This window comes from Oncorhynchus clarkii, chromosome 4 (assembly GCF_045791955.1).
Source record: "Oncorhynchus clarkii lewisi isolate Uvic-CL-2024 chromosome 4, UVic_Ocla_1.0, whole genome shotgun sequence".
NCBI lineage: Eukaryota > Metazoa > Chordata > Actinopteri > Salmoniformes > Salmonidae > Oncorhynchus > Oncorhynchus clarkii.
The window spans coordinates 65,928,420-65,989,566 of record NC_092150.1 but is presented as its reverse complement, the minus strand read 5'-3'; the positions used below and the strand labels follow the sequence as shown (position 1 = coordinate 65,989,566).

The window sequence follows — 61,147 nt, the reverse complement described above, 5'->3', positions numbered from 1 at the left end:
TGCACAAAATCTCTATAAATGGTTGCACTGTTATTTCAAACCCCTCTTACAGAGCTGACTCAATGTGACAGCCATGGATGTTAATGCCAGAGAGAGGTCCTCTGGGAACTATAGAGCATAATGGAGTCCAACGGTTCCTGTGTCCATCTGTGAATTCCCCTGAATTATCGCTTCAGAAATATTGTCCTTGGTCATACCTTAAATAAAATACTTGTTGTTTGTCTGCATTTGACATAAAACTGAGGGTAGAAAATAATTTGAGACAGTTCCAGATGCTAAGGACTTTTCACAATGGGAGTGTATGAAACAGATTAACCTAAACATTTCACAATGCAAAATTAAATATGTTCTTATTCAAACATTGTTTAGAAGCATCTTCCCCTCAGCCGTAATTCAGGGTCTTTGTTCTCCCTAGGCTCACCATATGCTGAGGTGATCAGGTGATTCTCCAGCAATCATTTCTATGTTCGTCCTTCCATGTGGAACCACTTTTAAGGTAATTGCTTCTCAGTTGTCAAACCAGAGATGACATCCTCACCTGTTCTCTTGATGTACTGTATCTAGGGTATGGGCTAGGATTACTTAGCTTTCAACTGAACTGCCTCAACCATTTTCATCTTAATCAGAAAATAATCAAGTCCACATGTATAAACAAATGTATATTTTATTATTTCCATGGTACATGAACAATTAAAACATCTGAAAAATCTAGTACAAAGTATTGTCTAATGGACATATGAAATATTCTTGTCACATATTCACTGTATTTATTTATCTATTTCATACTACTTCAGGTATTGTTGTCTGGGTGTTATGACCAGCACAATCGATAAGCAGATATTTACATTCCTCAGCAGTCCCTTTGTCCAATAAAAGTGGTGATTAGGGCCACAGTATAACCAAGTATAACCATAGTATAACAAATCAACCAATCTCGACTTCACATAGCAATCATACCATCCTGGCATTTGATAGTATGTTCCCGAAGTGGAAACCTGGGTTTGTGGTCCCTATTATACAAAGCAAATGTGTGCAGTCTGCTCCCTTAAACGTATGTGAAAAAGCATTGCATGACAGTGATTCATTTCCAGCACAGTTGAAGATCCATGCAAGAATAACCTCTGTTATGTTCACAGACTAACTGCACCCTGGTTGAATATCTGAGACAGGATTATAATAGAGATGATCACGTACTGTAGGAATATCTATCAGAATAATATCTACCAGAATAAATGTTTTGTATGAAAATATTTTAGGTAGAAAACATTTTTTCTCCTTTCTTTTCTGTTGAAGGACCTTTCCCAAGAGGGAAGCATGATCAGTCTGAGTGAAAATATATAGAGATTGTAAGGTATTCTCCTTGGCTGTTCGCTTAGAAAACGAGTGCATTGCAACACCTCTATAGCACTTGTCTGCACATGAACCTAAGTTGATAAAAGTGAGGACCATTTCTGAGGGGAGCTGCTCTACTGCTCCAGATGAAATACTGAGATAGTCCAGATTCATGAGTCTGAGAGTGGATCAAACCTAGTCCTCAGGACCTCCGCACATTTCATTGTTTATCCCAAATCAATATTTGGCAAGGGATCATCTACAGAAATATTTTTCTTACAGCCATCATATCATGTCAACACGTGATTTACTTGTGAAAGTATCTTACATCAGGGGTTGGTTTTGTTTATTTCACACAATAATACATATTTCCATGTTTCATTTCCTGTGAGAAACCTCAATTCATTGTGCATGTTTTACCATTTCACTTTATTTTCCCCAAACTGTAACTTGCCCTCTTAGGCTGTAATTTGTCTTACTCATCGTTAGAGTCATGGTTTCCATACGTAAACCAAGCGTCAATCTTCCAACCGCCCATGCAATTATCGATGAAGAGGGTGACATTTTTGGGCTCTAACAAAAAAAACTGTTGAAGGGAGAAGCAAAAACGAGAGAGAGAGAGAGACTCTCATTCATGATGATAAAAAACAATGCTTGGCTCTACAGGCAGAAATAGTAAAATTGTCAGACACAAACCAATAAATCGTCCTAGGGCCAAGTCATACATCCATTTAAAATGGCATCTCTTCCCCTTTCTTTTCTTTGTAATCGCTTTATCTATCAAAAATTTGACAAACATTTGTGACTGACCATTTTTTAAGTTGATCCATTTTTGGCACTGAATCTAGTTCAGCTAAGAAGTATCTGCTATTGATAAACCTACTTTACATGAACAATAGCCATCCAAGAGGCCCTAAGGGGTCTGAAATCAAAGCATGTTTGCACATAATTGTCAAATCAGTTGCCCACAGCGGTGGGTGGGTGTAGGACAGCAGGATACAGCTCTTCTGCTCTACCTCACGCTGCCTGTCAACTGCAACTAATCTCAGCAGTTTGTAACTGAACTCGGTGGGGGTTCAAATGGTCGGTGTTAGGTGTTGCATGTCACCCCCGCATCCTCCACGTGCCCACAGTTTGTCTTACCCCAGCCTGAGAACTTGCACTGGTGAATGGTGTCCTCGTTCCCAACGCAGGCCACATCATCCATCCAGATGAGCCCAGTACCTGTATAGAGAGAGAGAGCGACAGACAGACAGACAGACAGACAGACAGACAGACAGACAGACAGACAGAGAAATTAAGAGGGCAGACATACTTTAGTCAAGATGAACCTAACAGTGAACATATGTCCTCTCAGCCTCCCACTGTTATTAATTTTAAAAAATCCAGATCGACTCCAGTATTCAGGACTTACAGAAAAGTATGATTCACAGCTAAGATGATAAAGGAGGGATATACAGGGAGGGAATATAGGGGCGGCCAAGTATCAGGCACCTGCTATTCTATTGTTTCACAGCCTTTATCTGAATGAAAGAGAGTGTGATAGCAGTCTGGTCTGGTCATACTCAGGCTCCTCTTACTCATCACACTACTCTCCTCTGAGAGCCCTTGGAAGCGTCAATGTGAGGCAGATATCTGGCAGAGGGATGAGAGCATGTCATGGCTTCACAAACACAGAGGCTCTGGAGACTGGCGCAAGCCTCTCCTCTCTCCTCTCCCCTGTCCACAGGCACCAGGCAGGGTAGCCAAGAGCCACCAGAGGGGACCTCTGGCATGGAATCTATGTCTGAAATTGGGTTTATTGTGGTATCAATTACATTGAAGACAGAACTGAGAGGCCAACAAACATACGAGACGACACCCTCTAGTGCCTGTGTCCCGGTCCAAATTAAAATCATTTCAAGACCCAGTCAAAATCTCTTGATGGCTTAAGTAATAATTGCTGACTGAAGAATGATGTGCAAAATGAATGTCCAACGTATGAACACAAACTTAGGAACTCCATTGTTCATGATAATGAGTTGTGAGTTACAACGGTAGATGTGGGACACTGAATTCATCATTGGGTTTGAGAACAAAATTCACTTTCAATCGTTATGTATAGGTTCAGAACATTTGTGAAACAGCACAGTTAAAAATATAAGGTAAATAGAAAACTAAACTGGATGGTCTTCAGATACAGATGGGAGGGGTTGAGGGTAATTGTAGGATTGGATTCAAAACAAACAAAAGATAACTAATGTAAAATACACTGTGTCCGATCTAATTTGCCTACTTGCCAAATAAGCAGGTTAGAGAAAGACATAGGACCTCAAATATACAGTGCATTCGGAAAGTATTCAGCCTTATTCTAAAATGGATTAAAATGTGTTTTTCCTCATCAATCTACACACAAAAGGCCATAATGACAAAGCACAAACAGATTTTAGAAAAATGTTGCAAATGTATAAATATAAAAAAAACTGAAATATCATATTTACATAAGTATTCAGATCCTTTACTCTGTACTTTGTTGAAGCACCTTTGGCAGTGATTACAGCAACGAGTCTTCTTGGGTATGATGATACAAGCTTGACACACAGGTTTTTGGGGAGTTTCTCCCATTCTTCCCTGCAGATCCTCTCAAACTCTGTCAGGTTGGATAGGGAGCATCGCTGCACAGCTATTTTCAGGTCTCTCCAGAGATGTTCCATCAGGTTCAAGTCCGGGCCCTGGCTGGGCCACTCAAGGACATTCAGAGACTTGTCCCGAAGCCACTCCTGCATTGTGTTGGCTGTGTGCTTAGGGTCAATGTCCTGTTGGAAGGTGGACCTTCACCCCAGTCTGAGGTCCTGAGCCCTCTGGAGCAGTTTTTCATCAAAGATCTCTCTGTACTTTGCTCCGTTCATCTTTCCCTTGATCGTGACTAGTCTCCCAGTTCCTGCCGCTGAAAAACATCACCACAGCATGATGCTGCCACCACCATGCTTCACCGTAGGGATGGTGCCAGGTTTCCTCCAGACGTGATGCTTGGCATTCAGGCCAAAGAGTTCAATCGTGGTTTCATCAGACCAGAGAATCTTGTTTCTCATGGTCTGATAGTCCTTTAGGTGTCTTTTGGCAAACTCCAAGTGGGCTGTCATGTGCCTTTACTGAGGAGTGGTTTCCGTCTGGCCACCCTACCATGATTGGTGGAGTGCTGCAGAGATGGGAGATCCTTCCAGAATGACTGCCATCTCCACAGAGGAACTCTGGAGTTCTGTCAGAATGACCATTGGGTTCTTGGTCACCTCCCTCATCAAGGCCCTTCTCCCCTGATTGCTCAGTTTGGCCGGGCGGCCATCTCTAGGAAGAATCTTGGTGGTTCCAAACTTCTTCCATTTAAGAATGATGGAGGCCACTGTGTTCTTGGGGACCTTCAATGCTGCAGACATTTTTTGGTACCCTTCCCCAGATGTGTGCCTTGACACAATCCTGTCTCAGAGCTCTACGGACAATTCCGTTGACCTCATGGCTTGGTTTTTGCTCTGACATGCACTGTCAACTGTGGGACCTTATATAGACAGGTATGTTCCTTTCCAAATCATGTCCAATCGATTGAATTTACCCCAGGTGGACTCCAATCAATTTGTAGAAACATCTCAAGAATGATCAATGCAAACAGGATGCACCTGAGCTCAATTTCAAGACTCATAGCAAAGGGTCTGAATAGTTATGAAAATAAGGTATTTCTGTTTTTTATTTTTAATACATTTTCAAAAATGTCTAAAAAAACATGTTTTCGCTTTGTCATTATAGGGTATTGTCTGTAGATTGATTTTAAAAAACATATATTTTAGGATAAGGCTGTAACATAACAAAACGTGGAAAAAGTCAAGGGGTCTGAATACTTTCCGAATGCACTTTATGCCTAACATAACTACAACTTTGTTTGATTTATAACAACAACGGATAATATACATGCAGGAAAACCATAGTGAATCCAGGTGAAAGCTATGATCCCTTCTTGATGTCACTTGTTATATCCACTTCAATCAGTGTCGATGAAGGGGAGAAGACAGGTTAAAGAATGATGTTTAAGCCTTGAGACATGGATTGGGTATGTGTGCCATTCAGTGGGTGAATAGGCAAGACAAAAAATGTAAGTTCCTTTGAACGGCCTATAGTAGTGGGTGGCAGGCACATTGGTTTGTGTCAATAACTGCAACGCTGATGGATTTTTCTCGCTCAACAGTTTCCCGTGTGTATCAAGAATGGTCCACCACCCAAAGGACATCCAGCCAACATGGGCCAGCAACCCTGTGAAAAGCTTTTGTCACCTTGTAGAGTCCATGCCCAGACGAATTGAGGCTGTTATGAGGGCAAAAGGGGGGAGTGCAACTCAATAATAGGAAGGTGTTCTTAATGTTTTTTATACTCACTATATACAGTTTACCAAACCAATCCAGAATAATATATATTTTAAATGCAATATGTCATAAGGATATCACTCTCCCCACAAAAGGTTCCCACAAAGTTAACATTAGCATAAGCATGTCTTTCTTATCCCACATTTGAATGAGATTTCACGTTATAATTCCTGGTCTTCTTTTGCTTCATGGTTATATTCGAATGCTGGCAACATAATGAGCACAAAAAGTACAATATGCTTTTTATATCCTGAATCAGACATTCATTTCTTTCACTCTAAGATGACAGTTTACAGATGTGCATGTGGGCCTCATCCCCATAGGCATATCGGGGCTGTGTACCAGTGAGGGGATTCATAGACGGACTTGATATAAGATAAGAGGCCAAAAATATCCTACACTGGCTGGAGGCCGCAGACTAGACCATCAACCCTTTAAATGCCAGGGCTTGTCTGATATATCGTGTAAATATACGTCTACAATGAGAACTATGTGTGTAGTTAGGAACTAATGTCTCCATTTCAGCTTTTTTATTTGATGTATTTGTGTGTCTTCCCTCAAAAGTAGTAGTATCACTAATGCTCAAAGGAGGCCCTTTGTGTGTACGGAAATATCGTTCCGTATTGTTTTCCATATACTTTATGACCAGCAGTACTGTTGGGAAGGGACCAGGACCTGGTAGACCTACCGTCTGTCTACATTTTGAACTTTGAGTGTGAGCAATATTTTCCCTCGGAATGTTGGCAAACACACTCTGTATGATCAGAGTTTCTGCTTTAAGGTCATTCTACCACATTTAGCACCATGAGAGAAGACTCCAAGTTTGAGCACCACCAACTACAGAACATTGAATAACTGAAACATCTTGAGTGCAGCATGAACTTGAAAAGGAAACTTGGCCAGGACCAGTATAGTATAGTGTACATTCACCACAGATGTTTGGACTGGGCCTAATACATCACTGTTGGGTTTTATTTTAACTAGACATGCCTCCTAAACTGGTTTACCCAGCATCTCAACACTTATTGTGAGAATAATTTATTGTATTGACCATGTACAATGTCACCTCTAACATAATTATAGATACAAATATGGGTCAGGATGAGGTCAAGAATAAAGAAACAACATTTTGCTTCGCAAATGGGGTCTATGAAAGATACATTTACAACTGTTTAATTAATCCTCAAAAGTAAATGTGAATTATTGTTAATTTTTTACATTTTTTTATTAAATTTTCCAGATTAATTTGAACTAAATAGTATTAATAAACCCTAATATTTTGATTGGACCAAACATAGATGTGTGTGTATGCATGATGTAATGATGGTTGTGGAAAATAGGTCATAAGAGAAGAAACAGATGGATATTACCACTGGCACATTTTTGATGGCATCTGGCTCCTATGATGTTCCCTATAAACGTATATGAATTTCAGTAGTTTTCAAATGCTTTGTGCACTAATACCCACCATAAAAAAGTACAATTACAAAACAAAATGGTACAAATCCTAATCCGCCTCCACACGTTTATCACAGTCTGCACTGTAGTTAGTTCAAATCTCCATAGAGATAAAAACAGCCAAAAGGCTTACCTTGTCCAAACCGGCCTGTTTTATGGATCTCGAAGGCTCCTTTGTAGCCAAGCATCCTGCAGACCACGTCGCCGTCCTTCTTGTCCCAGACGTCATCACACACCGTTCCCCAGCGTCTCTCGTGGAACACCTCCACTCTCCCCTCGTGAGGGCCTGATCCATTCACCAGCCTCACCAGTGTCTCGTCCACTGAATCGCACGCATGCACACACACACACACACACACACACACACACACACACGCACACGCACACGCACACACACACACACACACACACACACACACACGCACACACACACGCACACACACACGCACACACACACACACGCACACAGCAGGGGAGAGAGACATGGATGGTGGTTCGAAAGGGGAAGCTGGTCATGTGCCAAACAAAACCCCTAGCCACAGAACACTGATAGGTGGCTTGACTCAGTGTATTAACCTCACAGATGGATCATAGAGTGCATTTTTGTAAAGTCAACTAAATTACAGTAATATTCAGAGGACACTGGCTTGTTAATTTGCTGTTGATTTCCCAACCAGGTTGGTTTACCAGCATGTCTTGGATTAGTGAAGTCATACTTTTTGGATTAGTTTGCTCAAAACACTGTTTGTACATTTCATGTAGACACAATAAATCCATCAGGTATGGAGCAACAAGCCAAACATCTTTCTAACTTTATTTAATGTCAATTATTTTTTCATAAGTGGGAAAATCAAACAAAACACTTGAACACATCTTTAGGAAATGCTTTCTATGAAGCTTGTTTGTTCAAAGGGGTTTGCTATTAGGGGTAATTACTGCCTCCATACTTGGTGACCTCCATAACTGCAGTTATAAAGAGTTTGGAGTGAAATTTGTGGTCTTGTCGGGGCAGGAGAAGGTGTTGAAAACAATTAGTACCTCCCATTGGAAGATTAACTCTGACTGAACTAGCCTTTATTGACCTTTTTAGGAGATGGATAACCTGGGGCTCCAATGGCTGAACATGAATCTGGAGGATAGACTCGAGAAGAGCACAGGAACAAGGTCAGGAATTTGGTCTGAGAATATTGTCACAAGAAATAGAGATGCAGGGACCAGATATCAGCCATATCATCAAGTGAAATTATTACAGTTTGTCAAAATAAACTTTAGTTGACTAAATGTGTTCATCAGCATTTTGGTTAGGCATACGCAATCTGTGTTCTAGATGGCCATCACAGGGACCAGTCTACAGTGGGGCAAAAAAGTATTTAGTCAGCCACCAATTGTGCAAGTTCTCCCACTTAAAAAGATGAGAGAGGCCTGTAATTTTCATCATAGGTACACTTCAACTATGACAGACAAAATGAGAGAAAAAAAATCCAGAAAATCACCTTGTAGGATTTTGAATGAATTTATTTGCAAATTATGGTGGAAAATAAGTATTTGGTCACCTACAAATAAGCAAGATTTCTGGCTCTCATAGACCTGTAACTTCTTCTTTAAGAGGCTCCTCTGTCCTCCGCTCATTACCTGTATTAATGGCACCTGTTTGAACTTGTTATCAGTATAAAAGACACCTGTCCACAACCTCAAACAGTCACACTCCAAACTCCACTATGGCCAAGACCAAAGAGCTGTCAAAGGACACCAGAAACAAAATTGTAGACCTGCACCAGGCTGGGAAGACTGAATCTGCAATAGGTAAGCAGCTTGGTTTGAAGAAATCAACTGTGGGAGCAATTATTAGAAAATGGAAGACATACAAGACCACAGATAATCTCCCTCGATTTGGAAAACCTCCTTCCATCAGCAAGGGCATTGAAGATGAAACGTGGCTGGGTCTTTCAGCATGACAATGATCCCAAACACACCGCCCGAAGGAAGCATTTCAAGGTCCTGGAGTGGCCTAGCCAGTCTCCAGATCTCAAGCCCATAGAAAATCTTTGCAGGGAGTTGAAAGTCTGTGTTGCCCAGCAACAGCCCCAAAACATCACTGCTCTAGAGGAGATCTGCATGGAGGAATGGGCCAAAATACCAGCAACAGTGTGTGAAAACCTTGTGAAGACTTACAGAAAACATTTGACCTCTGTCATTGCCAACAAAGGGTATATAACAAAGTATTGAGACAAACTTTTGTTATTGACCAAATACTTATTTTCCACCACAATTTGAAAATAAATTCATAAAAAAATCCTACAATGTGATTTTCAGGATTTTTTTTCTCATTTTGTCTGTCATAGTTAAAGTGTACCTATGATGAAAATTACAGGCCTCTCTCATCTTTTTAAGTGGAAGAACTTGCAGAATTGGTGGCTGACTAAATACTTTTTTGGCCCCACTGTATGTGCTATCGTAACTGTGCTGAGACCATCTCTTCCATTACAGGTCACCTCCGCTGTGTGTGTTGATGCTAGACTGCCTTGTTTAAAGAGGGTTCTGGGTGGGTATTGTCATTATCCTCGTTCGTGTGTGTGTGTGTATGTGTGTGTACGTGTACGTGTGTGTGTGTGTGTGTGTGTGTGTGTGTGTGTGTGCGTGCGTGTGTGTGTGCATACGCGTGCGTGTGCGTGTGTGTGTGCGTGACCGTGTGCCCCACAAGACAGCAGGCGTCTCTTTCCCCCAGCACACACAGTGGGAGGTTGATCCGAGGGGCCTCCCGTCCACCATCATGTTTGGGAAGATTTAGTAAGAATAGGATAGAGAGAAAATGCTATTTCTTGCCAGGATGTCATATTACAGCTCCCCTGCACATGAAGCCTAGTCCTGTAATGAAGCCTAGTCCTGTAATCCTATAACAAAATACTTAATGAACAACATGTTGCAGCCAGGTATGGACCTACCTTCAAGCCAGCATGAGGCTTGGTTTGTTCAAATCATTTTAGAAGTTCAGACAGAAACTTAAGTTAAGTTAATCACACATCCAACAGAAAACCTCTTAGCAGACTTCTCCTGAGAGAGACTCATGCACAGTACAATACAGGGCCTATTAAAATCCAGCTAATTGATAAGATGAAAACCAGTACTTCCATCTCTACCACCACACTCATGATATCTCTCTGTAGTTTCACAACTGAAGTGTTTGTTCTAGAAAAAGAGTTGTTTAGTCTTATGGGAGAAAACACTAAAAACAGTGCTGTCAATACCTTATGAAAGCAGGCACGTTTCCAAATGTGCCTTTGACGATTAGAGCACTGGCCCACTTTGCTATACTTTACATCATCAAAACTACAATTTGAACTAGGTCTTTTCATTATGAAAATACACTGGGGGAAAAATTATATCTGACTTGAATTTAGCATGTATGAGCAACATAATTAGGACAAAAACAATAACCGATTAAAGAACAAAAATGGCTACACTGACCTATAAAACTGGCAATCAACCAAACATTATATCTTCCTCTCTACTCTTAGGGGAGAGTAAGAGAGTGAATCTGAATCTTAGTGCAACAGCTTACAACATCTGGACCTTTTGCAACAAGATTTCTGGACTAATGGACTAAGACAATGCTGTGCATTTTGGGGCGTGTGTGTGTGCAGGTCTAAGTGCACGCGTGAGTGTGTATATGTTCACAACTTCAGGTTGTTCATGTGTAAATGCACCTCCCATTGGAAGATTAACTCTGACTCAACTAGTCTTTATTGACCTTTTTAGGAGATGAATAGCCTGGGGCTCCAATGGCTGAACATGAATCTGGAGGATAGACTCGAGAAGAGCACAGGAACATCTTGTTAATGTGTTGCAGATGCTGCAGCCTGAGCTCCGCTCTACTCTTAGCCTGAGACATGCAGCCAATCTGGCAGACTGAAACCATGTGTCTGCTGCAGATATGTAGGCATAACTTTACTCTGGTAATGGCTCAGGAAACTTCAATCTGTCCAGTGAGACGCAGACCCAGGTTATCTCTGATAGGGGTGTGATGGGGCTAGGCCAGAGCCATGGTGGTATTAGCAGGGTAGCTAACATGGTACAGTGGATGAGGATCTGTGTGCAGTAGGTAGCTGAACCGACATGGAGAAGCCCACGCTCTTATAAATGGCTAATTCGGCACAATGATGCATAGGTCTACTTGACTGGCACTATGAGGTCAGATTGATTTAGCCCACAGAGCCAAATTAGAGATACACGTACTTACTGTTGTCATGACGTTGGCCTGGGGGTAGGTTTATGACAGTCATAAATACCTCTTTCCCTCTTTTTCCTCTCTCTACCCTACTGATGTTACATTTGCAAAACCCTTGGTTAACATAGAGATTCTGGGAACATCAGAAGGTGGGGGGAAATGAACTATATTCTGGTAATCCGACCAATTGAACATATGCGGTGGTACTTAATGAATATGATGTCAGTTCGGTTGTCATCTGAGACATTCTCATCAATGATAAGATGACATAAACTCTACAGTGGAAAGTCTATACATCAGAGTTATCGGATTCACATGGAATTGTTTTTCAATTTAAATGTTTGAATATGAAATTATTCATGATGGGATGAAATGTGATTTTAGCTTCTAAAATGTGAGATTTGGGTTTTCATAAGATAGGGCTCTGCTCAATCAGTGGCCGGCCCCTGTGAAGGGACATGGGCTATAAAACTTTTCAAACACGCCCTTCCTCTCCCTTCCTATAAAAGCCAATATAACCTTGAAGACAATATAACCTCCTGTTCCGAGGACGTGAGGACGACGGTCCGATGTTAGAATGGTTCAGATAATAACTACAGAACGAAGCCAACATCAGCAAGAGCTTTGGTTGCGAATGGTATGAACTTTGAACTCTTATTCACTACAGAAGTGATACCTCCTAGCCGTTGAGTTAGCAACAGCCGCTGCAAACAAGGGTTAGGAAGGAACAGACAGACTATCCCGTCTACCACACAACGACGTTACTACAACGTATTCAATTTACCAGCAGAGACATTCTTCAAAGGACAAAGGCCTCGGTTGGGCAACACGGCCTTCCATCTACCACCAACCTACCGAAGCGCAGCTCAGAGTAAATATTTATTGCATTTTACTTTTCCAAATGGGCGGTAATTTAGAATGCATAAGATACTGTATTTACGATAGCACAGCTTCGCCCTTTGTTCCTCAGTCTTCCCGCTCTTTCACTCAAACTCAGCCCCTTTTCTTTTGTGTAACCAGCTGTCATATCTGTTCCGCCCGCTAGGGACGTTTACCTTTATGACGTAATTTGTAATCAAGTTATGATTTAAATATGTGTATGTGTAATTCTGTGTGATTAGTTAGGTATTTAGTAAATAAATAATTAAACCCAATTTTGTATTGCTGATTCAACTTGTTAGCCAAGAGTATACTCTGTAATCTAAGAATTTACCATTGTTCGATGATCCGGAAAGGATTTGAACATTTATGGAACTAGGCCACACGTCTGGGTTAAGTCAACATTATTGGAGCCCGCTGATAGGATTCTAAAATAGAATGACGCTTTCATTTTGATTCAGCCTGTATAAAATTGAAAAGCAGATTACATAATATACCAAGTTATTGTACACATTTTTGGAGTGATAAAGACAATAATTATTGTGTGTGTGTGCTGAAGATTCCCCGCCTCCATGTTGTTCGCTGACGTAGTCAGTGGGTAACGTAAACGAACACATTTCTGTATGAGGGCCGAAAAAGCGAATTATAGAAATCTGAGAAATAGAGCGTTTGGCCAAACGCAGGGCTATTTCTGCCTGGAGCGTTTCAGATGCGGGTAGGCTCGGTCATTATTAATTTCTCGAGCGAGGACAAAGAGCCAGCCGATTTAAATTCAGGAGATATACGCTTGACCAGCGATATATATCTCTGTATCTCCCACGAGTTGACCAAGGTGCATTTCCTTGTTTGTCGTGTGTTCCAGTTAAAACATCGTCAAAAAACGCCGAAAAGGGTTTGACGATAATACGTTATAAGCTAAACCTTTCCCTTGCCAAGGTAATCTATGTGCTGCATTTTCATGCACAAAGGAGGGTTTAGCTTGCATGCTAAAGCTAACAAGGGAAAGTAGCCATTTTGTTTTCTTGTGCTACGTTGAAATTCCTCCGCCTTGCGGAACGGAAGTCCCTCTCCGGATAGTTCCATTTGATTTCCTGACACGTGAAGAACATGCTTTAACCACTCCGCAACCACATCTAGTTAAGTGGATGGGTCACTATTGTCTAGAAATGTACACATGTTCATGAAATACAATAGATGGCTGTAATCACCCGCAGACACACTTGGCTAACTTGATGGATTATGTAATCAGCTGGCGAAGTGTCTTTTGTTTAGACATGTAGTTAGCTAGCTACACAATAAACCGGAATAAACTCATACTACTCCCAACACAAACATTTTCATAGCTGTAGTATAAATCTGCAGGTAGCTAAACAGCTAACCAACTAGGTGCAATGTTAGCTAGCTAACATTAGGCTATAACTAGCAATGCAAATGATATTACTACACAGATCATACACGTAAAGTTAGCTAGCGAGCCAGCAAGCTAATGTTCGCTAGCTAGCTAATAGTACGCTTTAACTTGATATGAAAATGACTTTCTGACAAAAATAGAAACATATAGTATCTGGAAATGTATCTGTGTGAAATCACTGACCGCTGACGTGTGCCCAGGATATTTGTTCATGAAGAATTATTCATGTCACACTCAAGTCATTACTTATGATATCCAGACGGATATCAATGTCTTATCCAATTGAACTAATAAGTGTAAATCTGGCAATTTACATTCTGAAATAGACATTTTAAATAATATCCAAATTGATGAGTTTTCTAAATAAGACATTGTAAACTTTTTCCAAACTAACCTAGATGAAGCAACTTCTCAGATTAATTAAAGTTTAATACCCAGATAGCCTACCCAAGTAGGATTAATCATTGGCATTGATTAATTAATTCAGTTTGCTTTTGCATATTCATTCACATCCAACTTCCACATTACTGGTACAGTACTGATAGTTCGTCAACATCTATAAATAGATTAAACTTGTCTTTGCAGCTTCCAATGAATTCCAAACTTTGAAAGAAAATAGGAAAAATGTTCCTTTAAATTGTTCTAATAATGTGCAAGCTATCAAAGGAGGTGGTCACCACTCCTCTGCTAATTAGTGAACCTCCACCCATAAAAGCATTGATCTCTGACCTCAGCAGCGATACCAACCCTAATTATGCCATTAGCGAAAAAACAGCCGAAATTGCGAACACTCTCCAAAATCAACCATCAGGCTTTGTGACGGTTCTCCCCACTTTTGCACTGATGTATCGCCATAAAAATGTGGCATCGGTCCAATACCACAGTGTACAGCTGATGCACGTGCCAGACATGGCTAACATGAGGGGACAGATGGAGAGAACTGAGCAACTATTGACAAAAGCAGGAAATTAAAACATTCTGCTAGTCGAGGAACTGCGTTTGAAATCTGATCAATTAAAAGTAATTGCAAATACTTGTGACGATGAACGAGCACAAACTCTTCAACAAAACCGTTGTCTCCAAGAACAACTCGATTTAGCTCAAACTAAATACGATGTAGTCCACTCCAACTAGATCACCAAGAATTTACAACTTTCAGATGAGACTGAATTAAGATGACGATTAATATTGTAAAATATGACTAGGTCTTTAAGAGTTTATTCGAAAGATAACAGCTCTATAAATATAATTTTTTGGTGCCCAGTTAATTACATTTACATGATTAGCTCAATCAGGTAATATTAATTACAGAGAAATTATTTGATAGAATATCATGTTATATCACTTAATCCGGCATAGCCAGACACGACACTGTAGTATCACTAAAACTTAACAGTCGTACAGCTGTAAGTGAATCATGAAATACTTCCTTTAGGGAAGTGGGAAATGAGAAATAGAATTGAGTGCACTTTAGAGGGCCATGTTACACTGTTACAGAGAGACATTTATAACTATGTGCTGCAGTAGAAGGAAAGCCTCCCATATCCGTTAGTGGAATTAGGTCTGAGAATGCTGTCACAAGAAATAGAGATGCAGGGACAGGATATCAGCCATATCATCAAGTGAAATGATTACCGTTTGTCAAGATAAACTAAATAGCTGTAGCCTACTGCAGAACAAGGACAACATAACAAACAATCTCCCATGTTGAATTTGTCAACTTGTACAAGCATTTACTCTATAATGTTTCTCTGCTTGATTTCTGTGCGTCTGAATACAAACACCACTACATCTCTCTGGCTTTCATTGACTAAATGTGTTTGTCAGTTCTTTGGTTAGGCAAACACAATCTGTGTTCTACCCTGGACTGTAGGTGCCCCTGCTCACGGTCCCTAAGGGAGTTTCATATGCAAGACCTCACCTCCCAGAGATGGCCATCACAGGGACCAGTCTATGTGATATCGTAACTGTGCTGAGGCCATCTCCTCCATCTCAAGTCACCTCTGCTGTATGTGTTGATGCTAGACTGTGTTCTGCCTTGTTTAAAGAGGGTTCTGGGTGGGTATTGTCGTTATCCTTGTGTGTGAGTGTGTGTGTGTGTGTGTGTGTGTGTGTGTGTGTGTGTGTGTGTGTGTGTGTGTGTGTGCGCGTGTGCGTGCAAGCGTCTCTTTCCCCCAGCAAACTCAGTGGGAGGCTGATCTGGGTGCCTCCTGTCCACAACATTCAAAAAATGTGGGGTTCAACAAGGGTTCTTCTATGAACGCTAGGGTTCCTGGCACTGAAAATGCCCCCCAAAAGGTTCTTCCAAGAAGCCCATATGAGGTGGGGTTCATCGAGGAACCTCTTTAGTTGGTGGGGGTCCTTGCAGGAACCTAACTGCCCAACTGAAACATTTGGATTTGAATTTGAAAGGACAGCAGGTGCCGGCACAATTTAAGGTAAGGTTTGGTTCTTGTATTATCTAAATTGATATTGTTTTATGATGATACCATCTACCTTTTCATATTGTGCAAAAAGAAAAAGGACACAATTCAATGGATATCAATCAACAGAGAGGTAATAATATGTAGGCCATTAGAATATGTTGAAGGCTAGCTGTTTTGGGTGAAGATGATTGAACTGCTCACTTTTGTGTCTTTGTCTGCAGGTATAAAGACAAGGAGGCACACAAAGGTACAGTACCAGTCAAAAGTTTGGACACACCTACTCATTCAAGGGGTTTTTCTTTATTTTACTATTTTCTAGAATAATAGTGAAGACATCAAACTATGAATAACACATATGGAATCATGTAGTAACCAAAAAAGTGTTAAACAAATCAAAATATATTTTAGATTCTTCAAAGTAGCCACCTTTTGCCTTGATGACAGCTCTGCACACTCTTGGTATTCTCTCAACCAGCTTCACCTGGAATGCTTTTCCAACAGTCTTGAAGGAGTTCCCACATATGCTGAGCACTTGTTGGCTGCTTTTCCTTCACTCTGCAGTCCAACTCATCCCAAACAATCTCAATTGGGTTGAGGTCGGGTGATTGTGGAGGCCAGATCTTCTGATGCAGCACTCCATCACTCTCCTTCTTGGTCAAATAGCCCTTACACAGCCTGGAGATGTGTTGGGTCATTATCCTGTTGAAAAACAAATGATAGTCCCACTAAGCACAAAGCAGATTTGATGACGTATCACTGCAGAATGCTGTGGTAGCCATGCTGGTTAAGTGTGCCTTGAGTTCTAAATAAATCATACAGTGTCACCAGCAAAGCAACTCCACACCATCACACCTCCTCCTCCATGCTTAAGGTTGGGAATCACACATACAGAGCTCATCCATTCACCTACTCCGCGTCTGGTGTGGAAACCAAAAATCGCAAATTTGGACTCATCAGACCAAAGGACAGATTTCCACCGGTCTAATGTCCATTGCTCGTATTTCTTGGCCCAAACAAGTATCTTCTAACTCTGGCTCTTCCTTTCCTGTGGCGGTCCTCATGAGAGCCAGTTTCATCATAGTGCCTGAAGGTTTTTGCGACTGCACTTAAAGAAACTTTCAAAGTTCTTGAAATGTTACAGATTGACTGACCTTCATGTCTTAAAGTAATGATGGACTGTCATTTCTCTTTGCTTATTTGAGCAGTTCTTGCCATATATGGACTTGGTCTTTTACCAAAAAGGGCTATCTTCTGTATACGTCCCCTACCTTGTCACAACACAACTGATTGGATCAAACACATTAAGAAGGAAAGAAATTCCACAAATTAACTTTTAACAAGGCACACCTGTTAATTGAAATGCATTCCAGGTGACTACCTCATGAAGCTAGTTGAGAGAATGCCAAGAGTGTGCAAAGCCATCACGTTTCAGGAGAAGAACCCGATGCAGACAGTGTCGAAGTAACAACTGTTTATTACTAGAACAGGGGGCAGGAAAAACAACATGTCAAGGGCAGGCAGAGGTCAATAATCCAGGGTGGTGTGACAAGGTACAGGCAGAATGATCAATACCGGGAAAACAAGAAAAAGACAGGAGCAAGGGGAAAACCGCTGATAGGCTTGACAAACAAAACTAACTGTCAACAGACAAACAGAGAAACCAGGTACAAATACACTGGGGATAATGGAGAAGATGGGCGACACATGGAGGGAGGTGGAGACAAGCACAAAGACAGGTGAAACAAATCAGGGTGTAGCTCCTTTGAAGAATCTTAAATATAAAATATATTTGGATTTGTTTAACACTTTTTTGGTTACTACATGATTCCATATGTGTTATTTCATGGTTTTGTAAAGTAAAACCCTTGAATGAGTAGGTGTGTCCAAACCTTTGACTGGTACTGTATGTCCATTAGTATTGGTATGTTATGCAAATCACATCCTCCTCCCTTACCTCTTCAATGAAAATCACATAGGCCTCTACATTATGGACAAGGTATGAAAACCATAATCCAAAGTTTTTTAATTCACATTTACCATAAAAACCAAGGTATGAATACGGTTGTGTTCGTGTTTTGTTAATCATCTGTATAATTACTATTTTTTGGATTGATAGACATCCCCCTCCCTTCTGCTTTTCCACAAAAATCATAATAAACACTGCCAACTAAAATACGCTCATGACATCTCTCTGTAGTTTCACAACGGAAGTATTTGTTCTAGAAAAAGAGCTGTTTAGTCTTATGGGAGAAAACACTAAAAACAGTGCTGTCAATACCTTATGAAAGCAGGCACGTTTCCAACTGTGCATTTGGCGATTGGAGCACTGGCCCACTTTGTTATACTTACAGCTACAATTTTAACTAGGTCTTTTCATTATTAAAATACTGTAACGTCTGCTTCTAACTCATACTCTCAAACATGTAGATCCCCTGAACGCAGCTCACTCTCCAGCTCCCAATCACCTGAATTCTGATCACCTGTTCACACACCTATATGCCATTTACACACACTATTTAGTTCAGTCCATTGCATCCCATCATTGTGAGGTGTTGTTTGTTTTTGTCCACGGTCTAGGCGGAGCGCTGTTTAGGGCCATATTAGTCCTCCTGTGTATCATAGTTTTTGTCCATTTGATCCATTCACGAACATAGTTTTTTTTTTTTCCTACCTGTACTTTTGCCTATCAGATTTCCTGTCATCAACCTCTTGCCTGATCTCCCGGACTACGTCATTAGCCATTTTCCTTGCCTGTACTGTTACCTTTTGGATTCCCTGAGTATGACCTTCTGCCTTTTCCTGGACCCAGCTACCTGCCTCCTCCTGTGGTCCTTTACTAAATAAACACCTGCTGCGCCCTGCGCTTGAAACAAGCACTCTGTCTCCCATCATACTCATTACAAATACACTGGGGGAAAAATGATATCTGACTTGATTTTGGCATGTATGAAGACATAATAAGGCCATAAACAATAACTGATTAAAAAAAACAAAAATGGCTACACTGACCTATAAAACTGGCAGTCAACCAAACGTTATACCTTCCTCTCTACTCTTAGGGAAGAGGAAGGGAGTGAATCTGAATCTTAGCGCAACAGCTTACAACATCTGGCAGGGAACCAATGTTCGGCCCTTTGCAACAACATTTCTGGACCAAGATAATGTTGTGCATTTTGGGGCATGTGTGTGTGCAGTTCTGAGTGCACGCGTGAGTGTGTGTTATGTTCTCAACTTCAGGTTGTTCATGTGTAAATGTGACCGCTCACGCATGTGTATATGAGTAAAGTCTCTAACTCAGCACCGGGTTGACACTTCAAATGTGGAGAATGGAGCTTGTGCCTGTCCTGTAAAAATAATCTTTCCAATCCAAGCTTACTCCAGTTTCTGTTGGACTCTTGGGATATCGTATCAAAGTTCGGTACCCCCATCCTGAGAAGTGTGTGGATGTTAGGGTGAAAGGCAACGCTATGGCAACAATTACCAAGTAAGCTTTAAAGCACCTGACATTTTACAGCTTGTCACGCTAGTTACGGTATATGGGGCTTTAGGTTCAACTGCACCCCCAACTCTCAGCCCCAGCTCTCAGCCCTAACCCTCAGCCTGAGGTAAGCGCCAGCTCTCAACCTTCTAGGAGAAGCATGGTTGTCAGTTGTGACATTCTAAAAGTATAGCGGGGTAAAGAAGATAAATGAACAAGGAGACTGGGGGAGAGCCCCACGGTGTCTGAGCTGTGACAGACCTTCCTCTCACTACGAGGACCTATACTTTGTGTGACACCACTGCTTTCCATCAACCACTAGCATGAGAGCTTGACAATTATGGAAACAAATCCAGACCAAGTACCAGAAGAAAACCTCTTAAATCACATGGCTTTGAATGTGGAGTTCTGATCTTTTCCTGGTTGTAGCTAATGAAGAGAAATGTATTTCAGATGTTTGTAGCTGTCACTTTAAGAAGAACACCGTTCCAGCTCTCATCACACCAAAATGGGTTTAATGATGTCATAGAGAAAGAATAATATTTCCTGTGTGAGGGAAGAAATTGAGGTTTGCGGGTTTGTTTTCTTTCCCTGCTTGAAAACACATTGTGGTTTTATTGAAATTACCTGTCAGTGGGGGTGTGAGGGCGTATACTGTACAACGATACGACAGGCCCACTCAGTACAACCAGGCCTACTAACCAGTTTGCCCATGCTTCAAACTCGGTGAATAAATGTTTGGATACTTATTATTTGGTGAGGTAAGCCATATTGAGTGGTTTGGATACAGGAAGAAACCTGTAAAACGTCACGCTAATAACTGCTTCAACATATGAGGTGACCGTTCCATGTACAAGTAGAGCAGAGATTTATGCCTGTTGTGGCTCGGTCCATAAAAATTGTTTATTTTTCTGTTTGATCCACTGGCATCCCTGTTTACAAGTGGGGTCTGCCAGGTGAGAGCCTCCAGCTACTGATGTAAATGAGTAATGAACTCACTAGACTGAGACCAGCATGTGACTTCAGCTCTGGTGCTGAGTTTTGGAAATGTGTTGTGATGGAGTAAACAGCATTCCAAAGCAAAACAGAGAGGGAAAAGGCCTCAAAAGACCCTCTGCACTCCTTCACCCCCCGAAGGAGTGCAGAGGTAGTGAAAGTTGATTGGTAGGTCAGTTAGGGTTAAATTCTATAGCCTACCTGGGTTTTATTACAACCTATTCCAATAACTCATTTTACGATGCAGCGGTGTCAGCGATATGTACGCAGATAACAATGGACACCATCATCGACCAAGATCATTTGGAGGATGAGGAGGGATCAGCAATCCCATAACTCTTCACTGCTCACTGGTCTCACCTGTTTTTTCACCACGGTCACCTCGGTCTCCCTTCTCGCCCTTCAGTCCTCTGTCTCCTTTGTCACCTTGGAAACGAAAGACAGACAACAAAATATTGTGTTACGCTCAGTGGCAGAATAAGAAGTAACAGAGATTAATATACTGCTCAAAAAAATAAAGGGAACACTAAAATAACACATCCTAGATCTGAATGAATGAAATATTCTTATAAAATACTTTTTTCTTTACATAGTTGAATGTGCTGACAACAAAATCACATAAAAATGATCAATGGAAATCAAATTGATCAACCCATGGAGGTCTGGATTTGGAGTCACACTCAAAATTAAAGTGGAAAACCACACTACAGGCTGATCCAACTTTGATGTAATGTCCTTAAAACAAGTCAAAATGAGGCTCAGTAGTGTGTGTGGCCTCCACGTGCCTGTATGACCTCCCTACAACGCCTGGGCATGCTCCTGATGAGGTGGCGGATGGTCTCCTGAGGGATCTCCTCCCAGACCTGGTCTAAAGCATCCGCCAACTCCTGGACAGTCTGTGGTGCAACGTGGCGTTAGTGGATGGAGCGAGACATGATGTCCCAGATGTGCTCAATTGGATTCAGGTCTGGGGAACGGGCGGGCCAGTCCATAGCATCAATGCCTTCCTCTTGCAGGAACTGCTGACACACTCCAGCCACATGAGGTCTAGCATTGTCTTGCATTAGGAGGAACCCAGGGCCAAAGGCACCAGTATATGGTCTCACAAGGGGTCTGAGGATCTCATCTCGGTACCTAATGGCAGTCAGGCTACCTCTGGCGAGCACATGGAGGGCTGTGCGGCCCCCCAAAGAAATACCACCCCCCACCATGACTGATCCACAGCCAAACCGGTCATGCTGGAGGATGATGCAGGCAGCAGAACGTTCTCCACTGCGTCTCCAGACTCTGTCACGTCTGTCACATGTGCTCAGTGTGAACCTGCTTTCATCTGTGAAGAGCACAGGGCACCAGTGGCGAATTTGCCAATCTTGGTGTTCTCTGGCAAATGCCAAACGTCCTGCACGGTGGACGTCGGGCCCTCATACCACCCTCATGGAGTCTGTTTCTGACCGTTTGAGCAGACACATGCACATTTGTGGTCTGCTGGAGGTCATTTTGCAGGGCTCTGGCAGTGCTCCTCCTGCTCCTCCTTGCACAAAGGCAGAGGTAGCGGTCCCGCTGCTGGGTTGTTGCCCTCCTACGGCCTCCTCCACGTCTCCTGATGTACTGGCCTGTCTCCTGGTAGCGCCTTCATGCTCTGGACACTACGCTGACAGACACAGCAAACCTTCTTGCCACAGCTCGCATTGATGTGCCATCCTGGATGAGCTGCACTACCTGAGCCACTTGTGTGGGTTGTAGACTCCGTCTCATGCTACCACTAGAGTGAAAGCACCGCCAGCATTCAAAAGTGACCAAAACATCAGCCAGGAAGCATAGGAACTGAGAAGTGGTCTGTGGTCACCACCTGCAGAACCACTCCTTTATTGGGGGTGTCTTGCTAATTGCCTATAATTTCCACCTGTTCTATTCCATTTGCACAACAGCATGTGAAATTTATTGTCAATCAGTGTTGCTTCCTAAGTGGACAGATTTATTTCACAGAAGTGTGATTGACAGGGAGTTACATTGTGTTGTTTAAGTGTTCCCTTTATTTTTTTGAGCAGTGTATATAACATCATGCAAGTACAAAATTAAACTGAACACAAGTGATTCACTTGAAGAAGAACAGTATTACGTGTATGTCCCTAGAGAACCTTCCAGCATGCTACTTCTCTGAGCGGTGCCCTTTCCGTCTGTCATGATTGACTCTGGGTGGGCAGGGATTAGGCCTAAAGATAGGCTATGGTTTGAGGTTTCCAAATTGCCTTACTGGAATACTTGGGAGACATGAGAGGGTATTTTTGCTCTTGGTTGGGGGAACATAAAGTAGCTCTAAAATAGCCCCCCTCACCCTGAGAAGAATGCCAGATATACCAACCTCAGGTCTGATATTAAACATTATCCCTCAGCTCAATTTCCCTTTGGATACCTTATTATCTTGTTAACCTGAATTGAAGCCTCACGAACAAAATGTAATCACCTTGTCATTAGACATACAAATTATAGGACAACCCCCTTGTGAACTACAACCCCCTTCGGCTTTTGGTTTTCCTAGCCAATGCAGCGGACTAGAAACAGTACAAATAGCAAATATGGTCAGGGTGTATGTTTCCCCAAAAGTCAACATGAACCCATATGTCCTTGATTCTCTGTGATCTGAAGTCCATTATTGTGGGCCATTGTTTTGTTTGTTGCTCCGCTCTCAACATCTGAGGCAACTCAGCTGTCTGTGGATTGTATGCCAAATTTTGAAAGACAAAAAGGGGTCAGGGCAAAAGACAACATCAATTTAACGATTAAAGGATTTAATTAACAAAATGACTGGGATTGAGAGGCTGAAAGCACAGTTGTCCTGCATCTCCTCTTTCAGAGTGAGCGGAGAGAATCGTTATGGCATCTTTCTGGCTTGTCCGATGATGTTATATGCTTTACAGACATAGAAAAGCCTCACTACTTGAGGCCAGTTAACAGTCTTATAAATGCGATTGAAAGTAGATCCTCCTTGAAGACATTTGTGCCCTGAATGAGGGCATCTGATGTTGATCTGATGAGGAGCGGAGTGTGGACGCAGGGACATTCTGGAGCCTTGCAGTTTCATCTGAAATTCTAGATTTACTGTCTGGACTTGAGAGAGGCTGTAGAAAATGAAGTAATCATTCCATTTCAATCTTTAATTCCGCTCAATAAAATCTTCAGATTTGTTGTATTTTAATGTGTAATACCAGAAGTATGTCCATGATAATAGAGGACACCACGAAATCTGGCAAAAAGGAACATTATTGTACTATTTAGTAGAATATTCATGAAAATAACAAACTAAAGATATGCCTTTGTTGAAGTCCTACCGCTCAGTTCTGTGGGAACATTTCTCTGTAATTACAAGTCTAAAACCCCAAGGTGTGGTTATGAGCTGTTACTGTAATAAAGTAACATTACACAATGATTATAAAGTGACCATTATCCCACGTTTACTTCGTGAATTTTCATATTCAAAATCACAGGAAAGGGACCAATTGCAGTGGCGCCCAGACCGAACCACCAAGTGTCGGGTAGTGCTCTGTGCTGACCACATCCTCATTGTAGGTTGAGAAATTGACCACTCTGGTTCAAACACCTACTGCAAACACCACTATTCACAGAAAAACAGACTTAATGAAACTGCCGGGCTATTCATAGGCCTGCTTTAACAAGCCCCAAAACACCTCTGCCTTTTCCACAAGGACCCTTTTGCAAGCATCACTGATATTTCTCTAACCCTGTTAATTGCGTGTTGTAGTCTCAGTGAGTCAGTCTAATAGAGCTGGGCCTGGGAGGCCTGGGCAGATAGACAGCACAGGGCATCCACATCCCATCTTAATGTCGTTGGCTCACAGGGGTTTGAGCCTCCAGCACCGGACAGTTCAGCCAAACTAAACTGATCCAGAACAGCTGCTTGGTTAGCATGGAGAAATAGAATAGGCCTATTGTGGAGAGTCAAATCTATGACCAATACGATAAGGCGCTGTGTCTCAAATCATGTGTGTGAGAGGAGTATCTCTCACACATATCTTTCAAAACAAGTGCTGCTTTCCAACACACAAGGTGACGAACGAGGAAACGGCCTTCTAGGAGACTTTGAGACATGGCTATAAACTCCAATGGTGTCGAGGCACCATAGGAGTCTACAGCCAGTTCTCAGGGCTAAGGTTGGACCAATTAAAGCCCGGACATGGCTTTCCTCTATTAGTATGGTAAGAGCAAGACATACACTATATACACTACCGTTCAAAAGTTTGTTTTTGAAAGAAAAGCAAATTTTTGGTCCATTAAAATAACATCAAATTGAAGAGAAATACAGTGTAGACATTATTATTGTTATGTCTCATTAACCATGCTTACGCTGTATTTCTGATCAATTTGGTGTTATTTTAATGGACAAAAAATGTGAGGACATTTCTAATTGATCCCTGAAGAGTTCAGTGACTTTCAACGTGGCACCGTCATAGGATGCCACCTTTCCAACAAGTCAGTTTGTAAAATTCCTGCCTTTCTAGAGCTTCCCCGGTCAACTGTAAGTGCTGTTATTGTGAAGTGGAAACGTCTAGGAGCAACAATGGCTCAGCCACGAAGTGATAGGCCACGCAAGCTCACAGAATGGGACCGCCGAGTGCTGAAGTGCGTAGCGTGTAAAAATCTAACTGACTTGGCTGAATGGAAGCAAGTCCCCGTAGTAATGTTCCAGCAAAGGTGTAGGCAACTCCATATTGGGGCGGCAGGGTAGCCTAGTGGTTAGCCTAGTGGTTAGAGTGTTGGACTAGTAACCGAAAGGTTGCAAGTTCAAATCCCCGAGGTGACAAGGTACAAATCTGTCGTTCTGCCCCTGAACAAGCAGTTAACCCACTGTTCCTAGGCCGTCATTGAAAATAAGAATTTGTCCTTAACTGACTTGCCTAGTTAAATAAAGGTAAAAATAATAAAAATAAATATTAATGACCAAGATTTTGAAATTATATGTTCGATGAGCACGTGTCCACATACTTTTGGTCATGAAGTGTATTTCTATCTTCAAGGTTTTAGGTTGGCTCAGCACATCAGCTGATAAGGTAGGTCTGCTATGGGTTAGGATGGGAAGGCAGAGGGCCTGCAGATATAGTTGTCAATGAGACACAACAAATCAGACGGAATTGACCCTGATCCTCCATCCATCTGCCTTGGATTACCTTCTCTGGAGCCTGAGCCAAAGAGAGAGCACGGTGGCACAATCGGTGAGAGCACCCCTTTAAGGTTCAAAGAGACAGGAAGGTACAGATGATAGTTTAACTAATGATTCTACAGCTGTCAGACAGTAATAATATCAGACATACCTTTGGGTCCAATATCCCCTTTCTCACCCTGTAGGCCGTCGGGGCCGCTCGGGCCTTTTAGTCCCCTTGGACCCTGGGTGCCTTTTTCTCCTGTAAAACCTGCCGGGAAGACATAGATACATGTATTTTCCCAAGTCTTTTCAAACAGGATATCTGGCATGCATTTCAAAGAATGAAAACAACCTATCTTATCGGGATATTTGAGTACGATTGCATGCCATAATAACATTTTCCAATGTTCTCTTTCTTTATTCATCATTTCATTATGTCATAAAAGACTATCTAATGGAATGCCCTTACTCCCTTTCCCAGGATGCTTTGAGCCCAGTTTGAGGGGCTGTTATTAGGTTGTTAGCAAACAGTGGATTTATGGGTTTGGAACTAGGTATTGAAGATATTGTCACTGCATTACTCACAAGGTAATGTACTGGAGTACCCAACTCTTTAATGAGTAGGAATGAGTGGAACAACTGAGATTTTGAATGTGGTAGAAGGAGTGCTTTGGGTGGCTATAACAAATGTCCCATGTTCTTAAAGGGAGGCTTGCTTTCAGCATTCTTCTTGGAAATAAGTCTTTGAGGGTCCTTGAGGGTTTACATAAATCACAATTGGGACCTGGGCCAATTACAGTAAGATAAGTTATGAAAAAATTGGTTTAAATAATGGTTGAAGAAAGTAATGTATGTTGAAAGCTAGAATAGGACAAATGACAGTACTGTACAGTGTACGAACCGCTCATCCCTGTGAGGCCTGCCACACCAGGGGACCCAAGTGGCCCAACATCGCCCTTCTCACCCTTTGGTCCTGGAGGCCCTGTTGAAAACAACGTAATTAAAGCATTAAGTTGATCCCAAGATAACATAAACTGATTAATATACTGTAATATAAAGACAATATGATTATTGAAGTTGTGTAATCCCATAAATCACACTGGTTTCCTGTTGGTATGTCATTCTTGTTTCACCACACCCTCTGACTAAAGCAGAGGAGCTTAAGGCAAAATCTGAAACATGGTTAAGGGACATCGTTCAATGGTTTGTTGCACTTGGAACCAGTTGACTGACTTCAGACTTGTTTGTAGAATTAGCTTGGCCTTGATGGAAAGCACATGTTACACAAGGTACACCACAATGGAACCACAATGGAATAGTTAGACATTTGTCTTGTTTTGTCCAACTGACATGTTCCAAAGTAGCTTTTCACATAATGGTGTGATCTGATCCTTACAGATGTAGGATCTTAATTTGAGACAGTTTGCTACAGCAGGAAGATAATCCTGCAGTAACAGGAAATGTGAATTATTATGTGGATTATAATGAATTGACATTTTTGTAGGGGTTGACATATTTTCCACAAGGGAAAATCAAGTCTGACGTTTCAAAGTGGAAATTAAAAAATTACAGAAGACTTTTTAAACCTCAAATACACTACAAGTTTTACATTTCCTGCTTTGCAGGAAATTTATCCTGCAACAGGGTGATCAAACTAAGATCCTACATCTGTAATATCCTAAGATACTGTCCTGGCCATGCTTTGAGCCACTCCACATCCCCTGGCCTGGCCTGAAACTTTACTGGGAAAATATTAATCTATTGGAGTGAAATAGTGACTAGTGAGAAGTCAGGTTGACTTGGAAGTCATATCATCCTGGGGGGCCTGAAGGAGAAAACACTGAATTGAATTGAGCGGTGACTGGTTTGTTTTAGTAGGATCAACGGTACCACTCATCACTTCTTATTTAGAGTCTTCTATTAATTAAATTGAGAATGTTTAACATACAATGGGTCAGCAAATCTGATTTGGCTGAGCAGAATCCATATGTTAGTAATGGGCTAATTGCTTGTCAAGGGAAAATGGCTGCAATGCAATCAGTTTTGACACGTTTAATATCAAGCTGATAGATAGATTATTTGAAAACATTAGACTGCTTTAAAAAAAATTTTAGGCTATTTTAGGTGACTGATATTGTTTTACACCAGGATGTCCATTTATCAAATTATCTAAAAGAACATTTTCCTTATTTTGTTTCACCATTTGTGAACAATGAAAACACCTCAAGATCAATGTTATATAATGAAAATCACATTTCCATGAGAATTAAGTCAATAGACACACTGCTCCTCCCAGCCTGAAGACACTTCACTAAAACAGCAAACAGGTCACTCCTGAGGCCATTACTGTTAATCAAGTGGCTGTGTGATGATTATAAATGTTTCCATGCTAACGCTCTCCTCAGACCAACACATCACAGTTTCTTAATCCACCTCTCAACTTTGCAAAAATGTGTGTTTTTGCAATATGTTTTTTTTCCCTTCTCATTTGTCCACCGCTGCCAAATTGGAAGGTAGGCATAAAACATAAGAAAAAGGCATTGGGATGGAGGGAGGGAGAGGAGGCATCAGGCCAGAAACACCAAGTACCATGGCGAGGTGCAGCTTTCCTGGCTAAACCCACACTTAATGACAAACAAATGTGATGTGAGGGGGAACTAATGACAGGGCTGAGTTCCTTGGTTTTGGAGGCTTCTAAATGTAACCCACAATTGTTTCCAGCCTAAATAAACCACTGTCCCACCTACAAACAGTATACATCAGATACTGGTTTAAAGTCTTATTATGCAAAGATTAACATCACTCAACTCCTATCAACATGGAGGTGGAGGTTAAGATGACATAAGGAATTGTTTTAAAATGGTCATACTATGGATAATTTAGCTATTTGATTCTGAATTTTAGGACTCCTTTAGGTATACATTTGACATTTTTTATGTTTTCTTTTGATAAAATATTGAATTTGGCCATTGAATAGCAAATTCATAAACGGCAAAAAGGACAGTCAAAAAATGTATCATAAAAACAAGATTTGAAAGTGTCTGTCCTAAATCTAGGAGATACAGATTTAACCCCTTTTTTGGGGTAGGTACAAAACTACCATCATACTTCCATTTGTTTTTTAAAAACTGGTACTGTGGGGGTCGTAGAGCAAAGCAGAGAACACCATCGTGTTTTTGACATCTTCCCCTTTCCATAGAGTGGTCATCACAGTTTTGTAGGTCAAACCGTTCGGATGCTACAGACTTTTATGTGAGAAGACTGATTTTCGTGATGTGTCATGGTCTGACAAACACTGCTCTAGCTCTGCCACCCTTTCACTGTGGAAGTGCGAGATATACAATAACACATACTGTGTCTCTAGCTTAAACTCACAGATTTTGCTGGGGATTTTTGTGTTATGTAACTTAGATTGATGACCCGGGGTGTCAATCGACTCTAGGGGGATAATCATGACATGAACTTCTAGCCAGTGATTAGTGTTGGGGCCGTTATTACCTTCTAGGAAGGTGATGTTCTTGAGGATATTGGAGTGCTCCCAGTCCTTGAGCCTCAGGTCCTCTGTGACGGTGCTGAGGATCTCCACCTCGTTCTTCAGTGTCTCCTCCATTTGCACCTGTGTCTCCCTCATGTACCGTGTGTCCTGGCTCACATTGCTGATCTGCACCTGCAGGTCCTGGATCTTCAGGTGATGGATGCTGATGTCACTCGTGAATGTGTGGTTGACCGCGTCCACCGTCCAGCCCACCTCCTCAAGCCTCTCCTTGAGCTGGTCCACCTGATCCGCTGCGCTCTTCAGCAGTAGGTCGTGGTCGTGCAGCGAGACAGAGGCCTGGGACAGCAGGTTGCTCAGCCCACTCACGTTCCTCTGGGACGATTGGTTCAGGGTAGAGACACGGCCCCCCAGCTGCTCCACTGCACTGTCTGTCGACTGGGAGTGGCCCTGCAGATCCCTGATGTCCCTCTCCAAGCCGTGAAATGCCCGGCCCAGCTGCTGTAAGGACTCGCTGTGGTTCTGGAACAGGTTCTCCAGCTTCCAGATTTTCTCCAGGAGGTTTGCCTGAGAGGAGATGTCGTCCAGGGACTGCTGGAGCTCCCGGGAGCGGTCCCCCATACGGGTCATGTTCTCCATCAGTGCCTCCTGCTTCTCTGAGGACATCTGAGACCTGGACACTGAGGAGGACACATGGAGAGTGGAGAAAGGGGATTTTACAACGCCTACATGGAAAACACCAAAGATGAAGAATGCTTACTAGAGTAAAGTGTGAAAAAATTGGATCAATGTTATTTCCTGACATTTGCTGGTTGAAAATACAATCTACATGATCTTCTAATCAGCAGGGTTTGAATGGGTGGAGTTTCGGCTTGCCTAAATCAGTTAATAGACCAATAACAAAGAGAGTCCCAAACCTATCTGAAAATTACAGCTAGTTTTCAGTTTTCAGGCGCCCTCCCCCTCCCACAAAAGCCATTGTGTTTTTTTTTTTTTTTTTACCATTTTAATGGAAAACTATTACAGTAAGGATCTTAATTGTTACACAGAAATGATTTGACATTGATATAAAAACAGCTGCATTGGGCCTTTAAAGTTTAGGTTCTGTTGGAGGGAAGTTTCTTGGTAACAGTGCAACCATCAGCCAGATAGATACAGTATGTTGAAACCAAATCCTCTTAGCTCTGCAATGACAACATCCTCTGTTATACTTTCAATGTAATGTAATGCTGCTCAATGAGAGAAAAGGAGAATGTTAGAGAAATGGATGGAAATGGCTAATTCCCAGCACAGATGCTCCGAACCCCTCTCATCCCTGTCCACAGCTATTATAACATTGTTGCCTATGTGTGTGTTGTGGGCCAGAACTAAATGAATTATTTCAATATGAGGGACATGTTGCCTACATGGCTACACAAAAGGGACTTTATATTCCTTGTCATTTTATGTTGTGCACATTTCCAAAATGACAGTCTATCGTACAGTATGTTATTTCCACACGAAGATAAGCCTAATTGTTATTCATCGGGAATTCACTGACTTCGGTTCTAACGTGGCAAAAACCCCAAAACCGAAACAGATGGATTTGTTTCCCAGCAGGATAAATTAAGAGGAGAGAGATGTGGGTTCCTGAACTAGACTCGGGTGAATATAGAGTTGGTGAAGGTCTGCACTCATTTAGCATTCAATCACTCATCCTGGGTGACACCGAAGTCTCTGGTAACACATTGAGGCTCTTGGCGTGACCTGCTCTACCGAAGGCCAGTTGCAAGAAAACAGACACATTCCTTGAAATGCTCCAAAATGCACAAAGACTCCTATTTTTCTATTGCTCCTACTCATGTATTTCAGTTTCCAAGAATCTGGGAGCCCAATTAAGTTTCAAGCAATGCACGGGAGAAAATCTAATGTATACATTTCAACATCGCCCATGCAAAATTTACCTGCGCACCAGAGCCAAACAAAATTGCAAACAGGGGTGTGGCGACCAGTAAACTGGACTGCTCATAGAAACAGCCAGCAGGTGAGGTCAACAACCCCAATCCACCACTAGACTACCTACCACGAGGACTGCGGAATCTGTAAAAGATATGGAGAGTCAATGTGTAAAACATACCCTGTGAGAGTGTGGTGGCAGACCTGTTATTCCCAGAGTCCTCACTATTCTGGTGCATCATGGGGTTTTACAGGATCTTACTGTGCAAGAGCATCTCTAGGACCAGGTGCTGGTCAGCTGTTTACTCTCAAACTAGTTTAAAAAAAAGAAACAGGAGTCTGAAACATACAGGCCATGCACCTCTCCTTTTCCTGTTTTAGGATTTCACATCCCTACACCCAGGTTCCTGATTATCCACTGTTTTGCCTCTTAACAAGCCTCTTCAAAAAAATTCTAGCCTCATACATGTTCTGTACCTGTCCCAGGAGTTCAGTATGCAGGGGACTTTTGACCTCGTGGAAGTGTGTTATTGTCAATAAACTGACATCCTCTTGTAAAAGAATAACATCAATACCTCAATAAACAACCATATGTTTTTTTCAGCTACACACCTCCTCTACCAGTGAATGTACTGTAAATATAAAACCAAAACATACCCACCATAGCTCGTTATGGGTTCTATCACCAAATGACCTGGAACTAACAATAACATAACCACTATGATTAGACAGATAAAGTTGACTAGTCCCTGGAGAACCATGAGTCTGGGGCGACTAGGGCTTCAACTCCCGAGGAGGGTTAGTAGAGGGGGAAGGGGGTACTTGCATTGCTAACTATCCATGGACAACCTGCTTTAAGCATGGTCCTCATTCCTGTCTCTGAGAAAAGTCCAAACAATATACAGGTTTTCGAAAAGGAGTAGTGGCAGTTTGACAGTTTGCCAGGCTCATAGCGCCTGTGTGCACTCAGAGGCTCAAATGACCAAAGGGGGCTGAGGTTGGGGCTGATGAGGTTTAGGGCCCCACACCCAGAGCTGGTCTGGAACCGGCCTAATGGACTACACACACCAAGTGTGAGGAAGGCGATCGCCACAGCCCGCTGTGACTCATTTGTTCTCGAACAGAGAGAGAGCAGCCTCAAACTGAGCGTCTTGGCCCACTAGTCTCTCCATCTAGCTCTCAGAGGATCACTGAATCTCTCCCTGAATGGGCATTAGTTGAGGGGATAGATTACAACAGTGCCTGAAACTCTAAACATGTTATGGCACAATATTCTAACAGTACTGTCTGATGTGGCTCATGTCTCTCTTTTTGGCCTTGGGTGTTCTGGTGAAAATCAAAAGTTAAACAAAACTTGTCACTGATATTCGGTATTTTAAGAGTTTAAATATGTCACACATCCAATTTACAGAGTGTACCAGTTAATGTTAGACTGCACTCTATCAATAATACATCAAGATCATAACACACTTATCTAAAGTTCAAGTTAGACGTTCAAGTTAGACAAGTTAAGCTATATCCTACAAAAATTGTGTTCACAAGGATGAGTGATACATTGCTTCATTGTGTTATCAAATCAAACATTTTATTTGTTGCGTACACATATTTAGCAGATGTTATTGCGGGTGTAGCAAAATGCTTATGTTCCTAGCTCCAACAGTGCAGTAATACCTAACAATACACTCAAATCCCCCAAAATAAGCAATATAGAAACATTAGAATGAGCAATGTCAGAGTCCGGAATATAAATATATATATATATATACATATATATATATACATACAGTATATGATGTTGTGTATAGACATTATGGACAGTATATGAATAGAAAGGGTGTGTTCAGCAGTAGTCATATAGGATGAGCCTTGACTAGAAAACAGTATATACATATGAAGCTGGTAAACGGTATGTAAACATTATTATAGTGACCAGTGTTCAATGACTATGTACATACTGTTGGGCAGCAGTGTCTAAGGTGCAGGGTTGTGTACCGACTGGTAGTGTGATGTTGAGTTCTGTGTCACTGGACAACTGCTTACATTCCTGCAGCTGGAATCTTCTCGTGGATGAAGTAAATCTCATCGAATCATTAAACTGCCAATATTATCATTTGCAATGCATTCCTCTACTGTCTCTGTCAATCAGCCTTTTATAAGAAATACCCTGAGGACGTGTGATATTCATTCATAGTGGGATATTTCCCAGTGCGTACCACATACAGACATGCATGACAACCATTACAAAATACACAGGGTATACAAAACATTAAGAACACCTGCTCTTTCCATGAAATAGACTGATCAGGTGAATCCAGATCAAAGCTATGATCCCTTATTGATGTGACTTGTTAAATCCACTTCAAACGATTTAGATGAATGGGTGGAGACAGGTTAAAAGAGGATTTTTAAGTCTTGAAACGATTGAGACATGGATTGTGTGTGTGCGCCATCAGAGGGTGAATGGGCAAGACGAAGGATTTAAGTGCCTTTGAATGGGGTATGGTAGTAGGTGTACTGGTTTGTGCCAAGAACTGCAACATTGCTGGGGTTTTCACACTCAACAGTTTCCGTGTGTATCAAGAATTGGCCACCACCCAAAGGACATCCAGCCAACTTGACACAACTGTGGGAAGCATTAGAGTCAACATGGGACAGCATCCCTGTGGAACGCTTTCGACACCTTGTTAAGTCCATGCCCCGACAAACTGAAGCTGTTTTGAGAGCAAAAGGTGTTCCTAATGTTTGGTATATCAGTGTACAAGTAGTAATGCAGTCAAGGAGGTTTTTCTCATCTCTATCTGAACGTGCCTAGAGGAAGGGTGCAAATATATGAAGGTATCCATCACAGAATATAGAATTGAATAAGTTAAAGGGAACCTTAACCTACGACCAGGTAAAATATTGCCAACATATTACAGCATGAATCTAATACTTCAAAATATACAGCCTACAGTTCAATGTGAATATAGGGTAAACACATGGATTCTACAAGTTTGAAACGTTCCACAGCGATGTTGGTCCATGCAGACGAGATGTCACCAGCCTGTACCGTTGACACCAGGAAGGATGGGTAAATGGACTCATGCTGCTTACACCAGAATCTGACTCTGCCATCAGCATGACACAGCAGGAACTGGGATTTGTCGGACCAGGCAATGTTTTTCCACTCCTTCTACACCCATGTTGGTGATCACGTGATCACTGTGCCCACTGGAGCGGCTCCTTCTTGTTTTTAGCTGATAGAAGTGAAACCCAGTAGCCCAACCGCGACAAGGATCAGCGAGGTGTGCGTTTCGAGATGTCGTTCTGCACATCACAGTTGTACTGCGTCATTGTTTGTCTGTTTGTGGCCCGCTTGTTAGCTTGCACGATTCTTGCCCTTCTCCTTTGACCTCTCTCATCAACAAGCTGTTTTCACCCACAGGACTGCCGCTGACTGGATTTTTTGGATTTGTTGCACCATTCTCGATAAGCCCTAGACACTGTCGTGCGTGAAAAGCCCAGGAGGGTAGGTGTTTTTGGGTACCTGGATCCGGCGTGCCTGGCACCACAATCATACCACACTCAAAGTTGCTTAGGTCACTCGTTTTGCCCAGTCTAACGTTCAATCGAACAGTAACTGAATGCCTTGATGCCTGTCTGCCTGCTTTATATAGCAAGCCATGGCCACGTGACTCAATGTCTGTAGGAGTTAACCATTTTCATAAAAGGATGGTGTCCCTAATAAGCTGGCCGGTGAGTCTATGTTCCACTGTACATCCATATGTAGAGTCTTTATTAATAAACAGTCAATTACCCACATCAAAGCAACCCCAACAGCTGTTTCTCGGTCTTACCTGTTATCATTCTCCTCCTCTGACCCAAGGTCAAGGGCCCTTCAGAAGAAGGGTTAGGGCTTAGAGGCATGCATTTAAGTGAATCACCCTGATAGAGAAAGACACTGTGCAGGGCAGGACAGGGCAGGTGCTGACAGTGTTCATGCTCCAGACAGACAAACAGTGCATCTGGACAGAGCAGGTTAACCTGAATCTGGGGAAGTTTAAAGGTCCATCTATCAGTCCTGACAGTTATGGCTCCCTGTCCTCACATTTATCTGTTATGTCTCTGACTGGTTCTGGGTTCTGCATAGGCTCTGTCATTAACAAAACAAATTATATATCACATTCAGATATGTTCAACATAATTTATCCTATATGAGTCATTTACTGAAAGAACTGGAATATGAGTATACTTCTGACAGTGTCTAGCTACCAATAAGCTGATTTACAGATGATCTTGCACCTGATGAAATCATTACAAATTCTTTCTCCGTCGTCGCTCATTGCATATGAGAAAGTATTCTCTCCAGGTGACAGACAACGATGCAGATTAGTTACAATCTCATGCACAGGTCTGGGTGTTTTAGACATCACGAAAGGGCTCTCTGGGGAGAATCAACAACCTTGTCCACCCAGCAATGCTCTGGAGCTCTGGTCTGGCCATGTCTTCGCAGGGACACAATAGGCCTACAACGGCTCTCTTGTTTTCTGAGGAGGACACAGTGTCACAGGATGTTTGAGTAGACACCAGGCAAGAGCCCAGTAGAAACCTGTACCACTACGTTATCACCCAGGCCTGCACTCCCATGCTGGATCCATGGTGGCACACCCAGCCATAGGGCTCAGCCAGCACACCCACCCCACAATAGGACCATTCTCTGGGAGTGGAGGCCATCCTAGATCCTGCTCAGACCAGCTTGGCTCTTTCATCCACAGTGTCACAGACTGGCCAAGAAGCAGCCCACTCTCAAATCTCAAATTGTTAAAGGGCTTTGAGAGAAAACATACAGACACAACCAGGCTCTTACTGTTGAACAACGTAATGTGAGCCATGGGACGCACAAACTGACATGACATTTACAGGGTGGCTCGCTGGGCTGGCTCCATCTGCGTCCACTTCACAGTGCCACTGTCAAGAAGATGCACGGAGAGGACTATTAGAGCCGCATTCCCCCGAGAGCCAATTTTGAAAGCAGTGAGTCAGTGGCGTCATTTTGTTCTGGGAATGCGTGTCAGGGCCTCGTCAGTGTTGCTGAGTGCTCCTCTCGGCGCTGAGTGCAGAGAGCAACACAGAGCGCTGTCACAGGGTGCCAAGTCACTCTTTTTTTTTAGCACATCAGAGTGTGTAGGCTGTGACATGACTGTCATCTGGAACACATTTCAGTATGTGTTCTGCTCTTGGAGTCACGCGCACATTAAACAGGGCATTAACTTGTACTCAGGCTGCAGTAAAAGTGGTGGGGAGGTCAAGAAAAAGAGTCCCATCGGATTGACTATATACTGCACAGTGCATGTACGGACCTGACCCTGTAGCCATAGATGCTAAGCTGGCCGTTTAGGCCTCTCAGGGTTTTCAATAAGGTTATTAAAAGGGCCTAATGAATTTGCTGAGGTGGCCATGGAAATGTATACCGGCGTAATTTATTTTGGACTGTCTTGCCCCAACAAACAGCGATATTGGACGCCTGAGTCAAGATTAATATTCCACTGGTGTCACATCTTCTCCTGCTCCTTCCCTCCGGCGTACGACGTCGCCAGAATACTAACCACCCGTCCTGGGATTCATCATTACGCACACCTGGTACTCATTATTACGCGCACCTGTTAATCATTATGATTCACACCTGAACTTCATTACCTTCATTTCCTCCCCTTTATGTCACTCCCTTATGTTTTCTCACCAGTTGGTATTGTTCCTGTGTACCGGCGTGTAATTGGCTCGTTACTGGTTTTGTTGTTTTATTAAATGTTTCACCTGCACTTGCTTCCTGACTCTCAGTTCTGTTATTACAACTGGAGAAATCCTTTTTGGGTCAACCGTTATCATATTGACCTTTGACTAAGCGTTCCTGTTGAAATTAGCAACCTCTCCCAGGACAAAAATCCTTCTGTCGTCCAACTTTAATATCTAATAATAAACATTCTCTAATCGCAGTGTTCGATGCCATTAAACCCTTCCCCACCCTGGAGCTTTAATTAATGATAAAAGTTCCTCTGTGTGCCCAAGTGATCTTCAGAGTCTAAAAACATGGCCCATGCTTGGTTTACATTGGCCTTCACCAACTATGCTAAAAGCCAGTGTGTCACTTGAATGTTGACTCTGATACTGTCTACTAGCTATTCGTTATGTCCACCAGTCAAATGTATGTACATTTGAGCTGTTTGTGGGGGAGGATGAGTGAGCAGATCAAAAACAGCTGCCTGTGCTTCCAGTATGCCATCTATCCCCACAGTGTGAGTTCTGTTTGTGGTGGATACACATCAAGTAGTTCCATGTTGTGATGGCAACCTCCGAATGTAATACCCCAAACAGAGAGTCAGGTACTCCAGTGGACATCTGCTATGAAGGGAGAAATCTCATCTGGGCACACTACTGAACTGTCCGAGCAACTAGAGCTGTTTGAGAACTATAGAGAGACCGTGACATTTTCCAGGTGGAATAATACAATTATGGGAGGTTAAATCTGTTTTGTTTCACATCAGTGAAAATCCATTATTCATATTGTCTGGACAAGACAAAGGCTCGACTTAGTCCTGTTCCCAGAACAACCTTTCATACCCAGAAGCCTATGGGATTGAATGCGTAATTGAGGAGTGTGGGGTCGTTTGGACGGTATGTGCGCTAAACTGCTGTGGATTAAATAGATCAGTCAGTGTCCCAGACAGGGAGTTAACCAACTCTATCTGGACCATGTGATCCAGGGGTGGCCATGAAGGGACTGTCTGCTGGACAATGAGAAGGTCAGACCTGACCAGCAGGCTGTAGCTAGCTCGGGATGTGTGGAATGGAATTTTAACCAGCTATCTGAAACCTCGCTGCTGGAATATAGAACCCAGGCTTTTGTTTGATTCTGCTTCACTTTCTCTGGTGTGAGAGGGATCAAAGCCAAGTCCTGCTGAAAGGGGGGTTGGCTGATTGAAGTGATGTATTCTAGGACCACAGGGGGAGCTTTTCCCTGAAGCCCCTGAGGTAGAAAGCACCTGTTCTCGTTCTCTCCCGAGGGCTTTCACTATGGAAATTGAAAATGTCTTGTGCCTAAGGAAACTTATGTGACAGTATTCTCTCTCAATTCATATGAGCTTATCTCTGCATCTATTCATTACTACTTCTGATGTTCAGGGAGGGAGGGCATTATCTACATCATTGCCTGCAGGTTTGTCAACACTACAGTTTTATGAGATGCTGTACCTTGAAGAAGCATTGAGGCAAACAACTTTGAACAACACTGGTAAACCAAGTAATGAGACAGATGAAATTTCCCTCTTCAAACGTTCGTTTCCCGAGACTAAACACTATTTTTATAAGAATGTCGCAAAACAACTTTTACAGCCACAAAAGAAGGCCATGATGTTGATCTCAGAGGTTTACTGTAGAGTCAACACAAACCGATACCAGGCTCATGTAACTTTACTATCTATAACCTGGGGTTTGGACATGAGACAAACAATCCCTTCGGTTTTTGCTCTCCAACCGTTTGTTTAATTTGTCTTTGCCATCTCATCAACTCCCCATACACTGTTTGAAAGTAACAACTATGCAAGCCCCTGATGGCAGCCATCACGCATTGTGTGTTTTCCCAGCAGTATAATCACTGAGGCTGGAAACCCTACGACGGCCAAGACACAAACACAGCCCAGCATGAGGCCTCGGAATCTCTTGTGCTTAATTACCCCTTTGTAAAACAGAGAAAAATTTGGAGGTTTCATTTTGTAGCCTGCTGCGACATTCGAGTGTGATATACATTTATAGTCCTCTCCTGCAGACTTCTAGAATCACTGTCGTCATTTGTGAAAAGTTGTATCAATGACACTGCTGGTTTATTGGACAGGCAGAGCTTTGGTTTTCCGGTGTAAATTTTTCTAAAACTTGTCTGTTGTGAACTACTTGAGGTCCTTGAAAGTGGAATAGTTTATATCCTATTAACCTCTTGACATGAAGGGGTTTTGTCCCGGTCGGTTAGGAGGGACCACCGACAGCCAAGGAAAAACTAAGATTCAAATCAACAATTCCCAACAGAACGTTTTAATGAAAGGATATTATTAACATCCAGTCCAGATATTGTGTCAGAGCTTATCGGCCCTTTCGTCACTAACCCCTGACTATTTTTGATAGAACAGCTGACAAAGCTCTCTGCGTGGAATGAACTCAGCACATGGGGACAACTCATTATAACAGTGAGGAACTGCAAAGTGCACAGTCCAGCAACGTGCCAGACCAATTATGGCTACAATGTTAATTGACATGCTGTTTAGCTCTCTGTCTGAATGGGCATCTTTTTAGCATTCATGACTTCCTAGTAAGCCTATAGGGAGCAGGACTTATCCAACGGGAACCCAAGGGTTCATCCTTGTCTGTAATGAGTTCAGCACAAAGGAGCCTGAACGTCAGCTCAGAAGTTCATTAGAGGGGCTTTTCCAAAGAAGAATGGACAGAAACTGGGGCAAAAAGGGGCACTTGGAAACTAGAGAGGGTTCCAGCCAGGGCTTTAACTCTGTTGCCAAGCTACACGTGTTTGCGGAAAATCTTTGTCTTCTTCGGAATGCTTATGAAGCCCATATAAAAGTTCACTTCTCACTAATATCAAACGTAAACACATAAAAATAAGAAATAACTTGCAAATGTGCACGAAAACCCAATAGTTTTTCAGAGTTGGGTGTGGCAGTTCAATTGATGTTCTCTTTCAGCTATGAGGAGAAAGTTACTCTATGGGTGAACTGGGCATGACATGTGTTATAGATTCATGCTTTTTAAAATCTTGTATCATGTTATATGAAATGTGTAAATATGGTCATAAATAACTTCAGACACCATAAAAAACTTGTCTGTGGTTATGTTAAGCTCAACTTCTCATTATTTTCCCAAAAACTCAGACTGGATATGAATGTCTCCTGCCTCGCCCAAGTCCTACACTTCTAATAATTTGGCTGAGTAGTGCCTTTCTAGTTGGTCACAGATAATGAAAACGCCACAAGGTTGGCATCAGACCACAGACCTTCCTTTAATCTGTCAGTTTGTGGTTATGTTGGCCAGCAGTGTGGTTGAGAGTAAGCAGAGAGGTTTGGGACTAAGCTTTACTGCTTTACACAAACTGGGCCAAGAAAGCCCCAGCGCCCTGTCCAGATCATATCCTGCAAACATCATACCGAAGACAAGGAAGATGGTTTCATTGGTCCAAATTGACTTCGGCAAGGCAGGAGAAGTTCAATAGCACACGGCTCTTTTACAATCACATGACTTCAAAATCACATATAAAACCAATTAAATATTAAACCCTAGAAAGATTTTGCACCATAGAGTTGGGTGTGGTAGTACTACTGAGGTTATCTTTGAGCTATGAGGAGCGGCTCAATTGACCATCCATGCAGAGTCGAGGTCCAGCCCAAAAAGCAGAACATCTAAGGAATGCCATGTCATAAAAAAACAAGTTAAGTGGAAAACAAAATCGGAGGTCTGATTTTTCATAGCAGAAACCTACAGTATTATGGTCATTTATGCTAACCAGCAACTTGTAAGGAAAATCAGCAGCCCTCAACTTTTCCAACGATCCAATTCGGGATAAAAGCCATAAGTAAAAATTTGCACAGATTTGACTGGTTCCATACAGTACATTCAAATGGAGAACATTACTCAAATGTATAGGGGAAACAGAGGCATACAGGAAATGGTTCCTGTGGTAGAGAATCATGCCATATAACATGTATTAATACACAGGGGTTGGAGGGCATTTCTAAACATTGTTTGTGGACGCCAATGATTAGCAATAGCCTAAGTCTACAGTATGTCTACAGTAAAATACTGTAGATGCCTGTATCTATAAAAGGTCATTTCCTCTCAACAGAAGGATGTAAGTCTCTATCCAGACAGCCTAGCAGGGAGGAAGGTCCAAGAATAGGGACTCCTAAATATAGCAAAACTCTGATTGAGAAAAGCAAATAACTAGACACTGGTATCAGTGAACGGACCAATATGTTTTTACCAAGACTATAAAAACATGGACAGCGAGTGGTGCCTTGATCTTGATCTCTCGAAACTGCTTAGACATAAAAAAAAAACAATATCATCTCAGGTCTGACTGTGTTCCTTATAAAGTAGCCTCAGAGCATGTTAAGCTGGTGCTGAGCCTGTAGAACTAAATCAAGTCACCATCGTTCCAACTAATAACCATCTGGGGAGAAGTGACGGTGAGGCCGTCATGACTCATGACAGAGCAGAAAGGTTTTCCTGTTGAATGTTCTCTCTCAGCAGTGCTCCTCTGTTGAACTATTTACACAGATGGATGAGGTTTAGTTCATGGAACTGGGCTTGCACAACATTGAAACACGCCCAACAACGCTCTTTTAAATCTCTTATATTTCAAATGTATGCCAGACAGGCCTATGGAAAACGTTGTCCTACAGCTCCAAACAAATCTGTTTCTCTCAAACCAGGAATCTGCTGGCTAAGTGAGGTAAGTAACAAAAAAAAGTGACTGTTTAATTGAATTAAGCTTGTAAGAAACATACATACATTGACACACCGAGCCCAAAACAGGAGGTAAAATACCAACGTAGTTTGGCCAAATTCGAGAACATAACTTATGTCTTGTCAGAAAGAAACTAGGTAAACAAAACAGGAAGAGGACTTTAACCACCAATCGATGTGATGACATTGAATCAATGTGGAGAACTGCTTGGATTTGCAAAAAGTCATCAACTTAGGTGCATTTCGTCTTTTAACCTAAATCCAATAACATGGTGACATTTTTGATTGATTTCCCCTTGAATTCACATTAGGTTGAAAACTCAACCAAATGTAAATCAAAAGTACACATTGAACTGATGCCTGTGCGCAGTGGGTTATGACCGTATCAAGGAATAGGCAACTAGTCGGCCTTCAAAACAATAGATGATCTGAACAGGTCCATGTGGTTTATTTCATATGTAGAGAGACTGTCCAGATGACTTGTAGGCATTTGGAACAGGACTATGCAGGAAAAAGGTTTGGAGAGCAGTTATTACCAGCAAATCCTGGTGTTTTCACGCTTTGAAACATGAACCCACTGTAAAGGGGGTAATAGCTCCCAATGCCTGAAGCTTAACTAGGCACTTGATTATGATTCATAGGGGCCATTTATACAGACTAATGTAGCCAAGTTAAAAACATTTTTGAAAGCAGCTACAATTTGTTTAGCTATTGAAATAGAACAACTCTAACATGACACATTAGTTATGTACCTGGAATAGGAAGCTGCCTCTCTTCACGCTCAGTTGTTGACAGTAGAAAAGCATGAACTCTCGGTGACATCCTCCTTCACATTTATCCTACATACAGTTTTTGGGTTGGTATTTCATTTATTTTTTGCAGCCTTTTCCCTCTTGACTGCACCGGTTCCTTCCCATCTAAAAGTACTGGTCGAACAAGTGCATTACTTTTACACATACACATGGAGGATAAAAACTATGAGAGACAGTAAGGATCCTAAAGGTTGTTAAACTCACTGGAACACTTTCAGGCAGCTGAGAGAGCCAGACTTAATCAGGGAGGTCCCCACTGGAACCTAAATAATAGCTGGGTCACTCACTTCTCATATACTCTCAACATCATGTGCTAAGGTCAAGTAGCCATAGAACAAGTGCTTCAGGTTTACTTCACTGCTCTGCCAAGCTGAACCCTGAGATTTTAGACTGTTATACAGTATCCCAATTCTCTATTCTCTCCATATGTCCCTCCTTACTGTCCTTGGCACTTCCATTCCATCTCAATTCCTGAGGAGGAGGGTGATAGTTACTGTGATGGCCCGAGTAATGTGTAGTTATGCTAATCCTACTAAGTAGCAGATTTATTTGATTGTACTGTATGTAAGCTGTTCAACTGTTTAACAGCTGCAACAGCCATTCTGAGTCAGTGTGCAGTGGCCAGAGGTAACGCAACAGAGGTTGTTTACGGAAAGCGTGTGAGCATCCTCTGATACAGTCTACAGGGTTCAGTTCTGTATTCCTGCCGTGCCTTCTCCGACCTTACAGAGATGTAATCGCTCAGCATGGGTCAACGAGTACATCTGAAATATCGAGTGATATGATCCCTCTCTCTTACAGTATCTATCTAAAAGCATAGATTAAAGGTTCAGATGTCAGGTCTGCATATTTGTGCTGGCTCGGAGATTGAAGCCCAGGTCATATAGGGAGACGTCATAAATATTCACATATGAACGCAAAGTATATATATGAATGTGGATTAAAAAGTGCACTGGGTGTTGGTTCGTGTTCACACTGGAAACTTGGCAGGATCACTATGTAATTTTCCCCTCCACAGCGGTCCTCATGTTATGTTAATCTCATTCAGCATCTAATGATCCACATGTCATTCTATAGGGACTATCTGAAAGCTCTGTTTGATTAGTTTTTAAGTTAGCTTAAATTTAAACCACAAATGACTAAATACCTCCATGACAGTGTTTGTCTCATACAGTTTTCAGGCTCCTTTTCAAATGATGTCACTGGTATTGCATGTCGGTCCCAATAATGCCTTTGCCTGTATCAACCTATAGAACTTCAGTTATTATGGTCCTGATGGAAGGAGTTGGAAAGGCCTGCTTCAAATTACATAGAGATTACACAGAGTTTATCCATTCAGATTCCCGCTGTTCACCAACCCAAACGCTTAAGTCTGTGTCCGGGAACTGTCCCCCTTTAAGAATAATGCAGAGTTGTGATTTACAGGGAAACACTGCAGGGTTTCACTGGGCTACAGACCTAGTATCTACCAGTGAAACATTATTCATTTGTCAGCCATGGCTACCAAGAGCCTCATTCTTTTCAGATGCTTTGGATTTTTCCAAATCAATCAAAAAGCTAAAACAAAACTGGTGCTTATGTTTGTCCTATTTCACACATGTACAGGCGTGTAATTCATTCGCATGTTGGAATTGGAAATGTGTTTTTTTGCAGATCCCACTCTTCCTGAGACACCCTCGGGGAGTGGGGTCACAGCTAGTGTTAATCAATCTAGGCAACAATGGTATAATTCAAAATCGGTGTAAACGACAACAAAAAACATTAACATAAATCCAACTTCAAACTTTCCACAGTTTTGCATTCATCCCACCAGAGTGGTCATTAGTCTTGAAAGACCTGTCAAGACAGTGACTTCACATCACTCCCCTGTTCAAGCCCCTTTCTGTTAGTCCTGCTGCTCTTGTCTAAGTAAAGCACCAAGGTGTTGCCCACGTCTGACATATCAGCGTTGCAGGTCACCAGAGTATTGGTTCTAACCCTGACAAGTCACGTTATAGACATCCTTCCACAGACACACACACAGACTCAGGCCTGGAGGAGGGGAGAGGCTCTGGACACGGCTTGACAGGAGAGTCGTTCCGGAACCATCACATCAAGCCATGACACCCACCATCTCAGATTGTTCTGAAATTGTTGCCGTTGTTAGAAAAAGATAAGATTAGCATTTCTGCAACATTATTTTGTTGAAATTTAATTTCATCTGACAAATTAAGATAATTAATTGCACCAAAATTGGCCCTTTTAATTTATAGGATTTGCATAATCAATAAATATACACCCAGTGGACAGTTTATTCGGTACACCCATCTAGTACTGGGACAGACCCTCCTTTGTCTCCAAAACAGGGAATGGAAATGTTGCCTGTTTCAACCTATAGAACTTCAGTTATTATGGTCCTGATGGAAGGAGTTGGAAAGGCCTGTGTCAAATTACATTATTCCATATACTGAATGAGACAGTTACTTAAATTTAAAGTGGAGTACAATTGCAAAGCATAATCCTTATGTATTACCTCAGACAGACTAACTGTTTAAATGTCACAGTACCCATACATTTACCAATTCATTCTTCATCTTAATCTTAATCTAATGTCATTGGTTGCAAACGGCTGAAGACCAGAGTTCTCAAGTGAAGTCAGATGTACTAACAATTTGGAATTTCACTTGAAGAACTTGAGAACTGAACACATCTGAACACAAGTCAACCAGAATACCCGTTTCAGACAGTGTACATCATTGATTTCGATCACATTTGATCCCACAAGGAAAAATGTAAAGGATATTATTCCACCATTCACCTCTTGGGAACTAGAATAACATTGACAGTGTCCAATATAGTCTTTTATCTTATTTTAACTACCCAGATAGGGTCGCTGTGGTTGTTAATTTAAACTCACAAAGAGCCCGTTTGTAACTCAAGTGATTTGACTTACCTGCTAAACAGAGGCCAAGGATACACAAGAGTACCAGGATGTATAGAGACACGATGGCATACTTGATGGCAGACAGGGAGTTCAGGTGGCTGCAGCAATTGTCTGACTTTCTTCTCCTCTTGGCAGAGCCGGCTGAAAAAGAAAACATCTCTTTAGAAATGGACAACAAAGACGGACATAAAGGCTCTTAGGTGAGGTCTGAAGTGAGGGGTAGAGGATAAAAGAAGTCGGATGAAATTAGGATAACATGTCATGAGGTAATAAAAATGTCCTACATGAAAATGCATGCCTGACCGTAGACTGAATGACTTGTTGCGGTCAGATACAATATGAGCATCTCTCATACTATAGGACAACTTTATGAGTGCAAAGAAATCCCCCCAAATGATTGTGTTATTGCTCTATTAGTACTGACGTAGCGACTTGGAGGCCTTGATTCCCCACTGGGCTGATATTGTAGTGAGCATGAGAGTCAAAACAAAGTCTGCAAGTCTGGCATTTGGCCTATTGGCCGCTGTTGCACCACCATACATCACAGGGCTGCCACCCAGATACAGAGCAATATATACATTCATTAAACACTTATTGCACTGTCCAGGCCAAACGGTTTCAGGGGAATTCATTCTGATAAAACTGTCATCGTGACATTCCAGTTGGAAGTGTGTGCGACATGTGTGTGAGCAAGCAAGGATTACTGAGCAAGCAAGGGAACATTGGTCAAATAGGTCAAATAGGCCCCCAAAAAATGGTGACAGAAGACATCATTAGTCATGCTAAGATTTCAGTCTAATAGGAATTTGGTATCAATTCCAGAGTGTATTATGCTATTAGGTCATGAAGCACATTGTCTTATTTCAAGGCGACATAAGCCCTGAGAGAGACCCGAGAGGAAATTACTACACACTTTGATTTTATGTTCTCCTGGCAACTCATCCCAGCCACAAGACAAAAAATGACTTGTTTTTTAGAAACAGCCTGAAACATGGTTCTTCTATGGTCTTTCTCTTCCTCTCTGTGGAACATTTAGCTCTGAAGTCACTGAGGAGCCTGCTTTAGAAGACAAGGCCTTCAGCCTATTTTCCATAAACAGCCTTGTGCCTGCTCTGCAGCCCGGTTTCAATTGTACTAAGACTGGTGATGTCATGTCAGTGGAGACAGGCAGTGGATCTGTGCTGCACACATGCTGTGGCTGCTGGGATTCTGTGTGAACAATAACCTTGCAGAAGAGCCACTTCACATCACATCCCACTAGGCTGAGCTCCATGATAAAGTACCTTTTCTTAAGGCGAAATAAAAAAAACACGTCTGTTTAAGCGAGTGAAATATATGGAATGTATAGAAATGTTGAAGCCTTTGCATATTTGAGCCGTGCAAACGTGGACCTCAATGATACAAATACTAAGCATTTGTTTGTTGAAATGTGCCTTTTTGAATGTTAGAGTGAAAACATAAAATACATTTCCATTTTGGAAGGTATGCATGCTGGTCATGTAAAGGGTGACTCGTTTGACATTTTTCAGTCAAATTTGCCTGCTAACTAAACCACACTAGTTTTTCTGTGGAAGAGAAACGCGTAAATAAAAATGTTCCACAGAAAAACACTGGTGCTTTAAAGTGTTTACTTCATGGCATCATGTGTATCATATATCCTACCGTACACCCTGAGTATTTACCACATATAGTGTACATTACAATATCTACTTATCTTAGATATTCATAGGGGTCAATAAAGTCTAAACACAAGCTGACATCAGGCAGCGCGACTGAATATTTATAGAGGAAGTGGAGCAGAACAGCTTCGACTTTTTAAAAAATCCTGCAAAATGAAGACAGAAATTGTAATACGTTTAGACACAACACCAAAGACCACAAGTTAAATTGGCAGTATGTGGCTGCATGTACAGCCTAACTTTTTTTAAAGGGGGTGTGATGGCAACAATGTCCTTCAGTGTTTACAGTGTGTATGCTTGGCAAGTTTAGGGACAAACTAGTTGACTTGGGCAAGAAGAGGCCAACAGAATTATAACCATTTCACTGGTAAGGCTCGTTAAGCCTTTCCCACTAGCGTGCCATGCCGGAGGTCATAACTTGAGAACACTAAAGTAGATTTTCTCCGCTACACCTGTCCAAGCCCGAAACCCTCACACATTAACACACACAACATTCTATCAGCACTTAGTGTTTTTTCACTGCTCGCTGGGTGAGAGAACTCTTCAGTCCCCAGGAGGGTTGGGGGACAGGAGTCAGATTTCCCATGTTTATCTTTGCAGTTACAAGCATATCCTCTGAAAAGGTCATGACTAAGTCGGGTCAAAGGAACTCTGCTTGCATCCCTTCATGAGCTGAAATATGAGCACCTCACATATGGAGGCACTAAATGAATTCTTCCATCAATGGCAGAATTCAAAGAGATTCTAATATGCTGTGATTATACATGGGCCTGTGGGCCCATGTGTGAAAGGTCAAGGGGCAAGGATTTATACAGAACATAAGGGAAACTGCTTCTTACCGTCTTCACACAGGTTCAGCTTTGATAGGTTCCTGCCATCGTAGCCCTCCTCACAGAAGGATCCGTTCTCCCTCTCTTCGTATGTACTCAGGTACATGGCCTTATTCTCCATTCAGGAACTGTAGGGTGGACAAAACAGATGATTTCCATGCAATCAAAGCAATATGCAAGAGAACAATACAAATCTCTCTGTATGCGTGTACTTCCATAGTCATTCATGGAACAGAGAATCACAGCCGAAATGTAATGTAAAGCACGTGAGCTTCCTCATCTTGACATGCTGATTCTAACCCCTCTGGACAAGATGATGTATCTCCTTCAGAAATGCTCGTCTTTGGCATACAATAGCAGACACCAGACTGACCACACTACCTTCCAGTGTAATAACAGCTATTACAATCAGGCTGTAATGGTCTGGCAGTCCATAGCAGCTCAGGAGCACTAAAGAGACCAGACCACCGCTCTATTCTACTGGCCTATTTTAGATTGAGTGTGCCACTGCCATGCCCCTCCCCCCCCTTTGCCTGTTGTTCTGATTATGAACTACTTGGATGAAGTCACTGTCTTTGCTTTAGGGGAGAGAAAAAATACTTGCAATGAATGCACTCCAGATTGCATGAATAGATGAAATGTTCCAGTAAAACCTCTGGCAGGACAAAGCTGACTTATTACATTCTATCAAGCTCTATATCTCCCCACTCTTGTTTCCAACGTTGATCTGAGTGATCTGTCTCTTATACGCCATGGCTAACAATCTCAAGTCTCACTAATGTGGCAGGCTGTCAGTGTCAAAGCGTTCGTTATTAACTTGAAGTTGAAGTGTGGATGTAGGGCCGTCGGTCGAGCACTGTACCTGTCTCTCAGACTACTACATATTATTACAAGTATCCTTACCAATCTATTACCTTATCTTTTTAGCATGGAATACAACACCAAGGTCATAACTTTTGTCTCTAAAGCAAACAGCAGAGAATCTAAAACATAAAGCAAGGGGCATGGGTTGAATTATAATAATCAATGACAAGAATGTAGAGGGTTCAAAGCCTTCTGTGCTGCCATCTAGTGCCATAAATCAGACTGTAGTCAGAGAGAGAGCGAGAGAGAGAGAGAGAGAGAGAGAGAGAGCCGAACATTCCCATCTGAACAGCTGTGAGAGAGAGAAGCACTCCCACATTCCTGGGCCACAGCAGAGGCAGACCTATGGACTCCTCCCCCTATGAACAAGTAGCAGCAGGAAATAAACTAGTACCTCATAAAATATTATAATAATCCACTAGATTTAGGAGAATGGTGCATGTACATGTACAGTATGCTATGGCTGAGAAAACAGTGCCATTTGGACTTTAGTGGGTGGGGAGTAGGTCATTAATAACTCCGTAATAGAGAATAGATAGTGAATACAGAGACGGATGTGGGACTGTTGAACAAAGTCATTAAAAAGAGTTCAATCTGGCCTTTTTCATTACGCAGAGGGAGTGTCAGTTGACATTTTTGGATACAGGGCAGACAGCCATTACCGAACCAGGCTGCTAGGAAACCTGTACAGTATGCTAACACCATCCCTGATCATGGTCACCCCATGCAGGACTATGAGAATGTACACCCCTTCCATCCTGCCTTCATTCACATCTCTGTGTGTTTTTCCCCAGAGGCAGGGCACTGATAGGTTCCCACCATGGTATTTTTCCTCTGCGGTCGGAAGCTCAGTACAACTCCTCCATGGTATTGCTTTACTTGGCAATGAGTGCGCCTTGTGATGTCTCCTCAAATACAGGAACAAACCCTTGAGCATGTCCAATCTCCACGAGGTCATTATGTATCATGAAAAATAAAGTCCCTATAGGCAAAGGGAGAAGACAGAGCTCTCCATCCATCACTGTGACAAAAAGCCACACTGTGGGCTATGACTATGCCATTGTAATATTTGCCTTCTCTCTGCCAGCCAGGTAGGTCTGAATAGACTAGACGCACTGAAAACCAGCATACTTGGATAGTGATTGAATCTAAAGGAGCGAAAACAATTAAAATGTCCAATGTCCTCGGTGCACCTCACAGCTGAGTGGCGTCTCTCTGCAGAGTGCACTGGGTCAGCAGTACATGTGGGCTCAGAAGTCTCACATCAGCGGAAACCTTATAGAGACATCCCGTGTCCATCCGTCCGTGGGGAATTAACCCATTTCCCAGTTAATTAAACGCGCGGACATTTCACCCATGAGTGGAGAAATATAGAACAAAAAACGTTCAGTGGTTTTGGATGTGCATTTTCTTGGCATGAAGTCAACGAGAAACACAGACCCGTTATTTTTGGGGATACCAGAGCACAGGTGTAAAATAACGTGTCCATACAATAATTTAATTCAGATGTCATTATGAAGAGGCTACAGGTGAATTGTCTCGTTTATCTTTTTTGCAATTTCAAAGTCATGATGCAAAAATACTGAAAATAATGTATCTATGGACATACATGAATGTAAGAAGGTCCGCGGGTATAAATGCATTTCAGGTTCACTCTGTTGATGTTGTCAAATAACTCATAGAACAGGTGTCACAATTACACGACAGAAATTGATGCAACTTTTCGAAAAGTTTGTCACTCACCTTGTCGACGTTCTGACTACAAAGTATTACAGATGCACATCTCAAAATGTTATCTAAAAAGGGTGCATGTTTTGCCAATGAACTGAAATCTCAATAAATGTTTCCTCTCAACATAAGACAATTCACTGAAGTCTCTCTCAGCAGATAAACGCAGGGTGGAGATCCGTGCAACAGCCAGTCTGTGATGCTTGGGTCAATTAATCCCTTTTAAAAATTGTAGTGGAGGCATGGAGACTACGATGTGACGAATACCGCTTCCTGGACAACTCTGATTAGATGTGTTCGCATCTCATTCTATATAGTATCTCGTTTCTCAATTCATGCGCCCGGGGCAGGGTCCAGTGTAAATTTTGTACCGCGGTAAAACTTTTTTACACATTTCTGAACAAATGCGCCCTCCTCTGGGCATTTAAGCATGGCACGTCAGGCCTACAGAAAAGGCGCAATGTATCTCTACAGATCCTACAAAGACTACCATCCTAATTCCTCATACGATACATACATTATAGATAGTTCAATATCGTCAGAGGAAAATCAACTATTCGAAGTAATTCGTCTGCAAAAATATTAGAATAGACTAAAGTTAATTTCTGTCTTTAGGCCTATTTTGTAAACATGACTCTGTGGGCCCAGTATATAAATAGCCTAAATTAAAGCATGTCCGTCATAAAATAGCCTTTATTGCCTCTGCGTGAAATGCGATTTTTATTTGGATGAATATGGCTGTGGGCCAAGATCACATTTTAGTTAGAGTTCCTTCCACACGAGGCCGCCCTCGAGTAGCGGTTCTTCCTCCAACCAGGTGCGCAGGACGCGGGCGTAACAGACACAGATAGGGTTGGGCAGGTAAGATCTGACTGCCGATAAAACGACGAACTGTACTTGATTAAACACTACAACAATTTTTACTTTAACTGTTATGAATTTCTAGCCTAGTAGATAGTGAATAGTGATAGTGAAAGCAGGACATCGACAAGGACTAGCCTACTCAAGTCTGCCTTACCAGAGCCAGGTTTACTTTACAAACACGACGTGGTGGGGTTTACGGTAGATTGTATACTAGTGGCACTTGTAAACAAAGACTACCGATTTGGTTTCATCACTTTTAGACCTTTATCGGTTGTTAGTGCAGTTCAATACATTTCCGGTGAATGGCATATACCATTACTTTAGAGGGAGTGGGGTAATTTAGTTAAATTGAGCCCTTTTTACATCCAGCACCACTCCATCAAGGGAAATATAGTATTCTTCCAAAAAAATGATGTCTACATATATTTCAGGGTGTTGTGTATCCCTGAAAATATTCAGAATTCATATAAACATTACAGTTTTGACCACAAAGTTAAGCATTTGCCTGCATTTGCCTGTATTGAATGAAATATTACCACTAAGGTTACCTTTTTAAAACCATGTCTACACCGAGCTCCAAAAGTATTGGGACAGTGACATTTTTTGTTGTTGTTTTGGCTCTGTACTCCAGCATATCATTTTTGAAATTATACAATGACTACTAGGTTAAAGTGCAGATTTAATTTGAGGGTACATAGTCCCCCCCATTTTATGGGAATATATTTCAACTCTATATCTGACATGGTACAGGTGTCTTCTTTTTTCTAAGCCCATAACCATGTGTGTGAGGTGTATTCTTTTGTTTCAAAGCAGATTTGTTTAAGACTACCAAGAAAAACTCTGTGGGACCCTGATTTAGCCCACTGCAGTGAAAGGTTAATTACATGTATACCTGTGTCGCGCTTGAACATACAATATAACGTTATTGAATGACAGTCAGTAGTAGAATTTGGAGGTGAATGTTCTGTGATATTACATGTCACCACTAGGTGGTGTATTTCTCACATTGGGCCTAATGTTGTTCAGTAAAAACCCACTGGGAGTTCTGTTGGCAAAAGACTGTCCGTAATATATATACACTTCTTGTATACCCAGGTCCTTCAAAACATTAAACATCTGTTTAAGGTATGTTCAATTACTTGGCAAGTTTGATTAATTAGCTGAGCAAGGGTAACCTACTGTATGCACCTCCTCACATAGAAACGTACTATCATCTCCCTCTCATTTTCCCTCCTTCTCCTCTTACCTTCTCTCTGTATCTTTATTCCACCAACCCATATAATGTTTATTGAACCTTTTTCCTATAACATTCCAGGCCCGCAGAGCTTTACTCTAAAACTGATATATAGTATTTGATTAGGTCAGTCTTAAGTGAAATTGACTCCAAACCTCATACCCCGTCTGGTCCGTGGTCTACTCTCCAAGAGTTTGTGAAAACAAACAGAAGGGAACTGCCCAAGGGGAGATTTGGGGTTGGGAGTAATGGTCAATATGCACAGGATGTCTTTTTCACGACTTTTTCACGATCCTATCTCTCCAGTATCATGTGATTAACCCGGGTGTATTGTAAGAAATGAAATACTCTAGACTTTGAATCACACAAAACATCGAATTACACACCAGTCAGAAATGAACTGGGTCAGATTATGTGGTTTCATTCCGGTCAGATCAGGAAGATGGTGATGTAATCCTTCTGGAAAGCAGCAAGACTGATAAAGAAAGGTGCTTCTCTGTTCAGATTGTTTCATACAGGTTGTCGTGAGGTTTGTATACAGATCTAATCCCACTGCCCCTAGCTCCGGGGAGAAGATCTTACTGCAACATTTCAGAGTGTTTAGAGCTTTCTTTATGTGGGCAGGAAAAACTCCTGGTGATACGTACTATACAGATGTGGATCTTAATTTGAGCCAGTTTGCTACATCAGGAAAATAATCCTGCAGTAACAGGAAATATGAATTATATGGATTATAATTAATGGACACTTTTGTAGGGGTTGATACATTTTTCGTAAGGGAAAATCGAGTGTGAAATGGAAATTACAAACTTCAGAAGACTTTTTAAACCTTCAATACACTACACGTTTTACACCCTGCAACAGAGCGGTCAAATTACATCTGTACAAGGAGAGAGGTTCTCACTGTCTGGTCTGACTGTCCAGTAATTACTCATATGGGAGCTCATTCCATCATAGATCAGTCTCTTTGTTAAATCAGAAAATTACATTCCTATATATCCAACATCACAAAAACAATACTATGCCCCACAGCATGTAAAGGCCAAATAAACATGGATGCAGTTTTAGCTCTATAAAAGCTACTGGTTGAACCCTAGGTGACATGACTGAGGAAATAGTACTATAATGAAGTTGATTTACAAAAGCAACAATCTCACTGTCATAACATTTGTGAATGCAGTATTAATTTGTTTTAGCAGGGAGTTCCATTGAGACCAAGTTCTCTTTTACAAGGGAGCCCTGCATATACACGATTCACTAATCCAACATAATACAAATATACACAATTTCAAAACACACTCAAGAGGAACAATCCCATTCCTCAGCAAAGATGTCCCCAATCAACATGTTGAACTGTCTGAGAGGCACCAGTACATCTAGTTGTAGGGAACTCTGTAGATTGTTTGCACCCCATGTATGGAACAAACTAAAAGCAGATTTACCTAACTCTGTGGAGACCAAAGGAGTCTCCAGAGTTAGCCATCCCTAACACCGGGCATGGTAATTTGTATGTCTAAAGACGGAAGTTTTTGTAAGAGAGCTTTATACATAGAAAGACAGTAATGAATCGACCTACTGTACATGACTTCAAAGAGGACCAGCCTACTTTCTGGTATAGAATGCAGTGATGTACTGAAAGTGGGTTGCCACTTTTTGAGGAATGTAATCCAAGGATCCATTGTGTGATGCTAATCTCCGATTTACACTAGATTCTTGTGCTGTTTATTCCTCCCCTGGCATATACATTGCAGCCCATGCTAGAAATCCACAATGAGCCTCCCTAAAAGGGTCTCCCTCTGGACCATGGTGGACGTGTTTGACTGGGTCAAGGAGAAGCACCCCTACCAAAAGAGTGTCCTCCAACTGGCCATCGTGAAGCATGACATATCCGGTAACTATCTTCAGTAGCTCCTCTACTTACCAAATCTTGTCTTAGAACAAAACAAGATATGGTCATGTATATCAGTCATTATTAATACACTGCTATGATCTTAAAAAATATTTTTTTAAATTGTGAATATACGTGATATTTTATCCCTGGCCTACTCCAGCCCTGTACTGTGTGCATCGGATGCCTGCAGACAGTTCACCACAACATGACATGGAACATTAACTGCCTCCAATGATCTTCCCAATTTCTGTTAATCATACCGAACACAGAGCTCATGTTTGACACAAATAAAGTTGATCATGCAATTCAGACAATTTTCAATTTAAAATCCATGTACCCAGCCTGAATTGACAGGCATAATTTTGCCCCCAACTCTAGTGGCCTCCCCTCACCACCTCTCTTGTCTCCTTGCTCTGCCCCTCCCCAGGCCGAGCACTGCTGATGATGGGTGAGCATCAGTTGGAGAGGATGGGGGTGAAGGGGGAGCACTTTCAGGACATCCTACTGGACATTCTTCGCCTCAGGGTCCAGGAGAAACTGGAGAACATCAACAACATCTTCTCTGGTGAGGGATTCTAGAGTCTCCTCTTAAAGAGATAGTTAGACATTTAGGCAGTTAAGCCATTTTGTAATCTTACCCAGAGTCAAATGAACTCATGGATAAGGGAGAGTGGGGTAAGTTGAGTCAAAAGGGTTAGTTGAGCCGTCCTTGTTTCTAGGAAACCATTCACAAAAGTAATAATTTGACCAAAATGTAGGAAGAGGTCATCATTTCATGGAGTCCGAAGGAAGAAATCACATGGAAAAAATGGTAAGCAAGTTAGGTCCAAAAAACGGATTTTCAGCAAGTCAAATTAATTTATTGTGTTAGATGTTTCATGATGCTTGTATCTAAACCAAAGTAGATCATTTTAAGATCTTCTATGCATCAGTTGGGGTCTCTATAAGCTTCAATATGAGGTCCTTTTTTTTATTTTTTTTTATTTATTTCACCTTTATTTAACCAGGTAGGCTAGTTGAGAACAAGTTCTCATTTGCAACTGCGACCTGGCCAAGATAAGGCATAGCAGTGTGAACAGACAACACAGAGTTACACATGGAGTAAACAATTAACAAGTCAATAACACAGTAGAAAAAAGGGGAGTCTATATATACATTGTGTGCAAAAGGCATGAGAAGGTAGGCAAATAATTACAATTATGCAGATTAACACTGGAGTGATAAATGATCAGATGGTTATGTAAAGGTAGAGATATTGGCGTGCAAAAGAGCAGAAAAATAAATAAATAAAAACAGTATGGGGATGAGGTAGGTGAAAATGGGTGGGCTATTTACCAATAGACTATGTACAGCTGCAGCGATCGGTTAGCTGCTCAGATAGCAGATGTTTGAAGTTGGTGAGGGAGATAAAAGTCTCCAACTTCAGTGATTTTTGCAATTCGTTCCAATCACAGGCAGCAGAGAACTGGAACGAAAGGCGGCCAAATGAGGTGTTGGCTTTAGGGATGATCAGTGAGATACACCTGCTGGAGCGCGTGCTACGGATGGGTGTTGCCATCGTAACCAGTGAACTGAGATAAGGCGGAGCTTTACCTAGCATGGACTTGTAGATGAGCTGGAGCCAGTGGGTCTGGCGACGAATATGTAGCGAGGGCCAGCCGATTAGAGCATACAAGTCGCAGTGGTGGGTGGTATAAGGTGCTTTAGTGACAAAACGGATGGCACTGTGATAAACTGCATCCAGTTTGCTGAGTAGAGTGTTGGAAGCTATTTTGTAGATGACATCGCCGAAGTCGAGGATCGGTAGGATAGTCAGTTTTACTAGGGTAAGTTTGGCGGCGTGAGTGAAGGAGGCTTTGTTGCGGAATAGAAAGCCGACTCTTGATTTGATTTTCGATTGGAGATGTTTGATATGGGTCTGGAAGGAGAGTTTAGAGTCTAGCCAGACACCTAGGTACTTATAGATGTCCACATATTCAAGGTCGGAACCATCCAGGGTGGTGATGCTGGTCAGGCGTGCGGGTGCAGGCATGAAAGTGCCTCCTTGTAGCTGTGTGGGATTATAGTCAAAATGTTTACCTTGGGATACGTTGTGGCAATGGTTGTGCCAATGGCAAGTTTGGAAAATGGAAGTGTTTTCTTTCCAGGCATAATAGAAGGCATTATCGCTGGGATATGAGGTACCAAAAGGGCCTAGCCTATATTAAAAGTGTTTTTTTAAAGTACAAAGGTTTTGGTAATTGTTAAGCCTGTGTTAAATGATCCTTAAAATTATTAAAATACAAAAATGATTGTGATTGAGTTAAATTGTGTTTGGGGAAATAAAGATAGATATGGTTTTAAAAAGGTAGTGGTAATATTTCATTCAGTACAGAAGTTTGTAGGGGGCTTAATTTAACCTATCCCGTGGCTCAACTTAACCCATAACGGGTAAGCTGTGCCAAGAGACCACTTTTTTTGGACAAGCTATTTTTTCAAAACTGTAATGTTTAAATTAATTCTGATTATTTCCAGGGATACACCACATCCTGAATATATATATATATATATATATATATATATATATATATATATAGATACAGTGTCTTTGTTAGAAAGAATACTATATTTCTGTTGATGGAGTGATGCTGAAGGTAAAAAATGGCTCTACTTACTCCACTCTACCATTTTTACGTCTGAGTGCAGTTTGAAGGAAGTTGAAGATCGTTTCTGGATACATTGCTAACTAGCATTAGAGCAATGACTGGTTCTCTACTGGTGCAGCTAGAAGGATTGAATTTAACTCTGAGTAAGTAGAAAAAAAGGGTTTGATTGCCAGAATGACGAACTATCCCTTTAAACTGTATCAGGAATACAGTTGTAGCCTATATCAACGGCATCTTCTTTGATGAAGAAGTAACTACTGTATTGTCTAAAACTGTATCATAAAGGTACAGACATATACTGTGTCCTCTTAGATTGCAGAAAACATTCACTTGTAGCCTATATCAGTTGGCTCATATAAACTCAGACAGTGCAAATACTGCGAGAGAGTCATACAAGGTTCCATCATCAGCCAACATGATTGACAGACATGTATTTCATCAAGAGGGTTAGCTTAGAGATACATATCCCCTGCCAAGAATAGATTGACATCGAAAGAGAAGAGAAAGCCTCTGATGGATTATTTAACAGAACTGAAAAGAAAAGACAGAACAAGTTACGCTATTTGGCGTGGATACATAAAACAAGTTCAAGTTCAATACTACAGATAAAATACGTTCACCAGGGTTTTTGTTCACAGTGGGGTATGCTTGCATTTAAAATGTATTTTTAACCAAAGGTTTATTTAGCTCTTTCTCTTTTGAGTGTTTCTCTTCATGACTAGGAGAAGATGTCTCTGATATTCTTATGTTCCCCATCTACGATAGAGAAGACAAAAGCATTTGCTTTCAGGAATCATTGACCTGAAGAAAAAAGGCCAGATTGGTTTTGGCACAGTGGTATTTTCACGGACACTTCTGTGAATCAAGTCCTTGCCTCTCGCTCTGTGCTGCTCTTGCAGTCTTATTTTTTTTTTACAATACTCAATACATTATGTGGCAGTTATTGCAGAGGGAGAATATATATTTCCCCATTGAACAGGGGATACAATGCATCCCTCATCTGGACTAAATGTTGCAATCCCATACCCAGCAGTGATTTGGCTAGCTAATGGCCTGTTATATTACTCTCAGGAGATCCAGTGTGAATTAGAAGGGAAAGTAAGTCAATTAGTCTCGAGTTAAATGTAGGGACACATGGCCATCATTTAGATAACATCCCAAATTCTGCTCCACGCTATTAGGTCTTTCACAGGGAAGGTAATGGGGGATCATTTAATGGGAGGTTTCCGGCAGAGACAAAATATCGAATCTATTTGATTATAAGTTCGATGCTGGAGCAAAGATGTTGTGTCTTCTGACTGACATCGGTGTCGTCATCTTTATTTGTCTTTTGTTGCCCCGAACCTCATGCTTGCTTGTAAGATGTCGGCTGTGTTTTTCTGTCGATCACATACAATCACTGACACATCTTGGAATGAAACACAACTATACATAGAAACCGTCCATACAGAGACGTATGTATAGGCAGAGATTTCCTCTTTTATTTGGTGCCGAATCATATTCATATTACTGTAACAGTCCATTGTGTTATCATGTGTGTATTATATGTGCTAGTTTAAAGTGCATCGAGATACTGGTTTGGCATATTAAGGATGTTTTCAAGTTGAGCAAATAAAAGTGCTACATTTGCAAATACTAAGTCTGTTTCTTTTAAATCCTTCTTGCTCAGAGCAATCCCTCCCCAGACTTAAATGTTCTGCCCATAGTATAATGATAACATTTGTTTGCACCAGCTTGAAGTATTTTGGTGCATCCCTAAGGTTCTCCACGTTTCACTAGACAGTGTATGCACATGAAAAACTGCAGGACTGTCAAATCTGAAGCTCATACCTTAGCGTATTTTACAATGCAATCCAACTCTAAACCACTAAACCTGTATTATTGTGTAGTATTTTCAAAAACAGGAAGACATCCATTTGCTATATCCAGCCTAGAACTCAGGAACGAAACAAGGTATGGCATTTGAGAGCTCCATTTAGTGGAGGAATCTGACTTGACACCTTAGTTTCTAATGAAGACCAAGTCTGATCCTTGTTTGTTTGAAATAATTGTCTCCACTGATAGTTATCTAAAAATCAATATGTAGAATCAGCCAGTGGCCTAAATCTTGAGAGGCATACTGTTGCCCTAGACACTGTCCATTTGTCTTTATTACATGACTCACAATACATCTTTCCACTTCCCCACAAACTTGTCAGACAACCCAAACTTGCAATCTCCTCGTTATTCTGAAGGGCAGACCAAAAAAATGGAGGACAGCCGAATGTAAACAACAACATGTTGTTCAGTGAAAGTAACATCTCTACTGGAAGTTCAGATTTGTTTTTCTTTGTTCAGGAAACCAGCCCCTGAAAAGTGCAGCCCAGCCCTAACGTGCTGAATCTGATGTGCCCCATAAAAGGAGTGTTTACATTTTCTCACCTTCCATGGACATTAGCAAGTGCTGAGCCTGTGGCTCTAGGGTCCCAGCGGGGGGGTACACCAAATTAGACGGGCTGATTAATATCCCTCAGAGATGCATGGCATTTGATTTCTTCCATTCAGGGCAGTGGTGCATCAGGAAAGCGCTGACTCACATTAAATGTAAATATACCTCGGGGAGAGATACTAAATCATAGCTGACAGAAGGAGGACTGCCTGAATATTCCAAAGGTTAGCAAATCGTGCCGTCGACCCAAAGAGATTAAACAAAAAAATATGAAACTGGGCTGAGTATTGTTTGGCATGCAACAAATGAGAGGTTGAATTTTTTTTTGTTTTGGGTCCATACTCCAGCACTTTGGATTTGAAATGATACAATGAGGTTCAAGTGCAGACTTTAATTTGAGGGTATTTTCATCCATATCGGATTAACCGTTTAGAAATTACAGCCCTTTTGGACGTAGTCCACCCATTTTAGGGGACCTAAAGTATTGGGACACATTCACTTACAGTACCAGTCAAAAGTTTGGACACACCTACTCATTCCAGGGGTTTTCTTTATTTTTACTATTTTCTACATTGTAGAATAATAGTGAAGACATTTCAACTATAAAATAACACATATGGAATCATGTAGTAACCAAAAAAGTGTTAAACAGATCAAATGAGATTTGAGATTCTTCAAAGTAACCTTAATGACAGCTTGGCACACTCTTGGCATTCTCTCAACCAGTTTCATGAGGTAGTCACCTGGAATGCATTTCAATTAACAGGTGTGCCTTGTTAAAAGTAATTTGTGGAACTTCTTTCCTTCTTAATGCATTTGAGCCAATCAGTTGTGTTGTGACAAGGTAGGAGTGGTATGCAGAAGATAGACCTTTCTGGTAAAATACCAAATCCATATTATGGCAAGAACAGCACAAATAAGCAAAGAGAAATGACAGTCCATCATTACTTTAAGATATGAAGGTCAGTCAATTACGGAACATTTCAAGAACTTTGAACGTTTCTTCAAGTGCAGTCTCAAAAACCTTCAATCGCTATGATGAAACTGGCTCTCATGAGGACTGCCACAGGAAAGGAAGACCCAGAGTTCAAGTAACAGACACATCTCGACATCAACTGTTCAGAGGAGACTGCATGAATAAGGCCTTCATGGTCGAATTGCTGCAAAGAAACCACTACTTAAGGACACAAATAATAAAAATATAATTTACACCTCCATTAAAGAGTTTGTTTGGTAATGTATTGTTGTCATATATAAAAGTACCATGTATGTCAAATGTATATTTAAAATGTATATGTAAAATGTATGTATATGTAGCAAGAAAAGCTGTCCTCTACGGAGGACAAACATCGTTGTTTTTTTTACAGCTTTTTTGCTACATATACATACGTTTTACTTATACATTTTACATATACATTTTACATACATGGTACTTTTATATATAACAACAATACATTACCAAACAAACTCTTTAATCCCAACCCTCAGCCACTCTCAGCCCATCCCACCTATCACCATAGACTGCCCTTGTTTGGTTTCCAGGTGCCATATATTTTTTTAATTATGCTGT

At 41.6% G+C, this 61,147-nt stretch overlaps 2 protein-coding genes across 2 annotated transcripts; one reads left to right on the top strand and one right to left on the bottom strand.

Moving 5' to 3' along the window:
• Nucleotides 1-646: 646 nt before the first annotated feature.
• Nucleotides 647-50,782, bottom strand: LOC139407117 (scavenger receptor class A member 5-like). The gene is made up of 9 exons (XM_071150516.1): nt 50,531-50,782; nt 47,933-48,051; nt 45,424-45,555; nt 29,250-29,924; nt 26,653-26,733; nt 25,907-26,019; nt 20,954-21,014; nt 7,312-7,500; nt 647-2,556 (listed from the first exon to the last, which is right to left on the bottom strand). The coding sequence occupies exons 2-9, from the start codon at nt 48,042-48,044 to the stop codon at nt 2,423-2,425; spliced, it is 1,497 nt and encodes a 498-aa protein (XP_071006617.1). The 5' UTR covers nt 48,045-48,051; nt 50,531-50,782; the 3' UTR covers nt 647-2,422.
• A 3,595-nt stretch (nt 50,783-54,377) lies between these two features.
• Nucleotides 54,378-55,083, top strand: LOC139408036 (sterile alpha motif domain-containing protein 12-like). The gene is made up of 2 exons (XM_071151864.1): nt 54,378-54,504; nt 54,932-55,083. The coding sequence occupies exons 1-2, from the start codon at nt 54,384-54,386 to the stop codon at nt 55,081-55,083; spliced, it is 273 nt and encodes a 90-aa protein (XP_071007965.1). The 5' UTR covers nt 54,378-54,383.
• The last annotated feature ends 6,064 nt before the right edge of the window (nt 55,084-61,147 follow it).

What these genes read in the sequence shown, in the direction of transcription:
- LOC139407117 (XM_071150516.1), bottom strand. Translation starts at nt 48,044, where the DNA reads ATGGAGAATAAGGCCATGTACCTGAGTACATACGAAGAGAGGGAGAAC. An exon ending in GCTGAACCTGTGTGAAGACG is followed by an intron (nt 45,556 to 47,932) that starts GTAAGAAGCAGT and finishes TTTCTTTTTCAG; the next exon opens with CCGGCTCTGCCAAGAGGAGA. An exon ending in AACAGGCCGGTTTGGACAAG is followed by an intron (nt 2,557 to 7,311) that starts GTAAGCCTTTTG and finishes CTCTCTATACAG; the next exon opens with GTACTGGGCTCATCTGGATG.
- LOC139408036 (XM_071151864.1), top strand. Translation starts at nt 54,384, where the DNA reads ATGAGCCTCCCTAAAAGGGTCTCCCTCTGGACCATGGTGGACGTGTTT. An exon ending in CGTGAAGCATGACATATCCG is followed by an intron (nt 54,505 to 54,931) that starts GTAACTATCTTC and finishes GCCCCTCCCCAG; the next exon opens with GCCGAGCACTGCTGATGATG.